Source organism: Nannobrachium achirus, assembly GCF_963921795.1.
Source record: "Nannobrachium achirus genome assembly, chromosome: 21".
NCBI lineage: Eukaryota > Metazoa > Chordata > Actinopteri > Myctophiformes > Myctophidae > Nannobrachium > Nannobrachium achirus.
This window is the reverse complement of record NC_137828.1, coordinates 11266965-11339053: the sequence shown is the minus strand read 5'-3', so window position 1 is coordinate 11339053 and position 72089 is coordinate 11266965. Positions and strand designations below refer to the sequence as shown.

Genomic DNA, 72089 nt, shown 5'->3' with positions numbered 1-72089 from the left:
CTGAATTCGCAGGTAACCCAGTAACAACAGTCTTAGTGGTGTACTCGCCCACTAACACGGCATTACCTGAGGAGGTTGAGAAGTTCTATGAGGACCTCACAACAGCAGTCCGAGGTGTCCCAGCGCACAACTTCCTGGCAATCCTTGGCGACTTCAACGCCAGGATTGGACAGGAGGATGCACCATTCCCATACCATGAGTCTACCAACCGCAACGGCGCATACCTCACAGCCCTTCTCATGGAACACCAGCTCCTGGCAGCGAACACCATGTTCCGGAAGAAAACAGGGAAGAGGTGGACCTTCCAGGACCGAGCCTCGGGTATGCAACGCCAGTTGGACTATATCCTAGTGAGGCAAAAGTGGAGGAATTCCATCCTGAACGCTGAGCCATACAGCACGTTCAGCTCTGTAGGCTCTGATCACCGTGTGGTCTCCATGAGGGTGCGACTGAGCCTCAGGGTCCCAAAGCCAAGCCCCAAGATTCGGCATGACTGGAAGGCATTCACGACCAATCCGGGCCTCCAAACCAGGTACACGGAGGAAGTCAGGAAGCGCTTTCGGCAGCTGGATAGGGGAGAGGAGCCCAGCCGTGAATATGGGAGATTCATCACAGCGAATGAGGAGGCGACCAGACTGTGCGTGCCAGTGCTGAACAGAGTAAGAGCACCACCACGGTCCAGACACCCGAAGGTTGTAGCAGCACGAGGCAGGATGGAGGAAGCACGACTCAACTTTGAGCGTGAGCCAACAGAGGAGGGTCGCGAGACACTGAACGAAGCCAAACAGTCTCTCTTCAGCACCTACGACACCATCAAAGGGGAAGAAGTGATGGAAAGTGTGCGAAGAGTGCAGGCAGCGCAAGGTGAAAGGCAATACGGGGAGGCCTGGAAGGTAATAAATGAGATGACAGGGCGGAAGAGGGCCAAGGAGGGCCAGGTGGAGGGACACAGCCCAGAGGAGAGGGTGGCAACATGGTTCGACCACTTCCAGAGGCTCCTGGGAACATCAGTGGAAGAGGGAGAGGAGGAAAATATACCGACAGTCCTCCAGGGCCTGAACATCGACGATGGACCCTTCACAATCAGCGAGCTCGCCAGGGCAAAATCCACCCTAAGAGAGGGAAAGAGTGCTGGGCCGGATGGCATACCCCCAGAGGTCTTGAAGAACTGCGACCTAGACAACCTCATCCTAGACTTTTGCAACAATGCTCTACAGCACAACAAGCAACCTGAAATATGGTCTCTGTCTAATATCATCCCGGTGCCTAAAGCTGGAGACCTCTCAAAGCCAGACAACTACAGAGGCATCAGCCTGACATGTATCACTGCTAAGGTCTTCAACCGAATGATACTGAACAGGATACGGCATGCCATCGACCCTCACCTGAGAGAGAACCAAAATGGTTTTCGAGAGGAGAGAACAACCGTAGCACAGATCCTGGCATTAAGGAGATTAATAGAGGAGGTGAAAAAGAACAACCTAGCAGCTGTACTGTGCTTCATTGACTTCAAAAAGGCTTTTGATTCTATCCACAGAAGCAAGATGGTGAAGATCCTTGAGGCCTACAATGTCCCTCCCAACATTCTCCGGGCTATCGAGACCATGTACGCAAAAACAAGGGCCAAAGTGGTGACCCCAGATGGCAGCAGTGAGGTGTTTGACATCCGAGCTGGGGTAATGCAAGGAGACACCCTAGCCCCCTACCTCTTCATCATAGTTCTAGATTATGCGCTCAGGAAAGCCATAGGGGGACGGGAACAAGAGCTTGGCTTCACGCTAACACCAAGGAGGTCAAGACGGCATCCCGCAGTAGTTCTGACAGACCTGGACTATGCGGACGACATCAGCCTGCTCTCCGACAGCATGGAACAAGCACAAGAACTCCTGAACAGGGTGGAGATAGAGTGTGCCAAAGTTGGTCTCAGGCTAAACGCTAAGAAAACTGAGGTTATCACCTATAACCTACCTGATCACTCACCTCTGACAACAACAGAAGGAGCTGTGTTGAAGGAAGTCAAGGACTTCAAGTACCTGGGCGCATGGGTCGACTCAACTGAGAAAGACCTTAAAGTAAGGAAGGCACTCGCTTGGAGGGCCCTGAACGGCATGAACAGTGTATGGAACTCTAACCTCCCCCGCCAAATCAAACTTAGCTTCTTCTTTGCAACGGTGGAGTCTGTTCTCCTCTATGGCAGTGAATGCTGGACCCTGAAGCCAACCCTGCAGAAGTCTCTAGACGGGTGCTACACTAGAATGTTGCGTGCAGTACTCAACATCAACAGGAGTGCACATGTTACAAACGAGAGCCTGTATGAGGGAATACCAAAGGTAAGCGAGAAAATTGCCACCAGAAGAATGAGACTAGCAGGACACTGCCAAAGACACCAGGAGCTTCCAGCCAGCAAATTGGTACTGTGGGAGCCAACACACGGGCACCGGCCGCGAGGACGTCCCACAAAAACATACGTGGACGTACTCAAGGAAGACGTAGGGACACAGAACACCAATGAGCTGGCCAGATGTATGGAGAACCGAGATGACTGGAAACAACGATGGAGGGCTCGTCTGAGGACGACCTAGATAGATAGATAGATACCTTTATTATCCCACAGGGGAAATTCAGTTGCCCAGAGGCAGCACAGCAGTTAAGGTTACAAGTTACAGAGAAGTAAGAAGAAGAAAAAGAGTACTGTAGTGTACAGTCCAAAGAGCAAGCACAAAAAAAGATAAATAAAACATAAAGTGTCAAAAGCTATTGCAAAAAGAGAAGAAGAATATATATACATAAAGTGACCACGAAACATTCAACGCTCATAAGTGACTGACACGTCACACACACAAAAAGGCTATACTCAAAATTCAAAGAATACCTTTCAAAGAAAGTAAAACGTTCACAAACTCGGGGTTTGTTAATTGGAATTTGAATCTCACAGCCAAATTCTGCCTGAAAGACTATGATGACGCTTTTTTTTCCTGTGCTATTTTCAAAACAAGCTGGTTCCTTTCGTCCTACAGAGAAAATAGTTGATGAAAATTGGAGCCAAGTGGCTAATATCATAAAACCTTTTGGCTCAGAATCAGAGAATCAGAATCAAACTTTATTGTCACATCACATTCAAGAACATGGGTGAAACTCTTAATTGTGCAGGCCCATCAATGCAGTTTCAAGCTCAATTAAGGATAGGAGTAAAGTGCAGAAAAGAAAGTGGCTCATGTGCTTAATAATTAATCAGGTGCCGCTGCCGGGAAGTGTATTCGCTCCTTCTCGTATTCCATGGCACATGGCAGTGCAGGGTGCACTGAGTGCACCCATGCTTTTTTCCACCTATTCTCTCTTCTTCTTTTTTTCATAACCATTTAATCGCTGTTCTCAGTTAAAGGAACCTGAGTTACAACCAGTGGTGGAAAAGTACATATTTTACAATTTTACTATATTATGTTTTATAATGGTTTATGCAAAGTAATTAGTAACTAAAGTTTTCAAATAATTGTAGTGGAGTAAAAGTACAATATTTGCCTCTGAGATATTAGTGGAGTAGTATTAGGAAATTGGAAATGTAAGCCATTTACCATGAGAGGGAGTGGGTTGTTGGCGGATTTACCACTGTTTCAGGGTTGTGGCACGAGGCGAGGCCGAGTGCCAAACAACCCTGAAACAGTGGTAAATCCGCCAACTGAGTGAAGAACAATGGTTTTGGTACTGGATGGCTCTTGATGCTTGGACTGAGTGAAGAACAATGGTTTTGGTACTGGATGGCTCTTGATGCTTGGACTGAGTGAAGAACAATGGTTTTGGTACTGGATGGCTCTTGATGCTTGGACTGAGTGAAGAACAATGGTTTTGGTACTGGATGGCTCTTGATGCTTGGACTGAGTGAAGAACAATGGTTTTGGTACTGGATGGCTCTTGATGCTTGGACTGAGTGAAGAACAATGGTTTTGGTACTGGATGGCTCTTGATGCTTGGACTGAGTGAAGAACGATGGCGAAATGGAACAATTCCTTCTTCTCTTTTGTTTTCTTTTTGTCTTGTCTATAATAGCAGCCATGGAATGAGTGAATTGTCTAAAATATGTGTGGATTCACACAACATACTATTCGTATTGAGTTTCACTTGTTAACAATTCAAATTAGATAGATAGATAGATAGATAGATACCTTTATTATCCCACAGGGGAAATTCAGTTGCCCAGAGGCAGCACAGCAGTTAAGGTTACAAGTTACAGAGAAGTAAGAAGAAGAAAAAGAGTACTGTAGTGTACAGTCCAAAGAGCAAGCACAAAAAAAGATAAATAAAACATAAAGTGTCAAAAGCTATTGCAAAAAGAGAAGAAGAATATATATACATAAAGTGACCACGAAACATTCAACGCTCATAAGTGACTGACACGTCACACACACAAAAAGGCTATACTCAAAATTCAAAGAATACCTTTCAAAGAAAGTAAAACGTTCACAAACTCGGGGTTTGTTAATTGGAATTTGAATCTCACAGCCAAATTCTGCCTGAAAGACTATGATGACACTTTTTTTTCCTGTGCTATTTTCAAAACAAGCTGGTTCCTTTCGTCCTACAGAGAAAATAGTTGATGAAAATTGGAGCCAAGTGGCCATATAGTCCCATAAACAACAATGATTGCAGCCACATTCACTGGCCAAAAACAAACAAACAAAACAAAAAATAAATCATAACCTAGGCTATACTTGTCATGACGTCGATTCACAGTTATTGACACACTTCCTGAAAAGGGCAGTTATTGAAATGTAACTCATTTAGTGCTGATCCCGCGATGTCTCGCAAAATATTAAACGGTGTCCGGAGTGCTGATCCCGCACGAAATATACTTTATATACAGTAAAGCTGGTGTGTGCTCACCTTCGGTCCGGCTATCACTGTGGCACTGGTGACGTCCGCGATTCGTTTCCATCGCACGTCCACGTGCACGCAAAGTGCTCCCATCCCATAGCAGACAATGGATTTTCAGATCTTTATGCATTTTCTCCAAAAAAGACTTTTGATGCCAAGGATGGCATGGCGTTCTCGCTAAAATAGCACAACCATGATAACATAGATCATCCTTCCTTGTTTACCATCTGAACCGGAACTAACGGTGGGTCAATCGTGAAGGTCGTCAATTGAGAATTGTGAGCTCGATCTATTTCCGGCCTTCAAAATAAGAGAGTGGCCGCGAATGGAGAAACTGGCCGGCACTTTTTGGTAGGCGCATTGATCTTGGAAATGTTACAACTGCAACACAACAGTGGGCGGGGTCCATGAGCCAACTCAAGGTTGTTGACTGATTTACCACTGTTTTAAGCCAATCAGAATCAGTATGTGAACATGTGACCACAAAAAGTGGTAGAAACTCAAGTAAAGCACAAATAACTCAAACGTTTACTTAAAGGATAACTTTTTTTTTTACAACAAGGGTTCATATTTTAGATTGTAATTAGAGAAAAGAAAAAGTGAGTGTTAAAATGTTTTCATTTGCTTCGTTCTATTGTCTTATCGCGTTTACCGTGCTAAAATGTGGGGCATGCGTACGCATGGGGGCATGCGTACAAGTGGCTAAATATGTATTTTTAGACACAATAAGCCAGCAGTTTCTTGATTGCTATTTACAGTAACACTTCTAGCCCCCATAAGTCACATCCAACCATGAAAGGTTGCGTTGAATCTTGGGAATGGGCTTATTCTGTGTAAAATGACATATTTAGCCACTTGTACGCATGCCCCCAACCACTGAAATAAGAATCTCTAAAACAATAGAAAGAAGTAAATTAAATCAATTTAACACCCATCTTTTATATTCTTTAATTACAATCTAAAATATGAACCCTTGTTGTAAAAAACTAAAGTTGTCCTTTAAGTACAGTACAGGAGTACCAAAATGACTTTTTTTTCGATTGATTACTCACGCCATGGAGAGTTCAGGGTTTTTGTCGCATTCCTAAGATATTTGTCTCCATTGATTCCAGATGGGGACCCAAATGCATCCAAAATCAATGGGGGTAAATTTACTATAATACCGTTTTTGTCTTAGTAATGCGACAAATTAAAAAATATATATTATTGTCTCTATGGTGAAAGTAATCTATAGAAAAAAAGTCATTTTGGGGGCGAACTACTCCTTTAAGTTAAAGGAGCTATAGTCATCTTTTTCTTGAAAAACGGATGCTAAAATAAAAATAATGTTTCGAAAATATTTTATAAAAAAATAAGCTTCATATATGTGTTTCTATTCAAAAATGACCACAAAAAGCGTAAAATAATGATAAAATAATCATTTTGGCCATTGTCAGACCGACACTTTGTTTACATTCTTGTCTATAGACTAGGATGTAAACAAAGTGTCGGCCCTACAATGAAAAAGTTGACTATAGCTCCTTTAATGTACTCAGTTACTTTACACCACTGAACAAAAGGCAAGAATACGAAAATACTCGTGGTTTGGATGAGACTGCGACACCCTGGATCTCCCCCTTGGCATTTTGTATTTTATTTTTTTGGGAATCCATGAGCACCATTTTAATACAGATTCTCCTCCTTGCAGTCATAAAATATGTATAGCATTAGATGCTCCGGGCGGTGGGACTGAGGGAAGAAATGGCCCGCTGAGATTAGACTATATCGAAGAATGTTCACTCTCTACTGCTGATTCACTGTCGGGATCAGTCAGATAGGGGCGGATGAGTTTTGTGTGTGTGTGTGTGTGTGTGTGTGTGTGTGTGTGTGCGTGTGCGTGTGCGTGTGCGTGTGCGTGCGTGTGTTTGGTGTGCGTGCGTGCGTGCGTGCCTGCGTGCGTGGGGTGTGCGTGGGGTGTGCGTGCTTGTGTTGGTGCTGCTGCTTAGAGCAGAGGCCATACACTTCTGGCAGGTGAGAGATACCATCAGGGGTGTCGCACCAAATTCTGGGCCCTGGGTACTTTAACTATTGAAAAATAGCAGATATACAAGCTCACAGCGCGGCACCGAGTGCCGCGCTGTGAGCTTGTAGATCTGCTATTTTTGAAAAAATGTGAATATTTCAAATCCTTCTATGTCAGGGGTGCTCCAACCTTTTCATGTGAAGGAACCCCAAAATGATATGTATTTGGCCACGGACCCCCATCTAAAAAAATGAAGCAGCAGCAGCAGCAGCGGCGATTGAGATGCGCTGTCGTGTCAGAACATGATACAATTTTTTTCTTATGATTATGGTTTTAATGGTTGTAGCCTTACTACTTTAGCCAAATAATTATGTGAATAATAGGATTAAATGATAAAATAGCCTAAGAGCCATTTTCCCAGCCGGTGGCCGGTGGACTTTATAATTACCGGCCAATTAAACATTTAACCGGTCAATGGCCGGTAAATACCGGCTAACGGAAACTCTGCGCGGCACCGAGTGCCGCGCTGCTATTTTTCAATAGCTAAAGTGTAAAATAATTAAGGGCCCTAGTAACTCAGTCCCCCCCCCCCTCCTTGTGACGCCCCTGGATACCATCCATTCAATCTTCTTTGACTCGAGGAAATTACCGGTCTGCATAAAACTGCACGGCTCCCTCGCTTTAGCTCTCCAACTTCTGAGGCAATCAGCCATACATCACAGACCCCTCTGAGCAATGGAATCCTGCAGCCCGTGATGTTTGAGAACAAAGTGATGCGAAGACTCAGGAATCTCACAGACAAAAAGCCCTTCAAGCTATCGTGAAAAGTGCAGGCCATTTGAAGGAGAACTTCCAAGGCACATTCTCGGTAAATTATATGACCTTACCTTGGTATATTGACTATTGACAGATACCATCCTAGTCATTACTGAAGATGAGTAGTACAGTATGACCTTTTTCCCCCCATTTGCATTAATTCAACTGAGATGAAATATTGAGCAATATTGGCCCCACAAAGTCACCTTTAAATCCACGGGTAGAACGCCCCCACGTTAACCTCGCGTCACCAGGCTTTCTCGGGGGAAAGCCTGGTGCTCGTTTACTAAACAGGTTGTTTGATCCGGTCTAGATCGGATGGCATCCTAGACTGGATGGCAGAAGCGGCGTCATTTTGTTTTGGTTCCCTGTTTGTTTCCGCAATCCCTATTTAACTCATTTAACGCTGATCCCGAGTATACTCGTGAAAAATACTCAAGTATTTAGAGTGCCGATCCAGAGTATACTCGCGTAAAAAACTGTATATAGAGTAACGCCGGTTCTCCTACCCTACAGTCCGTTGGAAGGTCCTGGCACGATCGGCCTCACCAATTCATCATCATCACGGATCCACGTGCACAAAATAGTAATCCCATAACATGGAGGCCGACGGTGGATCTCATCTTTAATGTCCATTTTCTCCAACCAACACTTTTAAAGCCAAGGATGGCATTAGATTCTCGCTACAATAACATAATAACAAAGGCAACGATCGGCCATTTTAGCAACGGCATGGGGTGACGAAGGCTTCCATTGAATGACGTCACGACGTCAACCCGGAAGTGTTTACGCAATGGACTTCTGGCCTTCAAAATAAGATAATGGCTGCTTATGGAGCCTGCGAGAGGCACGCTGGACATTTAACCCGTTCATGTCTGGAGCACTAAATGGGTTAGAGGAGTGTAGTCTTGCCAGTCGCTGCAAAACTACGCCGCATCAAGGGTTTTATTGGGTAGGTACTAAAATGATGTCATTGAGCGTGGGGAATTGTTTTGAGTTAAAACTGATTCCGGTTTGGTAGTTCCGGCCAAAGTGTAGTCCGTTTTGACTACAAAATGACGTAGGACGCCATCCGCTCCCGACCGGATCAAAAGCCAGAAATTGGAGGCGATCCCAGGCTTACCCCCACGTAGACAATGAATATCGTTATCTGACGGGCAGAAACCTCTCCAACTTTTCATAAATGAATGCCGTACTTGATCATACTACAGCCTCACACAAAAGCAGTGTTGATTTCGTCGACTAAAACTATGACGAAAAATGTGTGTCGACTGTGTTTTTTTCGCTGACGAAAACGAAATAAAAACACTTAAACTAAGCTGGAATTACTAAAACTAAGACTAAATATATTGACAATTTCGTCAACAAAATAAAAACTAGACTAAAACGTTAGGGAGGGCCTAGTGGAGGAGAAAGTCATTTTATGTTTGGTTGCTCTCGGGTGTTGCTTGCTGAAAATAGCCGATCTACAAGCTCACAACGCGTCGCGCTGAGCTTGTAGATCGGCTATTTTCAGCATGCAACCAAGTGAAAAATCAGTCATTACGATGCCATCAAGGCCTGCCAAAATACATTTTAGTTGACTAAATCAACTGTAGATTTAGTCAACAGGAGACTAAATTATGACTAAAACTAAATGAGATTGTATTCAAAAGACTATGACTAAAACGAAATCAAAATTTGCTGTCAAAAACAACACTGCACAAAAGCATCAACAGTAGCTGATCAGCGAGCTCGAAGCTTGGAGATCTGCTAGGGGAGAGCCGCCACAGTTGTAACGCGTCATAATTGTTAACATGCACATTATCTCTTGATTGGTTAATGCCATCATGACATCGCATCAGTACGTGAACAGTGCTGTAATGAACGAGCCAGGAAATAAGAAGTATTTCCATCCAGGCTAGACAGTTATAGCAGTTATAACAGTTTTTTTCTCAAAACACGTACACATTTTCACCTTGAGTATCTTGGGTCTACAAATATTTTCTTTGATGTTGCAGAGCTAAAATATGTCTGTTCTTCATTAGTTTACATAATTTTAACATGCTATGCATGATAGTTCTGTTCTGTAAACAATGCCAAAGCAGGAGTGCGCAAAGCGGTCCAATTGTAACACGATTTTACATAATGATAATGTAATATTGACATATTTGACATATTGGCCAATAATGTGTTCAGTCATCTGTCACTCAATTACAGTTCATTCTAAATCAGATTAGGGCTGTATGTTCTACAACACCATAAATAAAAAATGCTATCTTTTTAGGTGTAATCAATGGAATTCACTCAAACGCTCAAACTGGTACATCCATTAATAATATTTAATGAATTCCAATCCTTATGTTTGATACAGTATATCATATCACCCCCTTGGTATGACAATACCAAACAATGTAAAACAGTTGCTTGAATTTGTAAATCATGCTGTTACAATTAGTCCCCTGTGGGCTTAAAATGTAACTCCCGGAACATCAAATTGAAAAACTTGAACTGGTTCATGATAGCAGACATGTGTAGGTTCTTTGCCTGAAAATATATAAAAGGATCTCTAAGTAAAAAAGTTAAACGTGGAAAAACGTTACCATTGTGCAGGCTCTCCACTTTTGCTTCTTTTGAATTTGAATCCAGAAAATAACAGTTTTGGATGAATGAGGTTTCCACCCGACGGAGAGGATAGTCTCCACCAAGTACAAGCAGCAGGATCTGTTGGAAAACATCAATCTAAACACAATCCATGCCAGCTATTTTGAATCCAACGGTTTACTGCCAGTGTTTTTAGTGTTTTTACCGTGTTTTCCGACGGCGATCGCGCGCCCGTGAGGCCGTGTTTCCCCCTTGCTCCGTTGCCGAGCACACTGTGGCTGTGGTCTGTGTGAGCGAGGAGACATTTTTTCCAATCCTGTTGTTGTAGCTCCGCCCAGGCACCGCTACACAGTGTGTGGATGGGAGCACGTGGCGCTGTGGTTTTTTTTCTGCAGAAGAAGAACTGAAATCTATGGAGAATCGCTTTTCACTTCCGGGTTATCTTGGCATGCATTTGTCTCCTAGCAACCGAGGACCGCTCGTACAATAATGAACGGCGATATTAATAGGCCTACGCTCACTTAACTCATTTCCCGTGATCCCCGTCAAAACCGGAGATTTCCCGCTGTAGGCTACCACTCTGCGATGCCCGAGGAGCCCGAAGATTTAATTAGCTTTAATCATTATGAAACGATTAAAAGTATGGTCGCTGTATATAGCCGCTTCGGAGACTTTAGGCCCGCCCCCTAACTGTATCCGGTGGTATTTCCTGTTTAGACCGGATCTAGGTTTCCATATCCGTTCTGAAAGCTAATCATAGCTCCCAGCCCATATGTTTTCCTTGTAAACAAAGGAAGGAGCTGCACGGCCATAGAATGTTTTTTTTTTTTTCACACGTTTTTTATTTATTTTGTAGCTGTTTGATTCCTCTACCCGCCTGGCATATGATCCGCGCACATATCGTCTGCTATGTGCGCAAACGTGCCCACGTGTTACCATAGCGCACAGCTGGCTGTTTCCAACGTTTTCTTATGTAAATACTGGCGGATTCAGCAGGATACTGCCTGGCAACGGATTTGTCTATTCCAAATGGATTTTTTTTTTTTTTTTTTTTCGAAAGCTGTCATCTTGTCTACCGGTCTACTACATGAGTCGCGCACAGATCATGCACTATGCGTGCACGTGCCCACGTTAAAAGGTAAGGACAATTTGGCAGCTGCTTAGTACAGCTATGTTTAAAATGGCAGCAAAATTGTTAATAAAGACCAATAAACGGAGATCTCCGTCTTTGAGAAGAAATGAGTTAACAACCATCTCTCTGGGGAACATATCGTCACTGTCGGGCAGAAACCTTGTTTCTCCATATTTAAAATTGTTACTTTTTTGGGGAAGTAAATTAATGTTGTGAATGTGACATGCTGTGAGCTTGTAAATCTACAATGTTCTTTTTTTTTTGTGTGTGTGAAAGGTATTAAGTCTTTCTATGAGTTTTATGAAAACGCAATCAATGAACAGTAATTTCTGTGCCAGATGCCAAAATGGCTCCAAGGTAGCTGTGCCAGGATTTTGTATGTTTTTCTTTACTATGCAATGAAAAAAATGATTTTTTTTTTATAATTTTTTTCCCCACAGAAACAGACACAGTTGTGATTCAGTGGCAAAAAGAATTTTGTCAATCGGACAAATGGTTCCAGAGATAGAGCTGTTTGAATGAAAAAAAGTGTCCATCCACTAGAATGGACACACATGAACACACATTTTCTCAATCAGCTAAACGAGGGAGCGAACACACAAACAGAGAAAAGCATCTCTCTGATCTCAGGTCATTTTGACATCTTAAAAAAAAAAAAAAAAATGAAATTTTTTTTCTTTATTTTTTTTCTATGTAAAAAACACAAAAACCGTCATAAACCGTCATTGGCACACATGGCTATTGGAAAAAAAACGTCAACACCATCATCTGGCACAGAATGAGTTAAATTAACAAGAGAGATTGCACTAAATAATAACTACACTGGATCCATTGGAATGCTGGTTCTTTTTTTTCCATTTTCTGATAAATCAGTTTGGACATACATGGCTTTATTGGTTTCCAACAGATAGACATACTAAGTAGCTGGCAGATGTTCTTGCTCATGATAATTACATTAGATATTGGCTAAGTACACTATGCTGATGTGTAATGATATGAATGGAAATTCTTCGGGTAAATGTCAGGGACGGACAGATGTGGCACTGATTGATGGATGTATTTATTTTTCATATACTGTATATGATGTGGGTGTGTGTGTGAGCCAGATGTAGCAATCGAGCGCCCCAAGAGTTGCTAGAACAGGGGTCCTCAAATACAAATCTTGAAGGTCCACAAATATCTTTTTGAAACCGGTCTGGGTCCGGGGAAAAAAATAAAATAATAAACATATCTGTCTGTCTGTCTGTCTGTCTGTCTGTCTGTCTGTCTGTCTGTCTGTCTGACTGACCAGCTCAGTGGCCTTGTGGTTAGAGTGTCCGCCCTGAGACTGGGAGGTCGGGGGTTCAATTCCCCGGCCGGGTCATACCAAAGACTATAAAAATGGGACCCAATGCCTCCCTGCTTGGCACTCAGCATCAAGGGTTGGATTGGGGGGGTTGATCACCACCAATGGGGGTCCAGGGACTGCAGATGGAAATTAGCCCACAGCGGGCTAAATCTGGCTCATTTACATTGAAGTGAAAACTGACATGTCCATTAATGAGCAAGGTCCCTGTCAAAATAAACAGATCTTAACTCTTAACATATATCCGCTTATTTTTATGTCGGTCAATCTTATATAGTAGGCAAAGATACAAAAAAGTAGGCTACCAACCAGGGGTTGACGCTATGGTCTCAGAGGCACTTGCCCGTCTGGCAAGTACAGGTCATGTTCTACTTGCCCTCAGGTCATGGCCACTTGCCCTCATAATCTTACATTAGGGATACCTTTCTTATATTATTTTACATTTGCTAATGTTAGGTTTTTTTAGTAGTTTGTTGATGCAGTAATGGTCTTTTTCCGTTTCTTTCTTTATTAAAAGGGTCTTTAAATTATAACTTCACTGTCATCTGGCCTGGCCTGGCCTGGGGACTCTGAGTCCTCCAAAATCATTTGGGGACCTCACTTCACTTGACTAAAGAGCAACAACAACCCATTGAAAGGAGAACAGTAGTAAATCAATGTGGAGCAGAGATATTTTGCACTAGTGTTAGTTGCTCTGGTTTCTTTTAACAAACTGGGATAATCTTCGAATAATTTATGCTTGTGTCGCAACGTGAATATCGATCTGAAAACAAGTTGTTGCGCGTCGGTGACGATTGACGAAACGGCTCGTGGCTCACTCCTGTAATGTACCGAGTACTGCGTGCAGCTCGCCATGCAGAAAGAGAGGCGGCCGTCACGGGCCGTGGCGCGTCGCGACAAACTCTCCTGAGAGAAGATTACAATCCTGCAAACGTATTCACGTTGATGTTGATGTGCGTGAATGAAACCCACTGGTTTATAACTAGTTGCACTGTTGCAAGCTGCAGCTAGAGCTATAGCTGCTAGCTGCCTGCTCTGAAAGCTTCCACGCACGGTCTGTGGTAACAGCCTGTCAGCGCAAGAGTGTATGGCTGCTGTCAGCGCATCGTTGTCATAGAGATGACAGCCCATAATACTATGTAGCCCGGTATCAGCCAATCAGCGCGTCGTTGTCTCTCTCTCTCACACACACGCACACACACAGTCTCAGAGCGCATGCAATGAAGTGAACGAGAAGTGGAAACGAAACGATATTTTCCGATTTTTCTTTTTTTCTTTTTTTTTTTACTATAATTCGTCCTGGGTCCGGTCGGCGGTGCCTCGCGGTCCGGACATGGACCGCGGTCCGCCTATTGAGGACCCCTGTGCTAGAATATTGCAATGAGAGAGGTTCCCATAACCTTGAGGAGACGAGGACATAACCTTGTTCACTCACTTCACTTGCCTTGCCTCGAACATTCAAGCCTCTGCAAGTTCATTTGCTTTTGGAAACTTTTAGAATAGCACTGCATTTAAATGTTCAAGTTTTGTTGCTTTCCAACTAAGTACTACTCGCAGAAGTGGTAATTAGTGGTAAAGCAGCACCTTCTCCAGAGAGTATATGTAAAGTGTACATGTACATTTTTGAATTTTTCAATAACATTTTCATGGCCGCCATATCGTCTCTGTCGGGCAGAAACCTCATGTGTCCAAAACTGTTACTCTTCAGGCTTCAAATTCAAAAACAGCAAAAGTAGTGGATCGACAAGCTTTTCGAACTTGTGGATCTGCTACTTTTGATGCTTTTGTGTGACGCTGTTGTGTGATCAAGTAGGGCATTCATTTACGAAAAAATGACAAAAAAGTTAGAATATGGAGATAGGGGCACAGTGGCGCAGTGGTTAGCGCTTCGCCTCACAGCTAGAAGGTCCTGGGTTCGATTCCCGCCGGGGGACACTGTGGGTGCTGGGGGCGTGTTTCTCCCTCCGCGACATCAGCGCCCACACCCTAGGTGGGGTCGGCGATAGGGCCTTTCTGTGTGGAGTTTGCATGTTCTCCCCGTGTCTCCTAGGGTTGATACCCTCACAAAAACATGCAGTAATCCTGGTCTCAATAATGCCTCCCCCTGGCCAGCCGGGGCGCCTGATGGAGGGGAAAGGAACTGGTTGGAATAACATGTTCCTTCCACGCGCTACGTCCATCCCGGGGAAGTCCCCCGTCAGGTGAAAAGAAACAACTTGGACTACTCATGCATTGAAGGAAGCATGAGGTCAGTCCGTTGTCTCCCCAGGCGTGGCAGAGGGAGAGCAGAGCCCAGGATTACATAGGCAATTGGCACTGGGTGAAAAAATGGGTTTCAAAATCGTGGGATAAAAATTATTTAAAAAAAAAAGAATATGGAGATAGGAGGTTTCTGCCACAACAACGACAACAACGATAGCATGTTCCATTTTAAAAGTCAAAGCTTTGGTGTCTCTCCACCATCATTAAAGGACAACTTAGTTTATTTTACGTTGTTTTAGATTTGTACTTAGAGCAAAGAAAAAATGCCGATGCTGATGCCGATACCGTTTTTTTTTTTTACAAGTGGCTGTGTCTGTGTGCGCATCTGTGTGCGCGTGTATGGCCTGCCTGATTTCTTTACTACTATTTATTGTAGGCCTACTAGCTCCCAATAAGTCACAATATCCCATTAAAGTCCACGGGGCATCTTGGGAATGTGAGAGGTGAGCACTGACCATTGACTCGACCGCTATATACACAGTAGGCTATACTGTGTAGTCCTCAATGGGCAGGTCACTTAACGCTTCCAGTGCCAGCCCCTAGAGGGCACCAAAGAATGCCAGGGTTTGTCCCATAGGCGAGCGTATTAGCATCCAGGGACTCACGTTGCAGTGACGCGCGTGCTCACGTTCGTGCACGTCATGGAAAGGTCCCGGATGAAAATGGCTACACAATAGCTATTAGCATTTTCTCATTTTAAAGATCATTTTTCGGCGATTTCGCCATAAATAAACCTCGCGCCGCCTCCCTAAAAACACAATCCAGAGATATGGCCCTTCAAAGATGTGGTTTTTCATTGGATTCGGCGGCGATTCGCGACGTTACGCCCCCCGGCCGGCCGGCCGGGGGGCGGGCCGGCCCTCGGCCACTGGATTGAAAATTTAGGCCCAGGCTTCAGAAGGCCTCGGATCATTTTATTCATTTCATTAAAAAAGCCGAACTTGTTCGGGATAGGCACACTGGACTACGTTCCGGAAGCGGCACTGAACATTCGGTGAACATTGGGGGTCTCAAAAATGTATTTTAAACCATTTTTAATGGAATATATCGTCGGACCATGTAAAATGGCTCGCTGGCTAGCGTAGGACGAGCCAGGACCACCCACGGCTCTACAAGCAGCTCAGGGTAAGTAAAATAAAAATAAAAAAATATATTTGATTGAAATAAAGCCGAACATGTTCGGGATAGGCACTGTATGTGTTAACATTCCCTTGCAGTACAACACCCACTGGAGTGTGTCAAAGTCCTTGCCTGAACACCTTGACAGCTGACGAGCGCGGATAAAGACACGTGTGTCCGCGACGTACGGCTTGATCTATAGCGATCATATCTCTATGGGCAGAGAGCCGTCCCCTCTACCCCGCCAGACAGACGGCCAGCTTGATAGCTATAGCCACGTGTGTGCAGGGGGAGGAGGAGGGAAGGGTGGTAAAATCAATGCTAATCAGGTTCCCTGCTAGAGCTATCTCTGATTTAATACAGCCCCCGACTGATGTGAGGTGATGTTTCTTTGTTGGTTCAGGGCGGGCGGGCGGAGGGAGGTGGAGGGAACAGACAGAGGGTGGGGGTGGGGATGGGTGGGCTCGTGAAGGGTGACACTTGTAGCCTTTAACCTGAGATGGGAAATCGATAAGGATGCATGATTGCAGGGGAAGACTTTTACTGCCCCCCTCCCAGGGACGTGCTGGGCCCCTGATTCAGCCCGGGAAAAAGAGTTGGAGATGCCCTCATTGCGCGCTATAGAGAGAGAGATCTCTCTCTATAGCGCTGCTGCTACTCAAAGATTTGCCATTTCAGATCATGACAAGTGACAAGCCAGTGGGCCAATTACATGAGTTATATTTCGACGTTGTCGGGTGGAAATCTTGTATGTCCAAAACCGTTTGTTTTGTATTTATCATTTTAAAAATGATTTAAACTAGTGAAAACAGCCGATCTACAAGCACACAACGCCTCGCACCGCGAGGCGTTGTGTGCTTGTAGATCTGCTGTTTTCACTACTTTTGTGCAAACAGTTTCATTTTTTACTTTTGTGCAAACAGTTTATTTTTTTCCTAATGGCCGGCCTGGACCGGCCGGGAATGAACCGGCCGTTCGGGAGTTGTCCCGCTTTTCCCAATGGCCAGCACGTCCCTGCCCCCTCCCACCTCCCCCGCGAATAGAGTGATGGGGGAGGGCGGAGGGGGCATCACATCAAGTAAGGGCTGGAAATAACCCAGTCACGAGGTGAAGTGCTATGCTAACCAGGCTGTGATTTACCGCTGAGCACAGGTGTCTGCACGGCACGCACGTTGTGGCGTATAGTACATTCGATTTGTGGGTGACATACATTCACCACTTTAGCCCGATTTTATACCTAGGCCGTTTGAAAATAGACGATCTACAAGCTCACAACATGTCGCATCGCAACGCGTTGTGAGCTTGTAGATCTGCTATTTTCAAACATTTTGTATACTTTTACTTTAGGTACAGTACATTTTGATGCCAATACTTTCGTAATTTTACTCAAGTACATTTTGAATTCCAGACTTTTACTTGTAAGGGTGCCCTCACACCAAAGTACCCATGAGAGTGGAATCCGCGTTCCGCCAATGCATTTCAATGAGAGTGAGTGAAGAGGTTTCATGCCAGCAGAGGATTTCTTCAAAAAAACGCTCCCTTCTCACTGAAATGCATTGGCGGAACTCGAATTCCACTCTCATAGGTATTTTGGTGTGAGGGCACCCTAACGGAGTATTTCTATATTGCAGTATTGATACTTTTACTTAAGTAAATAATGTGAGTACTTTTTCCACCTCTGCTGCACGGTACGAGCGCTGTGGCGTATACATTCGATTTGTAGGTGCGTCGTGCGATCTGAAACATGGCTGTGTCTGTGTGCGCGTACGTATGGCCTACCTATAAAACAAAAAAAAGGCAGAACACACTGTAATGCATTGAAAAGTCACCATCATCAGGCACCATAAACCAGCGGCTGACTTGTCCATAAAGATAGAGGCTGGGGTGGGAAAGAGGAGAACATTACAGAGAGTGCCTTGAATCATTCCGGTACTTTCCCCTGCCTCATCCTGATTGAAATGCCAACGCGTCGAGCCGAGCCATCAAGTGAGCTTCACTTTGAGTGCATGAGAGCATTCTTATCTCAAGCACGCTGTCAAGTGCGGCAATCATTCATTGGCATAATTTTTTCATCACTTTTTGCATGTTCCCCGGATAACGAAAAATGTCAAGATAAATCATCTAGATCAGGGGTCTTCAACAGGGGGTCCGCGACCCCTAGGGGGTCCGCGGAGGTACTGCAGGGGGTCCACGAAATTATTGCTTAAAAAAAAAAAAAAAAAGTTTTTTTTTTCACATTTATGTTAAAAAAATAAATCATGATTCTATCCATTTTGAATAGCTTGAATACATGATTACTATGCAATTGACAGATTGTTGATATTATTGACATTGGTTCTCAGTTAATAAGTAGGCCTAGTATGTTTAGAAATGGTAGTGGTACGGCCCACCCTGGCCTGCTCGCTGTAACTTGTACATGTTTAAAATAAAAAATACCCCCCAACCCTACGAGGTGGTAGGGGGTCCCTGCTCCATCTCCCCATCAGTTTGGGGGTCCCCGGCCTGAAAACGTTGAAGACCCCTGATCTAGATCATACATGGGCAACTGGCGGCCCGGGGGCCACATGCGGCCCCCCACCTTCACTTAAAGGACAACTTTTGTTTTTTACAACAAGGGTTCATATTTTAGATTGTAATTAAAGAATATAAAAGATGAGTGTTAAAAATTATTTAATTTACTTCTTTCTATTGTTTTAGAGATTCTTATGTCAGTGTTTGGGGGCATGCGTACAAGTGGCTGAATATGTCATTTTCCACACAATAAGCCCATTCCCAAGATACAGCGCAACCTTTCATGGTTTGATGTGACTTATGGGGGCTAGAAGTGTTACTGTAAATAGCAATAAAGAAACTGCTGGCTTATTGTATCTAAAATTACATATTTAACCACTTGTACACATGCCCCAATGCGTACGTATGCCCCACATTTTAGCACGGAAAACAAGATCAAACAATAGAACGAAGCAAATGAAAACATTTTAACACTCACTTTTTCTTTTCTCTAATTACAATCTAAAATATGAACCCTTGTTGTAAAAAAACAAAGTTGTCCTTTAATGCGGCCCACGGGTTAATATCGGAATACTGATTGATATGTTATTGATTTCAGCTGTTACAATTCCAAACATGACCTGCTTTAATTCCGTCAGTCTATATTAGTAGCTTAATGACTAGTATAGTAGTAGTATGTATTTTAGTAAATACAGTAAGTAAGTATTTTATGTCCAATGTATTTGGGTTCATACAGTCAACATGAGTATATCACTAAACTGCGTTTGAAATTAAATCAAAATGTTAGATTTCTGGATTCCAATTAAAAAATAACAACAATTCAGGATTCCAATTCAAAAGAAGCAAAAATAGCCGATCTACTTGTAGATCGGCTATTTTTGCTTCTTTTGTATACGATAATAGAATGACAAAGTAGAACGTAGTAATATGCAATGTGGCCCTCTGGAGTGAAGGTGGAAAAATAGTGGCCCTCTGGAGTGAAGGTGGAAATATAGTGGCCCTCGCCATCACCAAAGTTGCCCACCCCTGATCTAGATCAATGGTTCTCAACCTGTGGTCGCGACACCCAGAGGGGTCCCCAAATTATTTTGGGGGGTCCCCAGATGTTTAGCTTAACATTGTTTTCTCACTCAACAGTTGAGTAAACAGACCAACATACAGTATACCGTAAGTGTAATACATGGTATCTGCAAGTGACGTTGCGAGGCGTTGTGAGCATGTAGATCGGCTATTTTCACAAATTTAATAGATCGAGTCAAACTAAATGTAATGCCAGCTCCTACAATTCCAAGTGCTTGTGAAGGGTGGGGGTCCCCAGTTCAAATATGATTATTTTGGGGGTCACGGCCTGAAAAGGTTGAGAACCACTGATCTAGATGAACTGAAGCTCAATTCACAGAACTCAGTCCAAGCGAGTCCCCCTCTCCACACCGTTCAGATCAAGGCATGTGTCAATTGTCCAAGCCGTTAAAAAAATAAACGTACAGGTACCCTCTTATGACATTGTTGTTTTTATAAAAAATACAAATGTACTTCTCACACAGAGACATACATAATTGCGATGTTTTACAGGCCTGCATCTTTTAAAAGAATACCTATATTTCATAATTGACTGACTTTACATAATTGTAGCAAATGTGCAATACATGTTCAATATTTAAATACTCTTCAAGAGACAAATACAAACACTGAGAAAAGAAATGCAACAGAAAATCGTCGCTATATATTATAGGAAATCACAGCAGACAAAATGTAAACAATCATGCAAAAGCTTATCAACAGTCTTGGGCTGGTAAAAAACCAACACAAAGCAAATAAGGCATAGCAGTCTGATCAGCAGCAATGTAAAGAAATAACACTTTCTATGAAGCCCATATTTATAATGAGGGCATTCATAATGCATTATAATGCATTCATAATGCTTCATAACTACACTCATAAACACACATAATGCTTTAGAAAGTGTTACCAAAATTAAATATAAAACAAAATAAAATAAAGTATGACGCTTTATCTTTAATTGGTTGAGTCATTGGTGTCCATGCCCAACTAGCCAAGTATCCACATCAACAAATGACAAAAGATCTACGTAAAGGTACCATTAGTCCACGAGAGGAAACAACGTCCTAGAAATATCACCAGTAAGACTCCCTAATCGGGAGATAAGCGACCGTCACGTCGCATACACAAACTTTAGAAGGCAATCGTAGCCAATCAGGAGGGAATATGGGAAATGGGACAGATCCATGTTGATGACATGACTTTAGAGATACTGTGTACCGCTTTGTGTGATTTTAGGCCAAAATCTGTAGGAGCAGTGTCCAAAAATGTGTTTTGCAAAAATCGGCCTGATGGTGGCGCTAGAAGAGGGCCGTGTGAGAAAAGGTACCATTAGGCCATGAGAGGAAACGAAGTCCTAGAAACATCACGAATCGCCGACGGTGCTTTTGTTACCTGCATTTTGTCTTAACAACGCAAACATCTTAACCCTTCCAGTGCCAGCCCCTAGAGGGCGCCAAAGAATGCCAGGGTATGTCCCATAGGCGAGCGTATTAGCATCCGAGGACTCACGTTGCAGTGACGCGCGTGCTCACGTTCGTGCACGTCATGAAAAGGTCCCGGATGAAAATGGCTACAAAATAGCTATTAGCTTTTTCTCATTTAAAAGATCATTTTTCGGCGATTTCGCCGTAAATAAACCTCGCGCCGCCTCCCTAAAAACACAATCCAGAGAAAATGACCTTCAAAGATGTGGGTTTGCATTGGATTCGGCGGCGATTCGCGGCGGCGTTACTCGTTTACGGCTGGCCGGGGGGCGGCCGGATCTCGGTCACTGGATGGAAAATTTAGGCCGGGGCTTCAGTAGGCCTCGGATCATTCATTTCATTAAAAAAGCCGCATTAATTCGGGATCGGCACACTGGACGTCGCGCCGCCGGCGGCGCCGAACATTCGGTGAACATTGGGGGGCTCAAAAATGTATTTTAAACCATTTTTAATGGAATATATCGTCGGACCATGTAAAATGGCTCGCTGGAAAGCGTAGGACGAGCCAGGACCACCCACGGCTCTACAAGCAGCTCAGGGTAAGTAAAATAATTAAAAAAAAATTGTATTGGATTGAAATAAAGCCGAACTTGTTCGGGATCGGCACAATAAGAGTTAAGAGTCATCGTCTGTCTTTATGACGTGGAACAGGGTGACGTTGAATATCACCTGGTGGCCATTGTTCCAGGCGTACAGAGCCCTGTCGCGGGCGTTGTAGTTGAGCATGGAGATGTGAAAGTACTGGTTGTGGAAGGGGATGTCCGTGTACTCGTAGGAGGAGGTCTTGGTGGAGTACGCGTAGTACACCTTGGCCCCCGACAGGTGGGAGTTGGTGATGTAGAGCGTGCCGCAGATCATGAAGGACTCGCCGGCGTTGCGCTTGGAGTACTCCGTGTTCCACGTCTGCAGCACGTGCAGCGTGTCGGGGTCGATCTGCGAGAGGACGATGTTGCCCGCGTTCATGTTGGTGGCGTACACCACCCACATGCCCAGCTCGTCGGCCATCACGTCGATGTCGGAGAAGCCGCCCCACGTGTACGGGTACGCGTTGTGGAAGCCGGCGAACTCCAGCGCGCGCTGGGCGAGCACGCTGCCCGTCTCGAAGCTGTACTTGACGATGATGTTGCTCTGGTACTTGTTGTAGTAGAGCGAGCCGTTGTAGACGATGTGGTTGGTGCCCTCCCACTTGAACGGGAGGCTGTAAGTTCGAGAGACCACCCCTGCCACGAAGTCGGCCATCGTCTTGTACTCGCGCACGATCTTGCTGTTGGTGTAGCTGTCCATGTACCACACCTAGACCGGGGGGAAAGATAAAGAGTGATGGATAGTTAGAATTAGCGAGAGCCATGGCCCGATGAACATGCAAACCTCATCACAAACAAAATCTCTCTTCAAAAAAAGGTCACCTTTTACATATACCGCTCTGTGAATATTATATGAACCGCTGCACACATGGGATATGATAAATTAGAACATAATCACACTGTGCGCGAACCAATCGATTACATTTCACCGGCTTAGAACTTGTACACCGTGATATTATTCAGGGCATGCTTTGATTATTGTGATAAATCATCCCCACTCTGAAAACAAGATGCAGACATTGTGCACTGCACGTGAACCATGGAGAGAGCGCCCACACTTCTCCACTTCACCCATAACTTACCCTGTTGTTTCTGGTTGACGCCAGGGGGTCAGTCATCCATGCCCCGAACCGGGTCCCAGATGTCTTTATTGTAATAGGTCCAGTGATTTTCATTAAGTTTCCACACGCTGTTAATAAGAGAAATGCAGCAATAAGATGCGATGTACTGTACTGTTTTCTTTTTTTCTCTCTCTCTCTCTCTCTCTCTCTCTCTCTCTCTCCATCCTAGATTTCTCAAACCAATTCCATGCCTGTGCCACCAGAGAGTTTGCCCTACTCTGCGTACACACAGATACCAGAAGGCAGTGAGCCAAGTGTAGCTTGAACAACGGAGGCAACAAACTGCTGTTTGTGCTGCGGCTGATCTGATGACAGCTTGAGCTTTGCTTTACGGCTGGTACATTATCATTTCCTCCGAATGCGCTCCAGGCCGCCTGTAATTCATTCTGGAGGCTGTGCGGCATTTAAAGTCATAATACAATTAAAGATGACGTCTTTAGCACCTTAAGAAAAAAGATTATTCCACAACCGATTGTGTTAGCCCATTTAGGCCTACAATTATTGAATGCTTTAACTTTTGAAAAATAGCAGATCTACAAGCTCACAGCGCGGCACCGAGTGCCGCGCTGCGAGCTTGTAGATCTGCTATTTTTGAAAAATCGTGAAAATGTGTGCAAATTTTTCAATATATATTTTTCAAAGCAGACTTTTGTAACTCAAATCTCTGCTTCTGGGGGGGTCCCTGGAACAACATATTTTGAGATAGGGGTCTGCGGCCGAATAAATGTAATTTTGGGGTTCCTTGACATGAACAAGTTTGAGAACAGCTGATTTAGAGGAAGGATTTAGAAGTTGGGTCAAAGATCGGGATAAAGATATTCAAAGACTTGTGCACATTTTCACAATTTTTCAAAAATAGCAGATCTACAAGCTCGCAGCGCGGCACTCGGTGCCGCGCTGTGAGCTTGTATATCTGCTATTTTTCAATAGTTAAAGCATAAAATAATGGTTAAAGTGGTTCAAATCTAATGCGACGCGGGCACGTTCCAGGTATTTGAGAGTTAAGTTGAAAATGAAATACAGGAAGCGTTCTGCAGCCTCCCTGTAGTATTATCATGGATAAGTTATGCATGCAATCTATTACAACTCCCCTTATTTACTGGTGCAGTTGAGCCCATTAGTAGGCTACGCCTAGAAAGAAATCTGATTAAATTCAGTGTAGCTGTCAATATACTGTAGTGTAGCTTGCAAAGGCACTTGCACTTTGACAGTCAGATGCACAACTGCGGATGATATGGGTCGAGCATCAGTGTTGCCAGATTTTGCGAGAGAATATCTTGTAGCAATATTTTTGGTTTACAAGGCCAAATAAGCAACAAACACTTCAGAAACAAACAAAAAAACTCAACTACCAACATTTACAAGCGACTTTATAGACGCTTATAATAAGTAGACAGGGGCGTCATTTGGGTCATTAGGACAATTGCCAGACCCTAGAGTTAACATTTAACCTTAAAGGAGTCATCCAGACCAAAACACATATAGGGTTAAATCTGTCTTTTATCATACCCCTTTATACCTGCTTTAGTCGATTTTTTTCATAGCTGCCCCTTTTGCTAGATTTCGGCTGCCCCTGTTGCTAGATTTTGCGGGCCCTCTCATAACTAACAGAGTGTATAGCCTTTATACTAGTGCGGTTATTTCTTCAGCTTCAAAGTTAGTATTTTTTTATTGGATTGTGTTTACACAACGTCCTGAGACCAACCAAACCGCTGTTTTGACCTCACAGGCACCCTTACTTGTCAAACGGCTTCTGCTCTGCACCAGAGCAGGGAGAGGAGAGGCTAGAAAGGGAGGGGAGGGAGGGGTCGGTTTGACAAGTAAGGGTGCCTGTGAGGTCAAAACAGCGGTTTGGTTGGTCTCAGGACGTTGTGTAAACACAATCCAATAAAAAAATACTAACTTTGAAGCTGAAGAAATAACCGCACTAGTATAAAGGCTATACACTCTGTTAGTTATGAGAGGGCCTGCGAAATCTAGCAACAGGGGCAGCCGAAATCTAGCAACAGGGGCAGCTATGAAAAAAATGGACTAAAGCAGGTATAAAGGGGTATGATAAAAGACAGATTTAACCCTATATGTGTTTTGGTCTGGATGACTCCTTTAATATTGTCCCCAACTCTGAATTATTTTAGCAAATGAATCTGATTTCATCGCAATCGATGTGACGTGTTATAATTTAGATGAGCCTTTTATTGTATGCAATTAGGATTTTTTTTTTAACCGTGGCATCCCTTTTTTGGGAATGTTGACATTATTCATGGGTTCAATTTGTAGTCCTACAGCGGTCGTATTGAGGACCAACACAGGTGTTCTGATTGATGTAGAACATTAATGCTATGCCAATCAGACAAGTGAAACACCTGTGTTGGTCCTCAACATGGCCGCTGTAGTAGGACTACAAATTGAACCCATGAATAGGTTAACATTTTCAAACCTTTTCTCTTTTCGACCCACAAGCAAATAGTGAAAATAGTGGATCTAGAGGCTCTCGGGAGCTTGTAGATCCACTACTTTTGCTAGTTTAGAACTGGAGCTATGGTAAGATATTCTTTTGCCAGACCATATTTATTTCTGAAATCACGCCTCTGTAAGTAGACATGGCAACAGGGGTGTCACACCAAATTCTGGGCCCTGGGTACAAGGATTCACTGCCTTATTTTGTGCTTTAAGTATTGAAAAATAGCAGATATACAAGCTCACAGAGTGCCGCGCAGCGAGCTTGTAGATCTGCTATTTTTGAAAGATCGTGAAAATGTGTGAAAAGTCTTTGAAGGTTTTTTGAAAAACCTATGTTTCTATGTCAGTCAGTGGTGCTCAAACTTTTTCATGTGAAGGACCCCTAAAATGATACGTATTTGGCCATGGACCCCCATCCCCATCTCAAAATATTTAGTTCCAGGGACCCCCCAGAAGAAAAATTTGAGTTACAAATGTCCGCTTAAAAAATACATATATTCACAGATAATTAAGTTATTCTAAAATAATTAAGTCCCCTCCACCTTGGGCCCTAGTAACTCAGTCCCCCCCCCCCCCCCCTGGGTGGTGCCACCACTCACTCAGCTTGTCCCCCCCCCCCCTTGTGACGCCCCTGGGTGGTGCCACCACTCACTCAGCTTCCCCCCCCCCCTCCCCCTTGTGACGCCCCTGGGTGGTGCCACCACTCACTCAGCTTGTCCCCCCCCCTCCCCCTTGTGACGCCCCTGGGTAGTGCCACCACTCACTCAGCTTGTCCCCCCCCCCCCCTCCCTGTGACGCCCCTGGGTGGTGCCACCACTCACTCAGCTTGCCCCCCCCCCCCCCCCCCCCCCCTCCCTGTGACGCCCCTGGGTGACGCCCCCACCACTCACTCAGCTTGCCCATGCAGCTGCGCAGCCTGTTGTCCAGGCGGAGGACGCGCTGGTAGAGCTCGTCGTAGTCGTAGGCGCCCAGCTCCTCCTGGATGCCCTGGAGCACCGCCGACAGGTTCCTGATCTCCTCCTTGAACTGGGAGATGATCACGGCGTCCGTCTTGTACTGCTCCAGCACCGGGATCAAGGGCTTCAGCTCATCCATCTTATCATTAAGCTCCTGGTGGTGGTGGTAAGAGAGAGAGAGAGAGAGAGAGAGAGAGAGAGAGGAGAGTGAGAGAGAGAGAGAGAGTGAGAGAGAGAGAGAGAGAGAGAGATTAGCAAAGCAGAGAGGACTGGATACACACTAGGGCATTCACGAATAGTGATTTTTAGTATTCAAATTATTCGATCTGAAAGTATTCGAATAGTCGAATATTCGAGAGGTGAACATTGTGAAAATAGCAGATCTACATGCTCACAACGCCTCGTGGTGCGAGGCGTTGTGAGCATGTAGAGCTGCTATTTTCACATATATTTATATGCGGAACCGAGTCACATTAAATGGAATACCTACAATTCCAAGTGCTTGTCAAGGTGCGGATCCCCAGTTCAAATATGTTTATTTTCAGGGTCACAGCCTAAAAAGGTTTGAGAAGCCCTGGTATAGAGCATTAACAAATTCATCCACCAGGGGCATTGACAACTCATTCTTATGACTTCCTATCTAGCCAAGTTTTATAAACTATATCTTTTTTAAAGAACAGGGGGGTCCGGGACCCCTAGGGGGTCCTCAGACTTACTACAGGGGGTCCTCAAAATCTTCCAATCCTTTTTATATTAACAACTTGAACCCTAGGGTCCATATTCTGAGAACTGAACAAAAATAGCAGATCTACAAGCTCACAACAGTTAGGCTATTTTCGGCAAAGAGGTTTGGTGCAGAGGGGGAAAAGAGCAGACTAAGTACAGAGTAAAAGGTCAAGTTGATTAGGTAATGACAGCTCAAGTGGTTAAATATCTGAAAACACAAATGGACATGAATCCAAAATACACTGATGATTGTGCTGTCAAACGATGAAACGGAATCTATGAAAAGGTTGTGGGGGTCCCTGCTTCATCTCTCTCTCAACTTAGGGGTCCTTGGCCTGAAAACGTTGAAGACCCCTGCCTTATAGGGATATGTGCTTTGAAGAAACGGCAAGGGACACAGGGAAAGTTTATGTAACCCATTAAAAGACCGGAAGCCGATTCTACGAAATGCCTTCTAAATCCTGACCGTTTTCTAATACTACTTTAAAGTCATTAAAACTGCTGTTTCAATTAAGTTATTAAGTGATTAAGTGAGTATGAAGAAGACGCCCTCAGGACAGATGACGTCCAGATGATGCAGCCTATAGCCCGTATTTATCAGATTTTACTGGTTAAATAGGTTCTTAAAATTAAAATTAATCTCTAGGCTACGGTAGAACAATGTACATAGCCTATTGGAACTTTGCAAAATTACCTTTCACGTTCATTTTTCATCCGTGTGACACATGAACATCCTCTTAACTTGTTCCTCATACTCACTGTCACACTCAAGATAGCTTATAATTGAAACAGCAGTTTATTGACTTTAAAGTAATGCATCAGGCGATGACAGCGTGCCCACAGGGCGGGACTTAGCGCAACGCGGATGCGGTTAGTTAACACCCTAACCCCTCACCCTAATGTATACCTGTAATGTTGACGTGCTGGGCAGAGAGACCTTTTAGCTGTACAGCTGATGCTTCTGTGATTATTACTCTCTCAAATACAGTGTAAACCTATTATACCAGAACTACCTGGTCTTGGTGTCTGTTTTATTCTGACTTGTACTTTACTTTGGGATTGTGACTTTTTAACTACAAGTCAGCGCTGTCAATATATATATATATATATTTCCAGGTGTCCCGAATTTGGAGTGTTCATCCTCCGGGGAGCATGAATGTGCTCAACACGTTTCATGGCAATCTGCCCATGTGTGAGATATTGGCAGGGACGTGCTGGGCCCCTGATTCAGCCCAGGAAAAAGAGTTGGAGAGGCCCTCATTGTGCGCTATAGAGAGAGATCTCTCTCCATAGCGCTGCTGCTACTCCAAGATTTGCCATTTCAGATCATGACAAGTGACAAGCCAGTGGGCCAATTACATGAGTTATATTTCGCCGTTGTCGGGTGGAAACCTTGTATGTCCAAAACTGTTTGTTTTGAATTTATCATTTGAAAAATGATTTAAACTAGTGAAAACAGCCGATCTACAAGCACACAACGCCTCGCGGTTGTGTGCTTGTAGATCTGCTGTTTTCACTACTTTTGTGCGACGGCCTTGTATGATGAAGCAGGGCTTTGCTTTGCGAGAAAATTTACAAATTTGAAACTTGGAGATACAAGTTTTCTGCCCGACAGTGACGATTTACTTTTTTGGCCGCCCAGCCCCCAAAATGGAACAAAGTCCATCATTTTATTTTTATTTTTTTCCTAATGGCTGGCCTGGACCGGCCGGGAATGAACCGGCCGTTCGGGAGTTGTCCCGCTTTTCCCAATGGCCAGCATGTCCCTGGATATTGGGCCCTATTCTCATCATGCCTTACCCCTTATCCCTAAACACGTTATCCCTAAACACGTTGTGAATCCACGTTGTGGATTCAAGCTATAACTAAAGTGATAAAGTTATAGTTTGTCACACGTCCACCATATCACCTGAAACTGTGAACCAAGAGATTGTGAATCTGAACAGAAACAACTAATAATGGAAGCCAATGTTAGCCAATTATAATAATTATGTATGGCTTGAGGCATAATGCATTTTGTTTCATTTAATTTGGTTATTTGACTCGTTGAACTGTATCAGATTTCTAATTGAGCAGTTGCAGTAATGTATCATGGGGTGCAATTGGACTCTAAAGTATCTCGTAGAATTAGTGCCTGAAGTTATCGCCAACCTGCCATAAAATGTAATTAGCAAATGTAAATTATTTTTGCTGCAATAATCCTTGGTGGCAGGTTTAGTTAGCATCTGGCCTGGATACGACAATAAATAACAGTAAGACGTCCTAGGAAATAAAAACAGACTTTTAAAACAAGCTCTGGTTTTCTGGGCTGAAAATCCCGAAAGTGTTCGCGGTTTTGGCTGCCATGTTAAGTGGGTCAGATGGGTGGGCCACGTGCGTTGTTTTTCCTTTTTTTTTTTTTTTTTTTTTTTTTAATAAATATAACAGGCCAATGTGAAAAGGGTGGCATTTGTTCCTTGACCTAGCGGGAATGTGCTTGCAAAATTGCACCCTGCGTAAATTATTTGAGGCATTTTGTTCAAAACGGAGCAATCCTGCCAACTTTGGAAGCCAATATTAGCCAATTAGGATGGAATATGAAATATCAGACAGATCCATTTTGATCACATGTCGGCCTACTGGTGGCGCTCTAGCCAATCTTAGCCAATCAAGACCTGTTTCCTTTTGTTTAATGACTATAGAGATACTGTGTACCGATTTGCGTGATTTTAGGACAAAATCTGTAGGAGTACCGTCCAGAAATGTGTTTTGTACAAACCCGCCTCCTGGTGGCGCTGTAAAAGTGAAAAAATTGAAAAATTGGGGTCAGAGGTTCTGCTCTGGCACCCAGGGAGTGGGCGTGTACGGTTTCTAGGCCTGTCACGATTCACTCAACTCACGATACGATTCGAATCACGATTCAAGGTTCACGATTCATTATGTCACGATTTTTTCAACACAAATTTATTTTCCAGAAAAATTACCCCAAAAAAATCCACAATTCTTACAATTCCAGTATTTTCTTTTCTTTTAACAATACTGTTTTCTCTTATGCTCTTTTCAATACAGTACTATCAAAATGCAAAAAAACAACAATTACATTTCAGTTCTCTTGTCTTCTCTTACAAGGAATCCTGTATTTTTAGATGTTTCTCTTATCCTCTATACAGTAGCAAATAGCAAATGACAGAAAAGTGTAAACTTATCAATTCTTAAATGTCAAATCCTGTTCTTTTTTTTAAACAACACTCTTACCCTCTTTTAAATACTGTATCAAAGAATGCCTTTTTCCTGTGGTACATAGCAAGCCAACTGTACTGTAAGCCAGGCACAAACTAAGGCATAACAACAACTCATACCCTCTTTTCAAAAATCAATACCGCATCAAAGTCAAGACCTAGTGTCTCATTGTAGATAGACTGTTCAAAGTCCCTGACTTTCTAACCCACCATTTCACCTGGTTATATATTGACTGTGTCAATTCTTGTTTTCACTAGAAACATTGTAACCAGTGGCAGAGACATGCATCTGTACGTAGCATTGTTGTTGTTAGCCCTTTGCACTGATTAGTGCTATGCTCTGAAGCAGCAAAGTAATGACACAGCACTCAACTAACTGCTCTCTTTGTCAATCAAAATCGCGGAGCTCTGCTCCTGCTGGCACAACGAGCGGCAGCTGTGAGTGAGTGAGTGAGCCTTCCTGCTGTAGCTGCGTGACGTTTAAGCAATATTACACGAGAGGGTGTGCATATAACACGGTTATCCTGCACGACAGCCTTACAGCAGGAACGAGCCGACAGGCGAGTTCCGTAGGTAGGGCTGGAGTGCAGGATAACCGTGTTACATGCAGACCCTCGAATGTAATATTGCGATTATACAACTGTTGCCCTTAAAAAAAACACGTCAACTTTATTTCATTGTAATTAAGATATTCGATAGGAATTTGTAATTTTTTAATGCCACATTTAGCTACTATGTCACATGAAAACCGCTAGCCTAGCCGCCTAGCATAGTGTGGGGAGAGAGGCGCGCTTGCTGTCTTTCGTGACCAACGCAGCTGATTTCTTTACTTGATGAGAGACAGTGCATCTGTGCTCGTTATATGCACGGTTGGAGCGCCTGTTTTCCATTGAGAGCCCGACTACCTGTTGTATAATAGACGTTGAACACACAGAGACGTTGAAGAAGGAATGGTGTTTAACTCGAGCGCGCCCTCTGTTGGTCGAATTGCGATTCGTTATTTAAAACATTGATTCCAATCGTCCCCTAATTAAATCGATTTAAATCTTTTTTTTTTCATGAATCGTGACAGGCCTAACGGTTTCGCTGCCATCGTGCCAACAGTGCCGGAGATTAGACGCGGACGGACGAACACGCACGTGGTCGGGCGGACGGGGGCGAAACATAATAGTCTCGGCCATGCCTTTCGGCCTGCCGGAGACAATAAAAATTATGCTTTTCAGGAAGTTATTCAGGATTCCAATTAATCAAAAATAGCAATAAATATCACTTCTTCTACAAATATCTCCTTCATCAAAGTTGCCCACCCCTGATCTATAATAACTATACTTCACTGACAAAACAGAGTAGTATTATCAGCTATCGTGATACCTGGTAGTTTCTTGCTATGGTGGTTTTCCTGTCGTCCTCGATCTGTCTGAACTTGGTCCTCAAGCCCTTCATCTGGTTCTCCATCTTGATGACGTACTGGAAGTCCCTCTGAGTGCGCAGGTTCAGCACCTCAATGGACTGGGACATGTTCTGGACCTAGAGCAGGGGTCGGCAACCCAAAATGTTGAAAGAGCCATATTGGACCAAAAAAAAACCAAACAAATCTGTCTGGAGAAAAAATGATAAAAGCCTTATCGTCGTTGTCGGGTGGAAACCTTGTATGTCCAAAACTTTGTTTTGTATTTATCATTTAAAAAATTAACTAAACTAGTGAAAACAGCTGATCTACAAGCACACAACGCCTCGCACCGCGAGGCGTTGTGTGCTTGTAGATCTTGTATGATGAAGCAGGGCTTTACTTTGCGAAAAAAAAAAAAAAAAAAAAACATGCAAATTTGAAACTTGGAGAGGTTTCTGCCCGACAGTGACGATAAAAAAATCGTTAAAACAAAAATACATTTTTTCCCCCCATCTTTTTTCATTTTCATACACTTTTGAAAAAGCTCCAGGGAGCCACTAGGGTGGCGCTAAAGAGCTGCATGCGGCTCTAGAGCCACGGGTTGCTGACCCCCGACCTAGAGCAATGGAATGGGTACTTGAGGAATTACAAAAGGACCACAATGGAAACAAGCCCCATGCATGGAGAGTTTTGTGTTATCCTTTTAGCATACTGTACAACCTGTACTGTTAAAACGCATGTTAACTCTATCAACGCTTTGGACGTTCCCGTTCGCCCCATTTTTCCCGGCGGCGCGATGCCAATAGTACGTTCTTTGGCTCGTTCTTTTGTACCTTGGTTTGATGTCTGTAAACTGATGAGGGGTCGTGCGGGTGTGTACCGTAGAGACAGCTCCCGTAAAAGTGCTCTCAAAAACCCACTGGACGTTAGCATCAATGGAGTAACAAAACACTTCCATGTTATTTTCTCTGGGTCTATTGCTCTGTAGCGATTGAGCGGCCTTGACGGACGGCAGCCTACCGCGCCATTTCACATTAATTCTTGCATGAGGCTGCCCTCTACTGCTGGTATAGCGAAAGTACACATATTTAAGGAGAAAAAAAAAATAATGATAAAAAAAAATACATCTTTGTCTATAACATCGCAAAGGTAAGGTGCTTTTGCTGGCACAAAACCCAATAAATAAATAACAACATCTGGCAGTAAAACAGTTAATAAAGTATTCAATCAACCAATCAATCAAAACCAGTGTGATTGACAGATCTCAAACGGGGCCACCATACTGTACACACCCTTCAACCAGGCAGCAAGCACTGCATTCAACGATGTATCGTCATTTTGTAAATGGATTAAAATCGATTTTAACTGGTGACAATTTAAATCGTGATTAAATCGCAATTTGATGCAAACAGCTGCAGTGGGCATGTAAAACCTCACTTTGACAAGCACTGCTGTGCACCCTTCAAGCAGCAAGTTGTACCGCACTCCACATCATCATCAGCATGATTATGTAGACACGAGGGCTCTAGAGGGACAGAAGGGGCTCTTGACATTAAGCTTACTACTTGAAATGCCTCAAATTTTCATGTACTGTATACGGTACAAGTAAACGCTCGAAGCTTAAATGAAATATTGCCTTGTCAACACGTATTCGTGTCAACTAATGCATTATTACCATACATTTAAATGAAACCACTGAGTGCCTATTTTGTTCATCCACTAGAGTTGTCAAACGTTGCTGTACAACTATCCTCGGAGAACAAGTACAGGAACGCACGCATTCTCACAGGACTGCATTGTTTTGAGAGATGTTCAACAGCTGAGTCATTCATCAGGTATTTAAAACCGCTGCTGGCAGTTAGATTCCTCACAGTGTGAGTGTTCTCTGGGCCTGAGCACTGAGCAGGGGTGGACAAAGTAGACACAGTGCTTGAGGCAAAGTAGGCGGTCGAATGTTATGCAATTACAAGCGAAAGTTGCTCTGCCGAAATTTGTTCTTGAGCTAAAAGTAATGGAGTACTTGCTTTAACTCATACTCTGCGATCCTCGTTGAAACCGGGGATTTCCCGCAGTACCTCTCTGCGATGCCCGTCGTTCCCGGAAATTTAATTAGCTTTAATCATTATGAAACGATTAAAAGTATGATCGCTGGATATATCCGTTTCGGAGACTTTAGGCCCGCCCCCTAACTGTATCCGGTCGTATTTCCCGTTTGGACCGGATCTAGGTTTCCGTATCCTGTCCAAGGCCCCATCGTAGCTTCCATCCCATCTGTTTACATTGTAAACAGAGGAAGGAGCTGCACGTTCATTTCACGTCTTTTTTCACCCGTTTTTTTTTTATTTGATAGCTTTTCAATTCTTGTGCCCGCCTGGCATATGATCCGCGCACATATCGTCTGCTATGTGCGCGAACGTGTCCACGTGTTACCATAGCGCACAGCTGGCTTTTTTCAATGTTTTTTCATGTAAACACTGGCGGATAAGCAGGGATACAGCGTGGCAACGGATATGTCTATTTCAATGGGGTTTTTTTTATTAGAAAGCTGTCACCGAGTCTACGCGTCTACTAGATGAGTCGCGCACAGATTGTGCACGATGCGTGCGCGTGCCCTCGTTAAAAGGTAAGGACAATTTGGCAGCTGCTTACTACGTACAGCTATGTTTAAGATGGCAGCAAAATTGTTAAAGAATACGTATATGGGTGGGTGACGTGACGTAGCGTTTTCGCTGTCCTCGGTGTCAAACATGTATAAATAAAAAATATATTTGTCAAAAACCTTCTGAATATTGTGCAGGACATTAAGCTTTATGTGAACTTACTCAAGATTAAAACATTTCATTCCTCATTTCTTCAGAATCTTCAACCAAACATGGTAAATGTCATCTGGTGTGACTGTCCCGACCTTGTTTCTCAAAGTGGGAACTTGAATAAAACTAAGAAAAAGAATTGCTAAAATTCATTTAAAAATGAATTTAGGCAAAAAAAAAAGTCTATTTGTGAGCCTATATCTTTTCAAAGTCCAAGCATAATGTTTTCAGTCATTTCTGATCAAAAAGATTTTGTCCCTCAAACCAAAATCATCTGGTGTGACACTAGTTTGGAAAAATTAAACAGGCAATAATTTGGACACCTACTGGGCTAGAGAGGTCCTTCTTCTGTAAGGCTATTCAGCACTCCCAGCACAACTGCAAGACAGGTGTCTGAGGTGAGTTATGATTTTAACATTTTCATGAAATGCCATCTTGTTGAAACTTTGACAAGTGTGGCACTTCTGGATGTCATCTGGTGTGACACCTTTTTCATTAATAAAGCAAAAGTTATTTGAAACTTTGGTCATAATTACATGTAAATCTAGGTTGTTTTGTTATAGCTAGCATGTTGTTAGCATGCTAATGTGTACCTGGTAGCCTCAAGGTAGTCCTAAATGCAGAAAACGTCATCTGGTGTGACACTTCGTCATCTGGTGTGACATATCTGCTTGTCACGCCAGATGACTTGATTGTCACACCAGATGATATATACTGTATTTTCCTACAGACATAACAATAAATAACAAGTCCCATGTTTCTTTTGTCCATTTAAAACATTTTAACATGTTTAAAACAACGTTTTAAACATTTTTACATAATTTAATTTAGCTTCATTCGGTGATACAGCAAATTCATCAGACAGAGCAGAAACCCCTTCACAGAAACCTAAACCTTATATTGTGGTAACACTTTATAATAACTATCCGTTATAAGCAGTTAATATAAGACACTTGACAAGAGAAAATGGGTGGTACAGAAAATGTGATTTTATTATTTCCAAAATACAATACCAAATGTGACTGGCTGATGTACAATACAGTCTAAATGTCTATACCCTCACCAAATGTGACTGGCTGATGTACAATGCAGTCTAAATGTCTATTCTAATCTAATCTAATACTTTTGTACTTTCACTCACTGGACTGGACAATGAGGTAAGGTAGGACCCGAGACAAACATAGCGAAAATAGCTGATCTACAAGCTCTCAACGCATTGTGCTGCGAGAGCTTGTAGATCAGCTATTTTCGGAGTTGCACAACCCAGCACTCTTTAGCTAGTGGAGATGTGGTGTAACGACATGATTCGTAAATAAATTTGTTCAACTCAAAATGCTGTGTTCAAGTTCAGGAGACTTCGGAAAAAAGTAATACACCTGAATGCTGAGTTGTTTCCAATAATTGGTGTTAATAAAATGTTGCCTTGGCTCCCAGTGTGGCTATGCACCTTATTGTCTCTTTAAGATCCTTCTGCCGTGGGCCGGCAGAAGACTTAGGTGTGCGTAGCATTCCTGTGCACATCCTCATCATCCATCTACTACTACAATTCTTTGTTATCCTATGTTAAGGCCCAACAATACTATCCTGTTCAGAAATATTAAGGCCATGTTATTGAATGTTAAAGCAATTTTACTGTTGCTGTTTTTCCTGGGTAATTGTTTAATCAATCAGTAAAGTTCAGTACTCACTAATAGGTAGGTTAAAACACAGTTTGCTTTGACACATGAAGATATGGTCATCTGGTGTGACACTAAGTCATCTGGTGTGACATTCCAAATAGTGAGAAATCATACCTTTATTAATGATGAAACCGAAGAAATGTGTATGGTTTACATAGAAAATAGTATCAGGAAGAGTCACAAATATTTGTGTAATTTTAAAGAAAGTTTTTGTCAGAATAAAATTAAAATATGTTGAAAGATCGACAACATGGGCCTCACACAGAGTGTTGATTATGAAAAAAATATACAGATTCAATTAATTTTCACAAAACTATAGTGGATCACAGGTTAGTTATGATAAAGGACTTTGATAAAGTGAGTAACTTAAGAAAGGTGTACTCCATTTTCATTTTATGAACAATTATTGTCATGTCACACCAGATGACGGTTTTAGGCACAAGTACAACAAACTGCTCAATAAAGTCTGATTCCAATAAAATATCTAAAAACAAAATGTGTTTCCATAAAGTTGAGAGTGAGTAGAACAAAAGTAAATAATTTTTATGCCTGCTATTTAAAGTTTTTTAAAAAACATGTTTTTTGGGGCGTCACGTCACTGACCCATATAAGTATTCAAACGTAGAAATGACAAAGTCTTTGAATACTTGAGGTTCGCATTGCAGCCCTCTCATCTAGAGTTCGGGGCCGCTATGCGGATACTGAACTGAAGTTTGGCACTTTGCTATTTGAAGTAGAATCAGTTTGGGCTGCACGCTCAGCTGTACAGCAGCGGCACTTTGGCAAGCTTAAGATTAAAGCCGCAAGCTTGCTCCGAGGGTTGCAGTAAAATCGTATTTATACTGTGCAGTCTGAGGCCCTGGATCTGTCTGGAAGAAGCCCGGGGCACGACACAGTTACCAGACATGGATGAGACTCTTAAGCCTGCCTTGCTCTACTGGAGCTAAAAAGCTATAAGAGCCAGTTCACATTCTGCAGTAATATAATGTTTGGTGTTAGGAAAGTGCTCTAGCGCTGCAGCCAGGGTTAATTAAAGGTCCTGAGATCTCTGAGTATCTGAGATTTGATAAAAAGGGAGGTGATAAAGGTCCTGGTACATTGTGGTGTTAAAGGCCAAATGATTCCTGGAGAGAACAATAAAGCTATACTGGAGGTATTTTCAATCCCATCTGGAGTGTGCGCGTGTGTGCGCGTGCGTGCGTGCGTGTATGTATGTGTTTTTTCCCCCCAAAAAATATTTAAACCAATTACCAGGCCTATATAAGTCATTCAGCGCAATAACGAGTCTCTTACTACTATGAGTAATGCCCAAAGACAGGCATGCAGTGTAGCAAAAATAAAGCATAGAATGGTATATTCCATGCAAAATTATTTACTACACCACCTAAACTAGGGCATTGATCACGTGGCGGACTTTTACACCACAGTTGCTTGCCTACCGAATACAGGTACCTACCCGGCCGATACCCGGATGTTGTGATCACGTGGCACACTCACGCTTGCAAACTTGCAACATTTACAGCAACGTCCCCTTCCCCCCCACTTCTTCACATACCAACAACAACACCAAGCATCAAGACGTATTTTCCTTGCTCCGCGAAAAAAGAATCAGTGATTTAACACATTTTCTGACAGGGGTTTTGCACCGAGGTCGGTAGCTTATGCCAAAAACGGACATCTCCGATTTAAGGCTTTAATTCATCAAAGTATTAAGATCGATCTAATCTATCGTCGTATCCAGCTAATGTGGCTAATAGTTTACCCGGAGCGAAATGACCCGGAAACAAAACATCACCGAGCCCATCCGGAACCATTCAAACCAACGAGTCAAGAGAGGCCGTATCTCCCATTGTAAGCGGATGAGGGGAGAAACGGCCCCGCCCACACCAATGTTGTGACGTGGCACTGGGAGTACATTGAATAAGGAGAGGCAACGGCTGCACGGTGTCACTCACAAAGGGTGAAGGAGTGGACACATGCAAGCGGAGATAGCGCACGGCACCGTGCATGCGCGCGATCGTCGATCAAAAACACCTAAAAACACCTGGCATTAGACTAGGATATATAGAAAAAACTGAGATCTCCTTCTTTAGCATCTGCCACACGTGTCCCTGCAAATGCATGGAACCAAATGGACCCGTACAGACAGTTATGACGGTCGTGCATTTTTGCATCAAGTGACAGCTGCGAGCAACCGAAGGGTGCAAGCCTAGAATGAGGGCCTAAACTTCTAGTTGCATACATAAGGCTGCAATCACGCAGCCCGTTCGGTGAAAAACTCCTTATGTTATATAAGCCAGGAGAGAAGCCAGAATGAAGTGGTAGGCAGAGGGATTTAAATACCTGCCCTGATCAGGCAAAGAGATCATGTGACTGATCACCTGATCGGCGCCCCCTCCGCAGCCCCCCACCCCCCCCCCCCCCCATGTACTTGAGTAAAAGTACAAAAGTATTGCCATCAAAATGTACCAAACATACCAAAAGTAAAAAGTATGCAGCATGCAGAATGTCCCATTTCATCCTCTCAGTCGGCTGGAAACCTCACATGTCCAACAATTGTCACTTTTAAGGATTCAAATGCAAGTGTTAATTTGAGTTGAATCACGAAAAAATTGGTTTCTGCCTGACAGCAACGATATAAAAGGACGATAAAAGAACCAGTGGAAATTCTTGATTTAATTGAATAACAAAACCACTATCTTCCTTTATAACAACTCCTCCCAGTGTGCGTGTGGGTGCATGTGTGCGTATGTACGTGCATGTACCTGTACGTGTGTGTGTGTGTGTGTGTGTGTGTGTGTGTGTGTGTGTGTGTGTGTGTGTGTGTGTGTACCTTTTCCAGTAGTTGTCGGAGTTGCCTGCTCTTGGCATCCCTGGAGCACAGGCTCTGTTCGGGTGCCACCACCGTGCAGATGCAGCGCCCATCGGCATCCTGGGCCGAGCTGTACACCTGCCAGCCCTCCTTAGGGCCGATGGTCTGAACACGCACGCACGCACGCACACACGCACGCATGCACGCACGCACGCACGCACACACACACACACACACACACACAAACAGCCAATAAACAGGGAGACACTCAGCGGCAGGGGCGTCACAAGGGGTAGGAAAGTGGGACTGAGTTACTGGGTCCCAAGGTGGAGGGGCCCTAATAACTTTAGATCTACAAGCTGCGAGCTTGTAGATCTGCTATTTTTGAAAAGTTGTGAAAATGTGTGAAAATCTTTGAATATATGTATTTTTTAAGCGAACATTTCTAACTCAAATTTTGCTTCTGGGGGGTCCCTGGAACTAAATATTTTGAGATCGGGGTCCGTGGCCAAATACATATCATCTTGGGGGTCCTTGACATAGGTTTCTTGCACACATTTTCACGATTTTTCAAAAATAGCAGATCTACAAGCTCGCAGCGCGGCACTCGGTGCCGCGCTGTGAGCTTGTATATCTGCTATTTTTCAATAGTCAACATTCATGGGGGGCCCGCAGTGAGTCCTTGTTGCGACCGTCAGGTCGCAGTTTAGTATCAAAACCTCCACCGGCCGTCCGTCCGTCGGTCGGTCACACGTCACACGTCACACCTTTGCCCTGCTCATATCTCCGCATCAGTATGACATCACACTGCTTGGTGTGTGCCGTCAGGGTCATTTGTGTACGGTGTGATGTCATACTGATGTCAGCAGTGTGATGTCATACTGATGTCAGCAGCTATGTCTCTATATATGGAGTTATATGTTGTTCGTGTCCAAATATGGGGCTTGTGAGGTCAGACTTAGTGAGATTCGTCGGTTATCTCCATATATGGAGGGAGAACCAGCTTATGAGCCGATGAGTTGTGTCAGAGTCGAGATCCTGCTTGCATCTAATCTGTTGGTAGATAATGCCGGTCTTATATAAGGGTCATTTGTGTACGGTGTGATGTCATACTGATGTCAGCAGTGTGATGTCATACTGATGTCAGCAGCTATGTCTCTATATATGGAGTTATATGTTGTTCGTGTCCAAATATGGGGCTTGTGAGGTCAGACTTAGTGAGATTCGTCGGTTATCTCCATATATGGAGGGATGTGTTGGTTATCTCCATATCTGGAGATTCAACCTTCAACGATTTTGACATCTTGTTACTAATCTGTCGGTAGATAATGCCGGTCTTATATAAGGGTCATTTGTGTACGGTGTGATGTCATACTGATGTCAGCAGTGTGACAGGAGATAAGCGAGCAACGGTCGCTTATCTCCCGATTAGGGAGTCTTACTGGTACCCAGGGCCCAGAATTTGGTGTGACGCCCCTGCTCAGCGGATCAGGTTTCAATTAGTAACGCAGGTTTTTGACAGTTGTAGAAGTTGGCAGTGATAAGAAAACATGTTCCCCGTCAAAGAGCTACAGCGAACAGATCTTTCCTACCAGACCACCCTTCACAGCTGTAGGAGCTGATCTACAATAGTTCTTCATGTATGTGCCATGCCTAATGTCCATGTCATACTCCAAGATGAGGTGAGTAGCAACTCACCTTTAGGTGAGTAGCTACTCACCTTTTTAGGTGATAACAAGAGGAGTCGGTGATGTCCTTATCACTGTGACCCCGCCTCCCTCTGGTTCAGATGAGCAAAACCACAGTGCTTGTAAAAGCCACCCTGGCCACTATATCCACTGTGGGCTGCATAACTGAATTGGCAGAAGTGCTGCGGTTAAGGGAAGTTATGTCACACAGTGCAGGTCTGTTTACTTCCGCCAGTGAAACAAACCTAAATAGATTGTAGCTCTTAACTCACTCTTAACAACCATGGTGACAAACTCGTTCAGTAACGAGTTAAGGCCACTAGGTGTCACCATGCCAAAAGGAGTCATCTCGTCCCTGGACGAGACAACGAAGGGTTAACTGTACGTGCCTGCCCTCTGAATGACCCGAGTCCATACGTCACCCCGTAGCAGAGAGAGAGAGAGGGAGAGAGGGAAAAAAGGCACGCACTGGTTGCATTGTTTTCCATTCTACTCTGAAACATAAAAAGGGCTTTATCTCTGAATGAGGTGAAAAGAACGCCAGGGAAGCAGAGATCTGATTTGTTTTCACGGCGACACTATAACGCGATGGTCGGCCAGCGTTTGGATTTTAGTTTTGCAAGCGTTTGTAAACAAAGGGATTGTCTTCCTCAATCGTCAGTGGACACCCACGTGCACACGCACGAAGCTTCCGAGGCTCTTCAAAATAAAGCGTGAGTGAACGGCGGCAGCAGCAACAGCTAGAAATGTTATAAACCTGAGCAGCCCATGTGTTAATAGGTGTAACATGTATTAGTTTGGATATTGTTTATTACGAGCGCAACCGAAGGGTCGGGAGAAGTAGAACCTTTTTTCTTTTTGCCAGCGGGGAATACACCACACTGTGAAAAAACTATAACATCCGGTGAAATTCTCCCGGCGGGATAATTTACATACCGTTATATGCTGTCTCAGCCTCACGTCGTAAACAGGCTTTTCTCTTGGCAGATGAAAGCCAGGGGGACCGCCCACCCAACTTCTAATCTAGACCAATCAGTGAACAGGGTGATAGCCCAGAGTGAACGGGGTGATGTCGGTCAGAGGCGATGATTCACAGGCAAAATCCCTCAACAGCGACACCCGCAGGCAATTGGGTATATGCATATACTCACTGGAGGATGGATCGCACACAGTAGCAAGAGTTGTATTTTCTTTCTTTATTATCGCATGGATGAGAAACAAACATTTCGGCTATTCCCCATAGGCGGCCAGTCTCTTATGTTGAAGGCCGGAAGTAGATCGAGCTAACAATTTCTACTTGACGATGTTCAAGATTCACCCGGAAGTAGTTCTGGTCCGAAACGTAAACAATGATAGAAGATGGATGCCTTCATGCTTGTGCTATTTTAGCGAGAATCCAATGCCATCCTTGGGATCAAAAGTGTTTTTTGTGTGCACGTGGATGCGCGATGATGATGAATCGGCAACTTCACCCGTGCCAGCGTATTTCAACGGACGGTAGGTAGTCAGGCCAGCTTTACTGTATATACAGTATATTTCGCGAGTCATCCCGCGATCGGCACTGTAAATACTTTTAATATTTCGCGAGTCATCGCGGGATCGGCACTATATGAGTTAAGCCCAGCCAACATCATGTCAAACGATATGTGTCGCATGACAAAAGTGACCTCAGAATGACACGGTCGTGTACATGAATGGTCACAGACCATATTTCAGTATGTTCTATGCACGGATCCCTGGCATGGATGGACGCGTCTTTGTGAGAAAATATATTGGAGACAGACTTGCAAGTTGAAGTGTTTACATGTTCGTATAAATGAAAGGTTTTTGCATTTTGGTTATGTCTGAGGCCTGAGCACTCAGCTGATGAAAGCCCAGGGTCTCATGTGTTTCATGAACCAGTTGAGAGCTCTGCCATCTTTCAGCCAAGACTGCTATTTAGGATGCACAAAAACATATTGGGTAAAACCTTAAAGTGGATGAAGATGGATGGACAGTGCACTGCAGATGGAGAATTATTTCTTTCATGTAATGGACAACATCCTCTCAATATTCAGAAATAGTTGCTACAAATGGATGGATATGGCATGTGATGAACGGACTGCACTCAAAACTCATCTGTTGCTACCTGGCTACATGAAAAAAATATATATAAAATAAAACAAATTAATTGAACGCTACATCATTTTGAAAGTATACTGAGATGTACAGAAATAGAAAAATGTTTCTTAAAAATGTACATGAATGGTCACAGACACTTCATACTCTGGTTGCTTGGGAAGACGGGGTATGATCTGTTACCATGGAGATGCATCTGCTCTTTATTTTAACACCAGAAAACCACTGAATGTTTAAAGTTCAGTTTGGGTGTAATTGAGGTGAGGAAAACATAAAATAACAAAACTGATGACATGAGACCTTTAACACCGAACAGATCCCCCTTGCGCACTGGCTGCAGCATGCGGTAGCTTTTTGTAGTAGAAATACACATACTGTATAGTGTATGTGCAGAACAGCAGAGCGATTTGAGATAATATGTCTGCTTTGATATGTCTCTTTAACAATTGTATTGATTCTTTTAGCATACAACTCAAAATACAAAAAATCCATGTAAAAAGAATATGGTTGAAACAAAGTAGTACACCAACGAATCAGAAGTAATTATGTATACACACAATGAATACACACAAGCAGGGACGTGCTTGGCCCCTGATTCAGCCCGGGAAAAAAGAGTTGGAGAGGCCCTCATTGCGCGCTATAGAGAGAGATCTCTCTCTATAGCGCTGCTGCTATACTCAAAGATTTGCCATTTCAGATCATGACAAGTGACAAGCCAGTGGGCCAATTACATGAATTAGGCCTATATTTCGTTGTTGTGGGTGGAAACCTTGTATGTCCAAAACCGTTTGTTTTGTATTTATCATTTAAAAAATGATTTAAACTAGTGAAAACAGCCGATCTACAAGCACACAACGCCTCGCACCGCAAGGCGCTGTGTGCTTGTAGATCTGCTGTTTTCACTACTTTTGTGCAAACAGTTTAATTTTTACTTTTGTGCAAACAGTTTAATTTTTTCCTGATGGCCCGGCCTGGACCGGCCCGAGAATGAACCGGCCATTCGGGAGTTGTCCCGCTTTTCCCAATGGCCAGCACATCCCTGCACACAAGCTGCTTTGATATTTCTGTAAATATCAGGCCCTTTAGTGTCCTCTAAATGCCAGACTGTCATTTAAAGCCTGGCGTAGTTTTTAATTACATTTTTAGCAGAGAAACAGGCAGGAAAAACAATAGCTGAAACATAGAAGAGCAACACATTGGAGTTCAACTAATTGGAAGAAATAGCTAACAGACAGACAAAGACAGACAGACAGAGAATACAGATACTGTAGAGGGAGAGACGCTCAGACGGACGGTCAAAGACAGACGGTAAGCAGAGGAAGAGGCGGAGGGATTGGAAATTATGAAACTCAGGGAGGAGGCAACGTGTGCCAAAGAGAAAAATAATGAGAAATGAACTTGCAGACTTTCATGGACATCCGAGTGTCGAGTGCTCCTCCATGCACGGCACGTGTCGCCACCGGTGCAAGTTGAAGTATAGCCTACACGCCGTGTGTGTGTGTGTGTGTGTGTGCGTGCCTGCCTGCCTGCCTGCCTGCCTGCCTGCCTGCCTGCCTGCCTGCCTGCCTGCGTGCGTGCGTGCTCGCGTGTATGAAATAGTTTTCAAATAAGTAAAATAGTTGCCTCTGAGATGTAGCGGAGTAGAAGCATATTCAACTGACGTAAAAGTACTTCAAAAATGAAGTACAGTAAATGTACGTGGTTACTTTCCAGCGCTGCCTATTCATTATTCATGAATGCTGAGGTTCTGTTTGATTACAGAATGTGCCTGACACTGTGTACTGCCTTTCAGCAGGGGCGTCACAAGGGGTAGGAAAGTGGGACTGAGTTACCAGGGCCCAAGGTGGAGGGGCCCTAGTAACTTAAGCTATTGAAAAATAGCAGATATGCAAGCTCACAGCGCGGCACCGAGTGCCGCGCTGCAAGCTTGTAATCTGCTATTTTTGAAAAGTCATGAAAATGTGTGCAAATCTTTGATGATAGATGTATTTTTTAAGTGAACATTTCTAACTCAAATTTTGCTTCTGGGGGTCCCTGGAACGAAATATTTTGAGATCGGGGTCCGTGGCCAAATACATATCATCTTGGGGGTCCTTGACATAGGTTTCTTTTTTTTATTTTATATATATATATATATATACTTTATTGTCAAAACATGTACAGCATTTCCATTAAATCATATTTCAAAACTTTTAACATAGGTTTCTTGCACACATTTTCACGATATTTCAAAAATAGCAGATCTACAAGCTCGCAGCGCGGCACTTGGTGCCGCGCTGTGAGCTTGTATATCTGCTATTTTTCAACAGTTACATATGTATATCTGCTATTTTTCAACAGTTACATTCATGGGGGGCCCGCAGTGAATCCTTGTACCCAGGGCCCAGAATTTGATGTGACGCCCCTGCCTTTCAGCAAGGAAGGGTGCATTAAACATGAATGGATCTGCCTCTGCTAATTATAGGTGGCTGGAAGCATACATTGTCTTTCATGCTTGCAGGTCCTAAAAGGAATAGAGGGTATGCACGTCCACTGGGCCCCGCCCCCCTAATCTAGACTGAGTGGCAAAACATTGAGCAGCATGGAGCATTAGAGTTTGGAAGTGCTAGTTGCAAATCACTCAACGGCCCTGCATACCACCTGTTTCTAAATTGCACATAATGCAGGAGGCAGCAGGATGTTGTGTTGTAGAAAACGAGTGCTTCCAAACTCTGACACTTGGAAAAATAAAAACTTGCACAGAATGTCTTGACAGAAAGTAGCTCATAACATGCCTATGGTGGACTTTTATGAAACAAAAATTTGCAGATAGAAAGAGGATAATTCAAGCTTTCAGTACAGCCGCAATGTTGGTGAGTTAAAGGGATATTACACTTTCAAAGTCATTTTATCGTCTAATCAGGCTTTTATGAACACCCTGAACAGTTTTTAATTTGCTTGATTCAATATTTAGATATTTGATGTAAATGTTACCAGGCCCGACACGCCCAGGCCCTCTCCACATACACACCCATTGTAACTTCAAACTCCATTTTAACCATGATAGATTCATTAAAAACACCCGTTGTTTTTTCTGTTGACTCATACTACCCTCCTAATACGTGAGCAGGCCGTGTTTTTTCGATAACTTTTTTCATTAATTTTTAATAATTATTTGGGAAAATGAAAAATATTGAATACAAAAATGGATTATTAAAAATAAATGAAAAAAGTTATCGAAAAAACACGGCCTGCTCACGTATTAGGAGGGTAGTTTGAGTCACCAGAAAAAATAATGGTTGTTTTTAATGAATTTATCATGGTTAAAATGGAGTTTGAAGTTACAATGGGTGTGTATGTGGAGAGGGCCTGGGCGTGTCGGGCCTGGTAACATTTACATCAAATATCTAAATATTGAATCAAGCAAATTAAAAACTGTTCAGGGTGTTCATAAAAGCCTGATTAGACGATAAAATGACTTTGAAAGTGTAATATCCCTTTAACTTTGTTTAATACAATCAGATAGGACTTTTCTGTTTGGATGTATGGGCTGTCAATGGCAGAAATTAGTGTTTTGCCACTCAGTAGGCGTGTTCCCACATAACTTCCAGCAACAGTGATGTCACGCGCATACCCTCTATATTGCAAATTGCCGTCACTGTGAAAGTCATCGCCTAATTTCAGCTTTCAGAAGCAGTCCTCTAACCTGACTCGGATAGCCTATAATAAATATTTTGCATTTGAAAAACACAGATTCAAGTTTTACTATGAATAAATCACTATAGCCTTTACATGAATTGCAATATCTCCTAACATGTTGCAATTAGAACAAGTTAACAACTGAGGAATGAACAGATGGTAACCTAATTATACCCAAATTTGTTTGTCAAAAATGTAAGGGTAATAAAAAAGGTGTCAATAATTAATTCATAAATTGTCTCGAAGGGGGCAGTAAGTGATGTTTTGGGCAATAATTGTTTTTTTAAATAATTTAATGCTGTTAATGTGACGCATCATGCCAATCAAATGTTCCTGAAACATGACCAAACTACAATACTTTGGCAAGTGTTGCTTATACGTACATCCATGTTCTCATAACTGATCAATGTAGACCTCCATCAGCCATATACAAACCATTAAAACAGTATAATATGGGGGTTACGTTCGGGTTTCTATTAGGGTTATAGGATAGAGGTTAGAGTTGGGGATAGGGATAGGGATAGGGTTAGGTTTGGGCTAGCCAATTCCTTTGTCTGCTGACTCAACAGGCTTTTTCAAAAGGCCCCCAGAAACATGGTAGAGCAGTGAAGGGGCCGCCGCCTGGTGGTCAAATCTGGGATAGCAACACTTCTGCATTTAAAAGCATATATACCTATCTTTACCCCTGCCTCCCAGTTCGGAAATCTTCAAAACTATAGAGAAGAAAAATAATGAAATGTAAAGAACACCACGTTCACACAGAGGCGCAATGATCACTTCAGCACACACACACACTCGCACACATTTTGGTACGCACACATGAAAACAGGCGAGAGAGAAGAAAATGAATGGTGCTTCATGCCTCTGTAAAAACAATGATAAATAGATCAGATATTGATCAGCTGCCTCGTAACATGAATCTCAGACACCACGTTCCTTAACCGATGTGTCGAATTCTAAAAGTCATACCATTGGAAGTTATTGCTCTACACACAAACTCAGAGGAATGCGGAGGCGGGGGGAGTGTGGGGTCGATCCACTTGAAGCGACGTGCAAAAGATAGGCACACATTTAAAATGCATGCTTTGGGGTGCTGGGGGGCGTGTTCCCTCCTCCGCGTCATCAGTGCCCACACCCTAGGTGGGGTTGGCAAAAGGGCCTTTCTGTGTGGAGTTTGCATGTTCTCCCCATGTCTCCTAGGGTAGATACTCTCACAAAAACATGCAGTAATCCTGGTCTCTATAAAGCCTCCCCCTGGCCAGCCGGGGCGCCTGATGGAGGGGAATGGAACTGGTTGGAATAACGTGTTCCTTCCACGCGCTACGTCCAACCGGGGAAGCTCCCCCTGTCAGGTGATAAGAAGCGGCCTGCTCCCTCCTCATGCATTGAAGGAAGCATGAGCTCAGTTCGGGGCCCTCCCCAGGTTGGCAGAGGGAGAGTAGAGCCCAGGATCACAGCTTAGGCAATTGGCACCGGGTGAAAAAATGGGTTACAAAAATAGTGGGATAAAAATTTAAAGAAAAAAAAATAAAATGCATGCTTTGGGGTACTACCGGCAGACTTCCGGGTGCTTCAAATGCCACAGAGCTTTTCTGTTAATATTTGGTTTCCTGTTAGTGTGTTTTCAGACACTTAACCACTTAAACCCTCAATATTTACTGTAGTAAACCTGACCGTTGGCTCTGTACTTAGTTTGTTATTTTTCTCTCGACACCAAATCTCTGGCAAATGCTCCCCCCAGAATAGGGATGCTAGGGTTCAAGTGGTTTATGCAAATACATGAATGAATGAATGAATGAATGAATGAATGAATGAACGAATGAACGAATGAACGAATGAATGAATGAACGAATGCATGAATGAATGAACGAATGCATGAACAAATGCATGAACGGATGAACAACTGTTCCTATCACACAAAGATTTGGAAGCCCCCCACTGTAGTAACTCTGAGAAGTTGAAGACCCCTATAGACACATTACATTGGTTACAGTTTGTAAGCGGTTGTGTTGAGGTATACTGTATGTACTGTACTGTATCTTCATAATGGCCAGCCATGAAAATTGGAGAAGCAATGATCAGCCCAGCACTTTTACGTAGAGTTGGTTCCGCTGTAGGCTACTTTCATGCAGCATTGGATCTTGCTTGGAGCTGCGTTGGGCCAAAAGTCTTGATCTATTCTCTTGAGGCAGCCTTAAAAATGCCACCAATTCCAATTTGCCGAGCTACTCCGTGATGAGCATGGACAGCTGAGAACTTTCCAGGACAGATCCCAGCAGGCAGCTGCTGTTCGAAATGACAAAAATGTTTGACGGGCCGTAGCATCATCCAATTATAAATACAGCCTGGATGAAAGTAATGTGAAAGAAAGGAAAACAAACGACTCACATACCCAACAGCATGAGCTTGGGAGCCAAGGGCATCTCTGTGTGTGAAGCCAAATAATGGGTTTAATTTGAAGTGGCAAGACTTCTTTTGTCACTCACTGTAAGTGGAACACATGGAAGTGGAACCGTAAAAAGGCGAGTCTTGATTAAATGCCATTTCCCTCCAGGACTCTTCCTGGAGTCCTCACACAGTGCTCAACAAACAACGAGCAAGGAAGAGGAATCCTGAGTGTTAGGCTATTTACTCAACTTCAATTAAAGTTAAAATAACAATCAGGTGGACAGACAGACGGACGGACAGACTACACGGGGGTCCTTGACATGAACAGGTTTGAGAACCACTGGTTTAAACAACATTAGGAAGCAAGCCCAAATACTGTAAGTAACTACACTTTAGAAACAAACCCCCAAAAAAACACAACCCAACCAATATTCACAGATCACAATCCGGACTTAAGGTGGTTGCACACTGCACTGCGTGTTTTCGTTGCGTTTTGGAAATCCGAAAGCCGTAGGCCAGGGAGAGAGAGAGGAAAGAGAGAGAGAGCAAGGGACTCAGTGCAACAGCTGCGAAAATCGGGAAAAATCAACCCTGGTCCGAAAATAAATACGAAACCGGCGGCAGTGTGCAAACGTGATTGACATAACGTGAGGTTGATTGTTTTTATTCACGCACTCCGAAATTCACTCCAATATTTGGCCCGAAAAACGCAGCATTGTGCAAAGACCTTTAGAAGATGACTATGGTCTATCCCAGAAATTCACAAAGACATCAAAGACTGCATGATGTTGTCTAATAATTTTTTTTCCTAGTGTAGTGATACGCGGAAGCAGGGATTGAACCCGGGACTCCCACTCGCCAGTCCAACGCACAACCAGTCGTGCTAATAGGGCTGAGCCCGATTAGCAGGGCTGTTGTCGCTGGTTCATGGCTGGTACTAACTGTGGGGGCTACACTAGCATATTGTCACTGTCGGGCAGAAACCTCGTATCTCCAAGTTTCAAACGTGTACGTTTTTTCGCAAAGTAAAGCCCTGCTTCATTATACAAGGCCGTCGCACAAAGGTAGTGAAAACAGCAGATCTACAAGCACACAACGCCTCGCGGTGCGAGGCGTTGTGTGCTTGTAGAACGACGTGCTTGTAGAACAACGTGCTTGTAGAACGACGATATGCTTCCATTCTTTATGTCTCCCTTCTGACATTTGAACGCTCATCTGTGTACTTATGGAGATGGAGTCAAGGGCAACGATTCTGTCTTCACAGCTTGCCTTATATAAACGGCTTAGCCTTTGCATTGGTTCTGCTGGTGTCATTATAGAGCTACTGTATCAGCACAGCAGCATTGAACAAACACCATGAGCCACCTTGTGTCAGCTTAGTATAGAAACTCAGCCAGCATGTTACAATTGGCAAAGGAATATGTATTTCATAACAACTCATCAAAAAACGGTCCTGTACAATATCTATAAAGTTTGAAATGAATCCATTTACCATAAGCGCTACCAGCAATGTGCACAACTTATTTATTTTTTTGCCTTCTCGAAGAAAGGGACCTAAACAGATGATTTATATGGGTTCATCAATCAAAACTGTCCAAACCAAAAAGCTACGAGGGGATTGGAGGCAAAGCGATGTGGAATGCGCATGTCAGGGCTGTAACTGATGATCAGCCTCCTTAAACGAGTTAATATTTCTGCTCTAATGGCAGCCAGGGAAGATGAACCGGCGTCTGAGTGGCCATCTCTGTAACTGGATTGATACGGACATCTCCATCAGCATAGCAATGACGAATGGCAACAACATCCCAGGCACGATAAGCGACTACAATGGCAGGGACGGCGACAATGCCATAACTCGGATGGACAACAGAGCAGATCCATTAACCCATTTAGGCCTAGAATTATTGAATGCTTTAACCAGTGAAAAATAGCAGATATACAAGCTCACAGCGCGGCACCGAGTGCCACGCTGCGAGCTTGTAGATCTGCTATTTTTGAAAAAAAGTCGTGAAAATGTGTGAAAATCTTTGAATATATGTATTTTCAAAGCGAACGTTTGTAACTCAAATTTTGCTTCTGGGAGGTCCCTGGAACTAGATATTTTGAGATGGGGGTCCGTGGCCAAATAAATATCATTTTGGGGGTCCTTCACATGAAAAGGTTTGAGCACCACTGACATAGTAGTCTCTCAAGAACGGACGACTTCACCCTGCCTGGTAGGCGAGATTACTTTTTGAGTAAAGAGACACACGGCGACTACAAATATGGCGACCCCACTTCAAGACCAGGGCAGATAAGCTGTGATTGGCCGGTAGTGTACCATGTGTGCATGATCGGCGATGTGATTGGGCAACGTATACACAACGTATACAGATGATGCAGATTACGTCATCATGGCGCGAAATTCTCCCCCCCTCACGGCTCATAGAAAACATATAAAGAGAAGGCTTCAGAAGCTGAACATAACGGAGTGGGTGTTCTAAAACTTTAGCGATTTAACAGTTAGGACAATTTTAAGATTTGTTTTATAAAAAAAGTTACATAGTAAAACTTTAAGTGAAAAGGACCTTTTCTTTGACGATGGCTGGCCAGATTGCTGACATAGAAACATAGGTTTTTTCCAAAAATCTTAGAAGGATTCAAAAGACACTTATAGAATCGGGTCAAAATTCTAATTTTCACGATTTTTCAAAAATAGCAGATCTACAAGCTCGCAGCGCGGTACTCGGTGCCGCGCTGTGAGCTTGTATATCTGCTATTTCTTTTATATTTAAAGCATAACATATTGCGTCATGTGTTCAGGCCTAAATGGGTTAAAACACAATGAAAGTTTGACGAGCCAATAACCTTACCAAGATGGAAAGAGAGAAGAAGAAAGTGGTACTGTATATGGAGCCGCAGCTACAGTTTACAGTACATAATTATACGTTAGGGTTTGATTTACTGGTGGTCCATGTCTCTGCTTTTGATATGCTCACCTTTGGTCAATTGTCATTCATTTTTTTATCGCCAGTATAATTGTGTTTTATCACAGCTTCTGGTCAGAGACTGAATTAAATACATGTTATTTTGGGAAATGTAGAATCATGTGTGTCACACTCATTGTATTTAAAAAATACATAAATGGTGATAATAGCAGTCTTAGCAGATCTAAAAGGTCACATGCATGTATTATGAAAATGCACTGTAGATCACATTGTGCACTTTGTTGATCTGCTATTTGTCCTCAAATAAGTATAATATATAGGGCTTAAAGGGATAATTCACCCCCCCCCCCTCCCCCCCAAAGTGAGCAACGAGCACAGAGAACAGGTCTCCGGCAGATAAGGTAGGTTTTTTGGCCTCCTGGTGGCTCTATAATAGGCCAAAGTGAAAAGGGTGCCACGCTTTCTTGGGCCTTTCACGGCAATCGGACGCTGCATGTGGGATTTGAGGCATTTTGTTTAGCAAGTAACTTAGCAGTACAAACATGCTAAGTGCTACTGTATGTATTGCACATTGCTCTACAGCAGTGTTTCTCAAATGGGGGTACGTGTACCCCTAGGGGTACGCGAAGGCACAGCTGGGGGTACGTGAGAAATGCCCCCAAAAAAGAAAAACATAGGTAAAATCATGATAATATTATTCATAGTCAAAGAATTAAAAACCATACTGTTGTGTTTAATGATGACACGTGGAGAAACTTGGTGTGAGCCTGATAGTTGCTGCTAACCAACATGACTTGGTACCAGGTACCTGGGATTTGTTTGAATGTTTTAAAGTTATTGACATGAAAACTGGACTATTGGACATTGTTGAACATACATCTGCTCATTGCTCAGGAAACACTGTTTTAAACTCTTTCACTCCATTTCTTACTTGTGATTTCATATTCTTGAAATGGGCGGTTTATCATAGCATCGCACAGGCCATACCATTATTTTTGGTGAGCAGAATATTGTTGTTGGGTAAAGGGGGTACTTGGATTCAGAAATCAGGGAAAGGGGGTACTCAAGCCAAAAAAGATTGAGAAACACTGCTCTACAGCACTGTAAGATTCAGCGTTGGGAGTTCAGCAGCTTGATGGAGGTGTTCGGGGGAGATTAATTTCATAGAGGCCATCCACCTCTGTGGCCCCTTTGACCCTGGCCTAGATTTAACAGATAATTGTGCAGCGGCTGTGCACATTTTGACGATGGACGTGCGCTATATGGGCCACATTAGCATGACGACGTCCCCCAGCTGCTCCTCGCAGAGCGTGCTGGGACAAGACACCGCACCGGTCATAACTGTCCATGGATGGATGATAATGAACCTGTCATCAGATATGATGTGGGAACTAATGCCTGTGGACAGCTCGGGGGCTGTGGTAAATGACACATGCTTGCGTGAGCAAAACACAAAGCTGCTGTGACAAATCTCTGATTTAAGCTTATTTCTGGGGATTTTTAGGTTGAGGTTGGGATGGCAACGAATGTGTAGTCTCAGCAAAGATTATTGCAAATATTATAGGATTGTTACCTGCTAGCCTCATACATAACTATTAGGGGTGCAACGATACACAAAATTCACGGTTCGATTTGGTTAGATATTTTGTTGTCACGGTTCGATTTTTTTTTCCGATACAAAAAATGAACAGAAATGTCCTTGATTTATAAATGTATTTTTATCACTACGTATTTTTTTGTTTTAACAACCCAACCTCTTGGGTAGTGGTTCTCTAAGTGGGCTCTGCGGATCCTTGAGGGGGTTCCAGGGGAATGTGGATGTGGAGTGGTATTGTATTGTATTGTTCGGTACAGGGTCATGCGGTTCGGTACACCCTCGTATTGAACGGTTCGATATCGATACAAGTATTGTTGCACCCCTAATAACTATGTATAAGCAGGAGTGGAAAAAGTACTTTGATGCAGGCACGTGCACTAGGGATGTGAATCTCGACCACTGAGGCGATACGATACGCATCACGATACACTCCCAGCGATACGATATAATTGCGATACATTGAAATCTTGCCGATACGATACATCACGATACACCCCTGACCCCGATACGATGCAATATGATTCACGATATTTTGCGATACACCCCTGGTCCTTACGATGCGATACGATTCACGATTCGGTGCGATTCAACACAATGCAAAGGATTTATATTAAAGCCCATGTAAATTTCCCCCCCAAAAAATTACTAAAAATGCATTACATTTAATTTCCAAACAATGTATTGTTTCACTGTAGTACTAGGCTCTGTCTAACAATCCAACTTATTGAAATCTGGGAGAACACTCCTTGCTGGCTGGTAAAATTGTTTGATTAATACTATATCATTATTATATATCATTACATCCTCAACAGGTGGTCAGGGACCCCTAGGGTCCTCAGAGTTATGTGAGGCGGCCAAATATTAATAGTTAGTTTTTACAGTAACCAATTGAACCCTAGCAAGTAGCAACCCTATGGGGGAACATTAGCCAATACATTAACACTTATTGAGGGTTTAAGAGATAATAATTCATGGATTATAATGAATAACATAAATCCATCATATTAATAGAAAAGATAATGTGTGAACAAATAAACACAACATAGTAATGTATTAATGTCACTGATGAAATAGTGCTGTCAAACAAGTCTCTGACAAGTTTTAATCTGCACAGTTTTATATAATAGCCTACAGTAGTCTAAAATAGCCTACAGTGGGGGTCCCTGCTTGATCTCTCTCTTCTCAGTTAAGGATCCTTGACCTGTATTATTATTATATTGTATGAATATAATCTAGGATTTTGCCATTTCTAGCCAAAATGTTTCAAAACGTAGATATTTGAGTCACAACGCGTCGCGTTGTGAGCTTGTACAGTAGGTCTGCTATTTAGGTGCGTGCGCGACACCGTCGAGCTGCCAAGTATAAATCAGGCTCCAGCCTCTCTTTGCAGAGGGAACAGCAGCAGCAGAAGAGTGTTCTGCCTGCTACAGTAACAAGTTGTGAAACAGTGTCAAATACTTTGTTTTAATCGCTAGCTGCACGCCCAGTATCGTTGTTGTAGTTCATACGTGTGTGTAGTTAAAGCGTGGAAGCTTCTGCTTTGTTTAAATCAATTCCGTCGCAGACTCGATTGATTTTGATTGATTGAAGACTTTATTAGAAGTTTGCATAGGAAAAGGTACAGTTTCATGACGGTACAGTTCACTGGTACAAGGTCTACTAAAAGGAGATCCATGAAAAGACTAAGCTTATTTCCACTGGAAACCATTGAAGTATCTCATATAACATTGAATGACAGACAAATAGAACACAGTACTATGCAGTAGATATGTAAAGAAAAACAAAATAGAAGACAGTAAGTCAAAACAAACAGTATATACAAAGAAGGGGCAGGGGAGGGTAGGGTTGGGCTAGATTCTTTTTTACCAGTTGCGACAAGAAGAACAAACGGGTGTGGAATGTGGATCATAATATCACGCAGCGTGCTCCAGTCCAGTGACACAACAACGGATCACATCAGCGAACATTGGACAGGGATGTTATAAAGCTAAACGTGGTACTAATCTTGCATGTTTAACCAGTGGGCTCACAAGTGCTGTCTGTCTGTCTCTGCATTCCGTCGGGTCGGGTGTTCACTGCGCTCCGCTGAGCAGCTCGGAGCAACTCGGAGTCGCTACAAGTGCTTTTTGGGGGGAGGGCTGATGGGGCATTCAATGCGCCTCGGAAACACAGTATAGAATGAAATACTATTATGCAAAAACCGATCCAACCGTGGAATGTACCGATCCAGGTCACTCACGATACGATACATCACGATTCCAGCCGTCAATTGTACCGATCCACCCTGAATGAACCGATTCACTCGTATCGCGCACGTTTGTATCGCGATTACGATCCGTACCGGTATATCTTCGCATCCCTAACGTGCACACATAGACATCAAAGGCCCTGCCCTTGTATCCGTCTTGTATCCGTCTGTAAAAAGTGCCCTCTCCAGACCATGAATGCAGTTTCCTACTATGGTGGAAGAAATGCAAATGCCCTCTTTCCATGCCATACCTGAAGGCAGCGTTCAAGAGAATTGCCTTGTCCAAAGTAAAAGTAAACTCTCCTGAACTTTAATGCAGCATCTTATGCTGAAATAATTCACCGTTTGTCAGCCTTCTGATTGGTCCCTGAGACTCCCTGACTGGCCAACCAGAAAAAACCATTCACTTTTTGCTTTCGGGGGTGGAGTTTGTGCAGTGGAGAATGTTGCGCTACACGGCATTCGTCCAGTACGGCCGCGGGCGGTGATAGCGATCTCGCTCATCATAATGAATAAGCTTCAACAAACTAGTTCACATGGACCTTATCAATGGTCTAACTAGTTACGATTGGGTACATATATTTTAAATGGGCAGAATTACGAAAAGCCAGCCTATTATGTGAGGAGAACTATAATCTGGCTCTCCTCTTCCTACCCAAGATGCAATGCGCTTTCTCTTTCTATTTCTATTCTCTCTCTGATCCAGAGGATTAATTAAAACATATATTTTTTGGGGAAAACTACTGTTTTGCTATGTAATTACTGTACCTTTTTTTCCCTTTTTATTAATATCACGTAGATGTGTTTTTTTTTGGTACTTTATATAGCTGTAATGAGGCTATGAAAAAATAAAAAAATCCCATCCACTTCCACTATAAAAGAATCTGCAATGGATGATTCTGTCCCACTGGGATTAAACAAATTAAAACATGTATTTTCGGGGAAACCCCCTGTTTTGCAATGTAACTACTGTACCTTTGTCTTCCCTTTTTATTAATATCACCTAGATGTTTTTCCTTTGGTACTTTATATAGCTGTAATGAGACTATGAAAAAATACAAAAATCCCATTCACTGCCACTATAAAAACAATCTGCCCAGGGTCAAATGTCCCACCATAGTAACAGGGCAGAATGGGGCGGGATTTGCAAAAGCCTGAATTGCCCTCACTGTGTACAAATCCATACCGTAAGCCATCTCCATTACTGCCTTTTTTGTGCTTTAGTGTGGTATCAAGTACCGAAAGACCTCCAAGCTCACAACGCGTCGCAGCGTGACACGTTGTGAGCTTGGAGGTCTGCTATTTTCTATTTTCACCAAAAGGCCCTTTTAGAAATGTCAGCCCCTGCCTCTCTAACATTGCATGTGCCTGCTCTGATGTTTTACATTTGAGTATTGATACTTTTGTAAAAGTATCAATACTGCAATGTAGAAATACAAAAGCAGGGAATTGAAAACTGACTCGAGTAAAAGAACAAAAGTATTGGTATCAAAATATACTCAGAAGCAGAAAGCACTCATTGTGCAGAATGTCCCTATAAATTACTACTCCAAAGGGACTGATTATCTAGGATTAGGACCCGCCGCAGTGGTGTCCGGTAAGAACTTAACCGAGATGTCTTGAAACGTATGGAAGGCTCTGAGGTCTTAACCAGCTGAAGTCTTGAGATGGTTTGGAGATAGAGTAAAGCCCTTTGCACACAGGCGCGTTTAACCGCACGGATAAAACGGACAATATCATTTTTTGAAAAGAAAACAATGATTCTCTATGACCTCATGCACACCGGCTCCGAATTAGCCGTGCGACGAGTGGCTGCCGCCGTGCGTTTTTTTTCTCGATCGAACCCAGTTCGATTCGTGCGTCTTGTCGCATGCGGTAAAAAACTCATCACTCCTTTCATGACTCCTTTTTGGATCCGCAGCGCCGATTCCGCACAGCCTTGCACACCAAATCCAATGCGTTTTATTCATGCCGCAAACGAAAAAAACGCAACTGTCCTGTGTGCAAAGGGCTTAAGAGTCTAGGCATGCTTCTGAATCTTCGGTGAGAAAATGCCCCTATAGGGCCCTTATAGGGCTCATTCGTGTACGGTATGACATCAGCGTGATGTCAGGGTGATGTCATCCTGATGATGTCAGCAGCTAGATATCTCCATATATGGGCCGTCTCCATATATGGAGTTATAGGTTGTCCGTGCCCAAATATGGGGCTTGTGAGGTCAGACTTAAGGCTCGAACACACTGCCCGAATTTTTGAGCCGATTATGCTGTCGCCGACCAATTTTGGCGCTCGCCGACAAAAACGACGATCTGCCGCAAGATCGTGCTTTGCTCGCTGGGGTTTTACTCGCTGTGTGCGAAAAGCACTGCGAGAAGATCCGTGCGCAATTCCAGCGCTCGCCGACAGCTTCCCGAGCGTTTCTAGATATCTAGCAGCTTTGATATTTGGCTCTTTCACTCTGTCACAGCGCATCCCTAGACTAGTGCGCTCTCTCTCTCTCTCTCTCTCTCTCTCTCTCTCTCTCTCTCTCTCTCTCTCTCTCTCTCTCTCTCTGTCTGTGTTTCTCTCTCCGCGCTCTGTGTCGTCAAATGGAGACGCACGGAGCGGAGCGGAGAGAGAAAGAAAGGGAGAGAGAGAGCAGGGGCTGAGTTTAACCTGAGGAGAGCTGGAGACTGGAGAGTGGAGAGGGCATTATTATGCAGTGGTCCGGCGTATAGATCACTAGTATTGCTGTTTCATGACTTTCATCATAATAATATAGATGCTGTTTCATAGCAATATAAAACCAACATCTCACAATATGTTGATGAAATCACGCAGCAGCATGGCTGGTGTTATTATGAAAACACTGAATAGGTGCTGTGTGTGTGTGTGTGTGTGTGTGTGTGTGTGTGTGTGTGTGTGTGTGTGTGTGTGTGTGTGTGTGTGTGTGTGTGTGTGTCTGTGTGTGTGTGTGTGTGTGTGTGTGTGTGTGTGTGTGTGTGTGTGTGTGTGTGTGTGTGTGTGTGTGTTGCACGCATGAATGCACGCATGCAGCGAGAGAGGAAAATCATTAGCGCCCGCTCGTGCACAATTAGAATAAAAACAAATGTAATATTGGATATGTATCAGGGATGCATCCTGGTGAAATATCTGGCAGTGTGTGACCCCTTGTCGGTGATCTGTCAGGGTGATCAATCTTGTCAGCGAAAACCACAACGAGCCGATTTCAAGAAAGTCACTCGTGCAGTGTGAAATACTCTAATGATCTGATGACTCGCCGACCACGCAAAATCGCACAGTGTGTTCGAGCCCTTAGTGAGATGCGTTGGTTATCTCCATATATGGAGATTCAACCTTCAATGAGTAACTATGGCAACCCGTCAACTGCCCGTATGACGTGAGAGTAAGTGAGAGCCTTCGTTACAGTCCCATTTCACAAGTTTTCAAATGTATAAATTGTATAAAAATCTATTGAAAATTACAGATATACTAGCTCACAATGCATCACATCGTGACACATTGTGAGCTTGTAAATCGGCTATTTTCAAATGGCTGAAATGTATAGTAGGGCTGAAGTGATTAATGCATGTTTTGTAATAATAATCAAAATCTACAAACTAACTAGTAACTAATGTTTTCAAATAATTGTAGTGGAGTAAAAGTACAATACTTGGATCCGAGATGTAAAGTAAAAGTACCTCAAAATTGTACTTAAGTACAGTACTTGAGTAAGTATTACACCACTGTGTATAAGCGACTGTAAACAAGCCAAGTCTCTACCAAAGCGCTTTCATTTCAACCAGGGTCCCCAGTGGTCTTTCCATGGCCAAATCCTTTTCTTCCCTCTACACCAAATCTCTATGCCGAAAGAAGCCGATCTACAAGCTCACAATGCATCATGTTTTAACAAATTGCCATGCATTGTGAACTGGTAGATCGATTCTTTATTTAGTGTGGTAGAGGCAGTCTTCCATATAGGGAATGAATTAGACACTGCTCTTCCCCCCCTCCTCCACCAAGGAGAAGCACAGGAGAGGTGCTTTAACTGTGTGTATGCAGCCTAACAGGGCAACCAGACTATGGTCAATAGTAGCTACTCCTCCCACAGTTTTAGTGCCACTCGCTTAGGCCATACTGTATGTCAAATCGTCTGGCTTCATCGGAATTCACCCTTTGTTAGCCTTCTGGTTGGTCCCTGACTGACCAACCAGCAGGCTCTATCTGCCTTGTCCCGCCCTGGTTCTGCCTTTTTATGCTGAATTTGCTAAAACATAATTTTTGGAGAAATAAAAACATTTAAAAACATGCTGAGTCACTATGCTGCCACTGAGCAGCTCCATTTTACTGAAACAAAGTTTGAAATTAGAACGGAACACACAGAATAACAATAGCAAGCAACTGAATTAAAATGGTAGTGGATGGAGTGTCCCACCGAATGTCCCACCAAGACACAGAAACCAATGGGTGTGAAGAGGGGCGGTACAAAGGGCGGGACTTGACAAAGGGTGAATTACTTTTATCCACTGACTTGAATGGGAAAATGCAAAAATTCAACTTTTCCAAATATGGAGATGACAGATGACGGGCATTCCAAGATATGGGTTTAATATTGATGACATTAGGGACCTCCATATATGGGCATAAAAGGGACAAGGATAGAATTTGAAAGTGTGACTCGCATCACGGCAACCACACTTGCAATTTCCCCAGAATTGCATCTTTCTGGTCTCTATTTGTCATACAACTAAGTATTTAGGGCATAAGTGGTTAATGTGGAAATACTCAACAACTGGTAATACAATTATCATTATTATCATTCTCCTCCCCGGTTCAGAATTAACAATCACAGCCTGTAATAATCTCTGGCTGAATGACCGCAGGCCTCTCAATTCCGTCTGACATTTCCCCCAAATCCAGCTTTTCAGCAGTCATGCAATGGTAGGTGTCTGATATAGGCAGGCTATCCAGGAGGCCTGGATATAGAAACCACACTGTTCCTCTGGGCTGCAATTACAGTAATTAATATAGGAACAGAGAGTGAGAGAGAGTGCTTGAGCTTTGCCCCCACCGATAGTTTTAACATCATGCTTTGACTGCTATAATTATTCCATAGAACATTATTAGTCAGGAAGCATTCATCCAGAAAAGGAAAAGAGGAGCATTAAACCGCAGACATGTAATTGTAACTGGGGTAATAATATATCTATGAGGTGATAAGTGAGTTTGAAAGCATCTCATAATTACAGTATATCATTATTATGTATTTTTTTTTATAAAGTTCCTTGTGAACTTTGGCCCTATCAAAGCCAAACTTTGCACACACACTCCTTGGATGGCAAATCACAACCTCCACCCCTCATTTCTCACATGGCCCTCTTCTAGCGCCACCATCAGGCCGACTTTTGCAAAACACATTTTTGGACACTGCTCCTGCAGATTTTGGCCTAAAATCACGCAAAGCAGTACACCTAGCATATCTAAAGTCATGTCATCAACATGGATCTTTCCCATTTCCCATATTCCCTCCCGATTGGCTACGATTGCCTTCTATAGTTTGTGTATACAACCTGACGGTCGCTTATCTCTCGATTAGGGAGTTTTACTGGTATTTTTAGAGTAGACAGAATTTGTACCCCTTTACTCCCACAATTTAGTTATGTCAATTAATTCCTCACACTAGTACTTGCCACTGCTGTTGTATCCTACTGGCTCACCTACCAGTGAGGAGCCCCACCGGGAGGATGTAGCCCCTCCATCCTACTCCTCCCGTTCAACAGTCCCTGCTGACAGGTGCCAGTGACAAATGCCACCCTCCCCACCTGGCTGACCTCCCCCGAACACTGCCTATTGTGTTCATATATTTGGCAAGCCGGATGCACTGCGATGGATCAAAACCCCTAAACTCTGTGGTGGTGGTGGGCAGGTACTGTGCTGTGCCAGTGGTCTGCCATAAACCCCAGAGTCACGAATACTTGGTCAAAATAGACAAGCAACAAGAGCTTGTAGATCAGATATTTTCGGTGAAGCGATTAGGAATAATTAGTGTGGTTAACACATAGTGCTGGCCTGCTGGGGAAACTTTACTTTCACTAGATAAACCTTTCACCAGATAAACTTTTCCACTGCCACTGGAAAACCGTTTGTCAGCCTTCTGATTGGTCCCTGAGACTCCCTGACTGGCCAACCAGAAAAAAACATTCACTTTTCGCTACCAGGGGTGGAGTTATGCAGTGGGAGAATGTCGCTTCAGTCTTCACCGCGGTGCCGTGATGCGGAGCACGGCCGGCGTGCAGTACGGCGCTGCGCGGTCATAGCGATTTCAATCATTATAATGAATAAACAGACTTAAACAAACAAACAGAATTCAACAGACTAGTTCACATGAACCTTATCAATGTAACTAAGAGTTTTGATTGGGTACATATATTTTAAATGGGCAGAATTACCCATTTCCCACTGGGATTAAACTAATTAAAACATATATTGTCGGGGGAAAACTCCTGTTTTGCAATGTAACTACTGTACTTTTTTCTTCTCTTTGTATTAATATCACGTAGATGTGTTTCTTTTGGTACTTTAAATAGCTATAATGAGGCTATGAAAAATCGTTTTCCCCCATCCACTTCCATTATAAAAAAATCTGCCCTGGTTTTTTCGTCCCACCTAGTAACAAGAGCAAAATGGGGCGGGATTTGACATACGGTCTATTGGAAATTGAAGGAAAAACATTTGAGGAGTGGTGCTAGCTCGAGTATTGGTTGAGCTTCACATGGCAGTTAACTTGAGAATATAGTCACGGCAACCACAATAAGACAGTGGTTAAATCCATCCTCGCTAGTTCTCTATCAATACTCGCACAACTCTGTACTGTAAGTGATAGGAACAATTAAAATTTGTTTCCCTTAACACAAAGTGCATCATCCACTCACCTGCCACACAACTAAATCAAACCTCAATCGCACCCTGGCTGACAGAATGTCCATTACGATTTCAGGTTCACACAATGAAACATTGTTCAAAGGATAGGCTACAAAGAAGAGGAAGAGGAAGAAACGAAACACATCCATTTACTCTGTGCTACTTCTCTAAACAATCCACATCCATCATTGGTTAAGCTAGCCATCTTTGTTTCCAGTTCAGCACACCTGACAGCCTTCCACACCCACCCACCCAGCCAGCCAGCAGACATCGTATCACAGCTAATGACTTGGTAGGCAGTCTTGTCACGGGGGCTGTTAGCAGTGTTTGTGTTGACACGTCATTAAGAGTTGTCGTCCTTAATTTGATTTGAATCTGAGTGTGTGTGTGTGTGTGTGTGTGTGTGTGTGTGTGTGTGTGTGTGTGTGTGTGTGTGTGTGTGTGTGTGTGTGTGTGGGGAGGGGGGGGGGGGGGGTCCCCACAAGTATAGTAGAGTTTGGAAAGAGTTGAGTTTGGCTTACAGTGAAGTGAGGTTAGTGAGGTTAGTGTCAGGAATGTAGACGGTTAGGTTCAGGGGTTGGGTTGAGTTTTACCTATTTATACGTATAGGCCAGTTGTGCGGCGATGTCACACACAGACAAGCTCACCACGCATCACAGCGTGACATAGGAGCTTTTGCATCTGCTGATTTTCAACACTTTTCAGTGCCCTCCTAAAATATTGAAGTGCTCACAAGTATGGCATTACAAACAAACAAACAAGCGTGTGTGTGTGTGTGTGTGTGTGTGTGTGTGTGTGTGTGTGTGTGTGTGTGCGTGTGCGTGTGTGTGTGCGTGCGCGTGCGTGCGCGTCTGTTTGCACCCACGCTCTCTCGTCTCTTTTGTTCTTAGTTTGCCGTCTGTGTGAGCTGTGCCACCGAAACAAAATGGAAGATGTCAACTAAATATAAGCTTATAATGCTGACTGAAAAAAGAAAAAAAAAAGGAAAATCATTTTGACTTCAGCGAGAAAAACCATCAGCCGTGTGGCAGCCAACCCCTTGAGCTCACTAATACAATATAACATCAAAGGGTGTGGGTGCCCCACCATTCTTTATAATTAGGGGCCTCGTGTCATTGACACACAGAGTCTCTTTTCATCTTTACAGCGTCTACCGTCTAGACTAGCAGGGGAATTCAACATTTTTCAGGCTAAGGACCTCTTATAGTAAAGGGAACATACTGTAAGAAAATCTGCAAAGTAAATCGTTACCAAGACATTTCTTCACCAATGTGTTTCTAAAGGTGTGTAATAATATGTACTAAAAGGTTGAAATTCAACTCCCAGGGGAAACCTCATAAAAAACTGATTTGTGTTTGTGTCCCATTCATTTACTATACAGGAATAAAATACAAAAAATAAATATGCTTTCAGTAGCATGTGAGGGGTCAAACTAGGGTTTTTTCATGATGCTGAATCCATTGCAAGCATTTGTTTTGCACTAAAAACATTCTGTGGGCTACAAATGGCCCCTACAAATAGTGAAAAGTGATGATTCATCACTAAACCATCGTATTGTGGGTCCGTTTTTAGCCCAAGGAATGTTTTTCATGCGAAACAAATGCTTGCAATGGATTCAGAATCATGAAAAAAAAACTAGTTTTGACCCCTCCCATGCTACTGAAAGCATATTTATTTTTTGTATGTTTTTCCTGTATAGTAAATTAATGGGATACAAACACAAATCAGTTTTTTTATGAGGTTTCCCCCGGGAGTTGAATTTCAACCTTTTAGTACATATTATTACACACCTTTAGAAACACATTGGTGAAGACATTTCTTGGTAACGATTTACTTCTCAGTTTGGTCAAATATCTTATAAAATCCCCTTACTATTAGCTGAGAGAGAGAGAGATGAAGCAGGGACCCCCACTACATATTGTACACAATATTATTGTGTTGCAGTTTACACTTTTATAAATAGTTTCGTAGTCTTGTTTGAAAGGTTGACAACACTATTATCACCGTTGTGTAAATTCATGTTTTGACTTAAGCTTTCTATTAATATGGTGGATTCATGTTAACCCTTACAGTGCCTATCCCGAACAAGTTTGGCTTTATTTCAATCCAATACAATATTTTATTTGCTATTTTACTTACCCCGAGCTGCTTGGAGCAACGTGGGTGGTCCCGGCTCGTCCAGCGCTAGCCAACGAGAGACGCTAGATGGTCCGACGATTTATTCCATTGAAAATGGTTTAAAATAAAGTTTAGAGCCCCCCAAAAAAACCTCAATATATACTGTCGGCGTCGCGACGTATGCCAGGGTGCCTATCCCGAACTAGTTCGGGATATTTAATAAAATTAATTATTTAATCGGAGGCCTCAACGAAGCCCCGGTGTAAATTTCCATCCATGGCCGGGACTTGGACTCGGCCATCCACGGGCCGTAGTCGCGCTAACGGCCGCATCGCGCCGCCCACTCCAATGATAAATCACATCTTTAGACAGGATTTTCTCCGGATTGTGTTCCCAGACCCAAAGAAAAGGTTTTTTGCGACTGAAATAGCTTTAGATCGGGCTTCTAAATGGTTAGCATTTTGGCTACGTGTCAGCTAGCTTCCTCCTATCGTCACCCATAGCATTGGCTGGAGTGAAATCCCAAGGCACTTGGGACAGTGTCGACGGAAGATAGAGCGAAGGTCTATGGAGACATTTCTGGCACTCTAGCGCCCCTTGTGGCCGGCGGCACTGTATGAGTTAAAACTTGACCTTTGGCTCTGTACATGGTCTGCTCTTTTTATCCCTCTACACCAAACCTCTTAGCCGAAATTAGCGGATCTACAGTGCAAGCTCACAACGCCTCGCAGCGAAAGATGTGAGCTTGTAGATCGGATATTTTCGGCAAATCTTCCCCTCAGAATAGGGATGCTATAGGGTTGCAGACCCCCTGCTGAAGACCAGTATTGGGCAATATTACTCCGGAGAGTATTATGTTACCTGTCTAACTATTCATTTACAGTATGTCTGTCCACCATCTGTCCGCATGCTGACATCACTGATACCAAACAGTGTCTCTGCCTGCCATGGTAACAGCCGCATGCTGAAACAATGCCAGACGTCATTGACTGACATCACAGAACACCATATATGGGCATAAGCGGGTGAAACAGTCTGCATGCTAACATCACTGATACTAAACAATGTCGCCACCATGGTGACAGCCGCTTGCTGAAACAATGGCCAAATAATGTCTGTCTGGCATGATGAAACAAGTGCCCAAATTTGGAGATGACATCACAGACTGGCCTGGACACGGAACACCATACAGTATATGGCAGGGGTGGGCAACTTTGATGATGGCGAGGGCCATTATATTTCCACCTTCACTCCAGAGGGCCACAATGCATATTGTTATGTCCTACTTTGTCATTCTAGTATCTCATACAAAAGAAGCAAAGATAGCAGATCTACAAGCTCAAAACGCATCGCGCTGCGATGCGTTTTGAGCTGTTAGATCGGCTAATTTTGTTTCTTTTGAATTGGAATCCTGAATTATTTGGTTTATTTTTTGTTTTATTAACCTTGCAGGCCGCATTAAGTGGAGGTGGGGGCCGCATGTGGCCCCCGGGCCACCAGTTGCCCATGTATGGTATATGGGCATAAAAGAGAACCAGACAGACAGAGATAAGAGATCTCCATATAATGTATGGGCATGAAAGGGACACAGACAGACAGACAGACAGACAGACAGACAGACAGACAGACAGACAGACAGACAGACAGACGGATACAATGGGTATTGCACAACTGGACGTCAATGGTGACTATTCTCCTTTTGCACACAGTAGTGGAATGCAAGATAGAGGGCGCCAGATCCCTTTGAGTCACACCCTACCACTACTTCCTGTTCATCCACAGAGCATTGATTCTAGTTGTTTTCTCCATTAGATTTCTTTTCACTTTTTTCAACTTTTATTACTTGGGATGGTAAAAAGATGAGGCAGACAAATAAAATGTATTTTGACAAGTAATACAAGTTGAAAAAAGTGAAAAGAAAGCACTTTAATCTAATGGAGAAAACAACTAGAATCAATGCTCTGTGGATGAACAGGAAGTAGTGGTAGGGTGTGACTAAAAGGAATCTGGCGCCCTCTATCTTGCATTGCACTACTTTGTGCAAAAGGAGTATTCTGCCCAACGGGCACCGGTCTGGGTTCTCCAACATTACTTCTGAGACTCCTCAGGCCAGGAACATTCAATCCCTCACATACTGTGCACACATACTGTATACTGTGCACACATATACTGTGCACACCCCCGGGCAGAGGACTAGTTGCATATTACTCCTTAAAAGAGTACGAATATTATATTACGTATTACTTGGAATCAAGAGTAATACATTTTATGACATATTACTTTTGCCCACCCCCCACCCACCACCATGTTTGGGAATAATAATAAGAGTCACCAATCAGCCAAAAAGGCTATAAAATAAAGCCGTAATCCCTCTTGACCTTTTACTTAATTTTTCAAAAGGCAGCCAACAAACAAAACCTGAGCAATATGTAATGTTTTTTACAGGGCAAAGTAATACCTTACACAGTTACACTACTCGTTACTGGGGGGGGAAATGTATAATATTACAGTAATATGTTCTCTTTTTGGAGTTCTCCAAAAGAGTGCATGTTTCCCTTGCTTCATGTGTGCAGCCTCCCTTTGCCCATATCTCTTGCCTGTCAGTGGGTGTCTGTGTGCCTCCATGACCGAGTGCGTGCATGTGTGCCATTTCTTATGGTCTCACTTGTGTTTGTGCAGACGCATGCATGCGCTCCAAAGTGCGTACCCCCTCCATCCACACACACTGTACATTACAATCTCATGCTGCCGGCCACTAATTGTCTCTTGCATCTGCGATCGATACATCCCTGAGGTGTATGATCTAATTAGTAATCATAAAACACAACCCATCTCCCCCGTCCTTCTGATCATGATGAGAATCAGTCGAAACCAGGGACGTGCTGGCCATTGGGAAAAGCGGGACAACTCCTGAACATTCCCGGCCGGTCCAGGCCGGCCATTAGGAAAAAAATAAAATGACGGCCTTCGTTCCATTTTGGGGGCTGGGCGGCCAACAAAGTAAATCATCACTGTCGGGCAGAAACTCGTATCTCCAAGTTTCAAATTTATAAATTTTTTCGCAAAGCAAAGCCCTGCTTCATCATAAGGCCGTTGCACAAAAGTAGTGAAAACAGCAGATCTACAAGCACACAACGCCTCGCGGTGTGAGGCGTTGTGTGCTCGTAGATCGGCTGTTTTCACTAGTTTAAATCATTTTAAAATGATAAATACAAAACAAACGGTTTTGGACATACAAGGTTTCCACCCGACAACGATGAAATATAACTAAAAAAGAAATGAGGGCCTCTCCAACTCTTTTTCCCGGGCTGAATCAGGGGCCCAGCACGTCCCTGGTCGAAACCCTCAACGGCAACAATGCAATCAGTGGCCTGGCATAAGACCATAAGGAGGCCCTGCAATGCAAATGTTTATTTTTCTGAAAAGTCTGCTTGGGGGATCACTTGTGCACACTGCCACGCTGTCATTACCAAATGCACAGGCTTTGGCTCAAAATGGAAGAACCCCTAGTGTGTATGTAACGAGCATTTGAAAGGCTGCAGTGCTGAATTCACATTAGAACAGTGGAGTGAGCGATGTACCAACACCGGGCAAACGAGCCTGTTGCTGCTCCCAAATACAAATGCAGTTGTCTATACCAGTGGTTCTAAAAATGGGGTCCGGAGACTCCCAGGGGGTCCCCAGCTAAATAAGTTAACATAGTATGACAATCATTTTAACTACTTTATCCATTTATGTTGGTTATACAAAAATAGCAGATATACAAGCTCACAGAACGTTTCTTCAAGTGTGCTGTGATCTTGTACATCTGCTATTTTAGAGAATTTCTGAAAAAAATATTGAAAATGTTTGAATTGTAAACATAAAAACAAACATAAGTCTTCTGTTCTGGGGGTCCATGGCAAAACCTTTTCAGTTGGGGTCCGCAGCCCAATACATATCAATTTGGGGGTCCTTGACATGAAAAAGTTTGAGAACTGAGGACAAACTATGAATCGTCTTTAGTTTTGGAGCCGTTATCTTTCGGCTGCAACGGTACGTGGAATTTAGTATTCAGCATTTATGTCATCACTTTCTCCTGTTGGCTGGAGCACAGTCACTGAGCAGGCACTCATCAACAACATCTGCATTTCAGAAATTTTTCAGGCGTGACACCTGCTTCTTTAAGCCTGTGTCACAATGATGAAAGTATTGGAAAAAAAAGCTGCAGTGACCAGGGGTAATGAATGCAACACACTTTCGTAAAACAATAGCATAATAATAGAAAAAGAAGGAGAAGAAGAAGAAGTAGAAAGTGATTTATACCATATAAATTCACTGGAAGCTAAGACTGATATGATGAGGAACAGTTCAATGATCTCAGGATAAAGCACTGTTGCTGAAGGAACAAAATGCAAAGTATCAACTTAAAACGGTTAAGGTTATTATTCTTTGGGTTATTAAATAAATGCAATTCAAGACTATACGTCTCTTTCCCCTTATTGAACATGTTTCTCTGTCTATGACCACTGACTGTGCTGTGCTGGTGCATAGCCAGTTGCCATAGATCAGCACCGGGGACTGGACAGCTCCACACCAGCTGTTGACTGCAGAAACAGTCACCGCACATTGTGCACGTAAGCGCTATATTGATATTATACACACAACACATTATTAATCATACTGTACGTTCAGCTACGACACGAGCAGTAGACTGTAGCATAATTCTCAACCTTAGGTATTATGAATATGGAACATTTTAACATAGCTAGTATACGTATCAAACTAAGTTGGCAGCCTCCTTCAAAGTTAGACAGAAACATAAAAATAACCCAGCTCTCCCGCATGCATAATATTCTATTCATATTTGACTGCATGCATTTTTATTAGGCTATTTTTTTTGTACAAGTTAATGCCATGGTCAAGTAATGTCTGCATTGCATTGCTGTCCAAGAAAACACTGTAGGCTGCTATGCGACAATTCAACAATTCGAATAGGCTACAAACGAAAATGTGACTCAAGATCCGAGGTTTCAAAAACAAACTAGTTGAATGTCTTATTTAACAGAACTAACTCCAGTTTTTTCCAGTGATGACATATGGGCTATACCACCAGCCAAAAAGAAAGTAGCGAGGCATGAAAAACTCACCATTGACGGATATAATCCGAAGACAGTGAGTGAGATCACGGGGTACAGGACGCTCAACAGGAGCCGCATGGCTGACAGACAGGCGGAGCTCCCTCCGCGTGGTGGACACTTGATTGTCTCCTTTATTATTCACACGCAGTCTTTTAGAGCATGGAGATCGAACTGCTGTTCACCCATGAAGCTCACCCTGCACAGAGGGACCGCGACGACGCTGCTGCTGCTGCCGGCGAGGACCTTCACCGGTCCGTTTATTGGCACAGTCAGTCAGGAACCATATAGGATATTAGGCTGGCTGTACATCCACAGCTCACCACTCCGCTGCATGGAGCTCTCTGCGTTGTTGAGGCACTGAGGCAGTGCCGACGCAACAATGAGAGAGAGAGAGAGAGAGAGAGAGAGAGAGAGAGAGAGAGAGAGAGAGAGGGGGGGGGGGGGGGGGGGTGGAGGGGGGGGGGGGGGTGGAGGGGGCGGGGAGAGAGAGAGGGGGGGGGGGGTGGAGGGGGGGGGGGAGAGAGAGAGAGAGAGAGAGAGAGAGAATAAAGTTTGGGGCAAGGAGAGGTTTTAGAACTACTGCAGGGGAGCGTGTGTGTGACATCGTGGTGATGGTAGGTCTTGGGTTAGAAGAACCAAAAATGCAGCTCATGAATTCTACCCAATAATGCCTCTCACCTTGCCTGGCTCCAGCCAATAGACCCGCCCACTCTCTGAGTGGACTGCAGCGTAGAGTCTGAAATCAGGCTACCTCTCACCACCCGCTTCAACTTCAGATAATGGAACCTTTCTAGGTTAGGCTACTGTTAAATAGGAAATTATTGATGCTAAAGGGTGTTTGGACTTTTTATGTTAGGGTGGGGAAGATTTAGCTGCCCAAACAACGGTTTCCAAAATGTTAAATATTCATTGTTCATGAGATTGCCAAATGCTGAAATGTTCTTCACATGTGGAGTTCAAAAATGATCTGTCGCCCTGTCTTTAACCTAATTGGCAACATGATTGTGAAGAGTGAAGATATGGTTATGACATTCAGTCTACTTACAGTAGGGCCAATATAGCTGCAGGTAGACCCAGTCCTAGCCTATACGTTCTGGCTGAAGGTTGTGTACATTTTAAAACTTAGATAGCAGTAGCCCTCAACCCATACTAGCTCTGGTCCATAGCGTTAGTGGAGGTCGAACTCCACTAACGCATAGCTCAGGGGTAGAGAAACCGTTATTAGAGCACGAAGGGTTCCCAAAGGGTTCCCAGTTCGAATCCGGGCTCCCACTGAGTTAATGTCGAAGGGTCCTTGGGCAAGACTCTGAACCCCACATTGCTCCCGGTGAGCAGGTTGGTGCCTTGCATGGTTTCCTCCGCCACCGGTGTATGAATGTGTGCGTGAATGGGTGAATGTAATGCACAATCTCTGTAAAGCGCTTTGGATAAAAGCGCTATATAAAAAATGCACCATTTACAATATATATAAAAAATGCACCATTTAAACCCATACATGCACAATCAATCTGTTGTCTCAGCCAAACAGCTCAGTGTGGAGCTGTCCACTCTCTGGTGCTGAAAGACTGCAGCACAGTCAAAAGTCATACAGTCAGGCAGAGAAACACATTTTTGTTTCCCCTTCTTTGTTTTATTGTCATTTTTTCTACTAGGCCTATATTGTCCCTTTCATTGTAGACTTTTCCACCAACCAATCACATGCCGGCATTGACAGTGGCTGCTGCTAGTGGATTACTGATTACTCTCTCCCTCTGCGAGTGTTAGCAAAATGTTTGCCGTTCTGTTTGTCAGACCCTTATGTTTCTGTCACCTTCAAAGAAGTTCTTTTCCATTCTTAAAGAGGTGGTGCCATAGTTTTGTACTTTTTCTGTTTTGTATGTGTCTATGGAGTTAACATTACTCTAATATACCTGAGGTGTGGTTATAATGTGCAAATGTCTTCATGTGTATTTTTGTCAAAAGGCCCAATTGAAATATACTGCTTTTATGACATCATAAAATCATCCCCTCCAATCATCCCAGCTGTGGGCGTGGCTAACTCAAACACACGTGTGTGTGTGTGTGTGTGTGTGTGTGTGTGTGTGTGTGTGTGAGTGTGTGTGTGTGTGTGTGTGTGTGTGTGTGTGTGTGTGTGTGTGTGTGTTTGTGTGGCCTTGTAGGAGGAGGCGGAGGGTGCTAAGGTGTAATAATAGTATAATCATAGTACCTGATGATCATGTTTTACGAGGGGAAATATCACGGCACCCCATCTTTAAAATCCAGGAACACACAAAAGACTTTCTTTGTGTCTCAAGTTCTGTCTGTAGTGAATCTAATCCCAAGACTTCATGTTTGGTTTTAACCTGTCTTTTGTTTACTTAGGTGCA

General features: G+C 43.3%; 1 protein-coding gene across 1 annotated transcript; it reads right to left on the bottom strand.

Moving 5' to 3' along the window:
- Positions 1-21800: 21800 nt before the first annotated feature.
- olfm3a (olfactomedin 3a) lies at positions 21801-69801 on the bottom strand (the record flags this gene model as incomplete). Its single annotated transcript, XM_080752101.1, has 6 exons — positions 21801-22478; positions 22852-22958; positions 26241-26460; positions 31622-31777; positions 38963-39106; positions 69733-69801. The coding sequence occupies 6 exons, from the start codon at positions 69799-69801 to the stop codon at positions 21801-21803; spliced, it is 1374 nt and encodes a 457-aa protein (XP_080608227.1).
- Between the last annotated feature and the right edge of the window lie 2288 nt (positions 69802-72089).